Source organism: Apium graveolens, chromosome 7 (assembly GCF_009905375.1).
Source record: "Apium graveolens cultivar Ventura chromosome 7, ASM990537v1, whole genome shotgun sequence".
In the NCBI taxonomy this organism is placed as follows: domain Eukaryota; kingdom Viridiplantae; phylum Streptophyta; class Magnoliopsida; order Apiales; family Apiaceae; genus Apium; species Apium graveolens.
In genome coordinates, this window is record NC_133653.1 from 66,122,998 (window position 1) to 66,195,086 (window position 72,089).

The following is a 72,089-nucleotide window of genomic DNA, read 5'->3' on the forward strand; positions in this document are numbered from 1 at the left end:
TTCAAACTCAGAACTGAATATTAAATATTATTACAAACTTTTACAAACTTAAACTATCTCAAAAGCTATCCGCTAGCTTAACTTGATCAACCTCGACCCCTAGCTCTCGCACTGGATTGGGGATCCTCGCTACCAACTGGTTCCTTCTTAACTGGAAAAGAACATAAATAATATTGCACAAATGAGCTAACTAGCTCAGCAAGTCACAATGACAAGACTGAGAATAATGATCATTAAGTAAAAAGGGTTAAGGTGTTAAGTGAACAATGATTAATAATTTAGAACTGGATATTATATTTTCATTTTAAAAACCAAGGTTAGGCTACTGATCAGTCACGCACTAACCCCGAGCAAGGCACACAACTCTGCTCTAATTACTGGATCCAAGGCACACATTGGCCTAACTTGACCACCAATCTGGTCTGACCACGAATCTGGTCCATAATTTTATAAAATAATCCAATTCTAACATAATAATAGAATAATCAATGTAAAGCAATAAACAAAATCATAAACAACATTGGATGTTCAATAATGAGATGGTTTCAATCTTCACAAAGGAACAATATGGCAATTTCAAAGAATGGCTGTTAGGTAATGAAAGAATTGGATAACAAAATAATCAATGTTTCAAGGTTACAAGGATTTGGTTTTTCAAAGCATAGGGTACAATGGTTTGAATATGTAAGTAATTTGATTCAGTGGTTGGTATTTAGCTTGTATGTATTTATGGAGTAGTATCGTATATCTGTGGTTTGTACTCGGGTATTCAACAATCAATGGTTCAGAAAGAATAAGGTTTACGACTCAAAGATAAACAACTGGAATCAAGGTTTAGGTTTTAGTGCTTCAAAGCACTTGCAATATAGAATGGAACTATCAATCATCTACAATATATTTCGAGAAAGTTCAGAACACTTGCCTGGTACTAGCTTGCTATACTGCACTAACTTCCAATCACAACCGTCTTACTCCTCGACTATCTGCTTTCCTTTCCTAAGCCTTGCCTCTTCTGCTCACATATCATAAGCATTTATCAATACTCAACTCATACGATTCTAGTCGGTATACACTTCAATCTACCCTTCGTTTTACCCAAATCCGACTAACGGATTGAAAGTTACGCTATAAATAAGTAAACACCGAACATATAGACCGACAGTGAAACAACAAGTCACATATAACACATAACACGTCAAACAATCAATAATATATTATTTATAAAGGAGTCTCGGGTCATAAACAAGCTTTCGGGTATTTAATGTGATTTTTAAAACATTTTTCAGAATTAAAACGGGTCGTTAGATCAATTTTAAAGCAATAAACAAGGTTCAGTTGGCCAAATCTGGCTTCAAGAAAATTTTATAATAATAATCGAACCTTGAAAACAATTTAAAATAATATTTTAAAGCTCGAAACTATTTTTCGGAATTTTGAAATCATTTTTAAATAATTAAATAATTAATTAAAATCAATTAATAATTAATTAAATCAATTAATCAATTAATTTTCAAATTAATTGACCAATTAATCAATTAATTAATAACTAAAATTCATAACTAATTAATTCAGATTTGTTTTTGAATTAAAAATAATTTTTGGAATTAAAATAATAATTTTTGGAATTTTCAGAATTTAAAAACGAATTTTTATAATTAAAATAAATAGAAAATATGATTTTTAAATAATTTATAAACATGAAGGTTATTTTTGCAAATTTTGGAAACTTCAGGGACCAAACTGCATCGTCCCCAAAAGTTCAGGTATTAAACTGTAATTTGACAGGGGTTCGCCGGAAAACACCCCTGTCTCGCCGGAGAAGACGATCCAGGGATGCTCAGGCCACCACCACCACCTCCAGATCATATCTACACAACACCAGGAACATAACCATGCCATCAAAACACACATCCTATCCCTGAGTTGGTCGGAAATTGGTCGAGAAGTTCGCCGGTTTCCGGCGAGCTCAACGTAAACTTAAAAACACAACTCCCTTCGATTCAGGGATCCTCTGTTACCGAGCTATACACCAATCGATTGCAAATTTCATAAGGAACACAACCCACTATATTTCAACACCTAATAACCCCTAGAACAAAAAGCCCTAAATTTCAATTAAGAACATTCATGCGGGTTATAAACCCTAATTTTAAAATTTGAAGATTAAACTCAATTTTGAACATGTTATTGAACTCCAAATCAGTCCTATGACATATGAAAATCATCTGGAAAACAAGCTCTACAACATGCAATCATCAAATCATTCAAACAATCATCCGAACAAAAATTCATAATTTTAATCAAAATAATTCGAAAATAAATAAAAATATAGAAAATAAACCTTTGATTCTGCAGTGATATGAAGCACAGATTCTGATAGTATATTTGAAGAGCTTTGATTTGAGTACTCGAGCTTCACCAACGGATTCCGGTAACACCTTGAAATTGAGGTTTGATTCTCGGTAGGTTTTATGAATATATGAATTTTCTCTGTAAAATTATATAATTACTGTTTGCAAATGATTTTCGGTACAAAATAAAATACGGTAAAGGCTATTTATAATTACAGAAAATTAGTATCCCGTTGGATCATTCCGGATATTAAATAGTACGTTTATTTATAAAAACATATCCAAACGGTACCGGTTTTCGGGATAATTATCCAAATCAGTACAATTTGTACTGCGGTCTTGGTCTCAGCGCCTGGTTATACGTATAACGAGGTGATAATTGTAATAGTTTAATAAAAAGATCTCGTTTATCGAAAATACAAGTTTTATTGATTTACCGAAACGAATAATGTATCAAAAATATTGCGCCGGGACCCGCGCAGGACAAATCATACGCCGGATCAAAAAAGTCAAAATATGGAAAATGCTTGGAATATTGCAATTAGGTTAGGAAGGAGTTCTCGGAAGATTTTCGGGTTAAAACGGGTGACGTCGGTTGGTTCCCGATTGTATAAAATAGTTTATAAATACTCGGAAAAAAGAATTTATAAAATCCATATATTTCCTAAAAAATCATAAATCAACATAAAAATAAATAAGAACATATGACAATTATCTATATTTTATTTTGGACATATAAAAATTAAAATACTCAATTGATATTATTTTTAAACATCCAAATACATATACCACTTAACAATTAATTCACAGAATAAATACTGAACATGCATAATATTTATTTATTAGCAAAAATAATTACACGGTTTATCCCTGATATTACAATAACTTTTAATTGATATGGAATATATTTCTGTCTCCTAAAATATATCAATCAGATATCTTATACAAGTCTTCCAGTCTTCTAATTCTTTCCATGCATATCTTCTTTTGTTTTAGTCTCGATCTTCTACTTTAAATCAACTTCCTTCTTTAACTGTAAGTCCTCCCGTACTTAAGTTCTGACATGACCTTAAGTCCTGATATTATGTTCCGACTTCCGGTAAGTACTGATTCCAGTAAGTCCTGATATTTCTTGTTTGTTAAGATCTAAAAACTAAACATAAAACATATTAGACATGACATCTCAAATATATCTAACAAAAACAACTGAAGAACATTTAGAAATTTCTGTCCTTTTATAAAATAGGTTTCTTTTGAGAGTCTCCTGAGTGGGATTGTGTTTGAGTTTGTGTTTGTGTTGTTGTGCATGGATGAACTGCAGTTTGGTTTTGAGATGTTTTAGTTGCAGTTTTAGCACTAATACCTGTGGATTGATTATCTGAATTTCCTGTTGTTGTCTGAATAGATTGTGTTGGACCTGTAATGCATTGAACATATGTATCTTTTTGGAGTTTGATTAGGCAAATGCATTGTAAGATATTTAGTTGCAAGCATTACTGCAGAAAAGACAATAATCAATTCAGATATAAACACATAGCAATCATTACACAAACAAAAGAATGCTAGAGAAGAATTAGAATTTTCATTGATATTGGAAAATTAGTACATTAAGACATAGATTTCAACAAGTAAATCCTAATCCTAACAACTCTAGTTTCTGCTTCTTCCTCTCGGCCTCTATCCTCTTTTCCCTGCGCTGGTAAGCTCTGGACATGGAGTCTGCAAGAGAAATGATTCTCTTCTACAACTCCAGAGCAGCAAGACGTTGCTGGTCAGCCACCATGGCACATCTCTCCTGCCCCAGAGAGACTTCTCCCTTAAAGAAAAGGAAGTTTATCTGATCGTCCCATGAGAGTTCGTCAAAGACGTCAAGTGGAACATTAAAGGGGCTGCATACAATTCCTTTGATGCGGACTTGAAGTCCAAAAAGGTCATAATAGACCTTATTATCAGTCAAGTGATGGGCTGGAAGATAAACACCGTTGTTGAGTGTGTGAAAAACAGGGGCAGCCATTGGAGAGAGATGAACAATAAGTGAGTTTTGAGGTTAGGATATTTGATGAGAAAGAAAGTAGTGATGAATAATGAAGGGCGAAGGGTTTGAATTTATAGAAGGAGAAAAGAAATAAACCAGGAGACTCTTGAGTTGCCCGATTAATAAGTGTAATAATCACACAAACATTCTTTACGAGTATCTAGACAGTTAGAAGTGACTAGTTACTATTCCCCATGCAAGTACTCGAGAATCTTAGTTCACTTTCTAGGTTAACTATTCCCCATGCAAATAAACAAGTACTTTCTATACAAAAATTAACCCTCCCTATCAGTAAAATATTTCACTAGTTAACTCATTAAAACAAATACTGATAAGGAGTTATTTTGAATAAATTCAAAACACATAATTAGCATATAGTCAAATAAATTTAACTATTATCAGCATTCTCAAAACATCACATATAATGTACTAGTCTACTTATATTAGACTAACATATTCCATAAAAAAAATGCACATAAGCACGTAAATGTGTCAATATGTCTGAGTAATTCTAGACAAAGTATGTCAAAAGTATTTTGCTGAACATAATTTATGAATTAAATTATTTCAGTTGTTCATACTTTTTGCTTCTTTTGATCTGTTATTTATGAACTTCATATTTAAGATATGAATTAATAAATATTCAGTTTGCTTAGAATTTTGAGAAATTCCAAGTTAAAAAAATGTATCGAGAAGTCTGGGTATTTATAGTAAAAGTAAGTGACTTGTTGAGAACTCAAAAATAGATATTTGGAGTTTGTCTATCGAGAAGTCATTTTAAGAAATGAAGTACATATCGAGAAGTCATTTTAAATTATTCATTTAAAGAACTAAAAATTGACTTATCGAGATATCAAATAAATACCCAGTTTGTTCAAGAGGTGGATTGACTTAATTCCAACTTTTATTTGAACAAGTTCAAAATAAAATTAGAATAAATTTTCCAAAAGTATTTTACAAAAATAATTTATTAAATTATTTCAGTTCTGAGTTATTGATAAGTCAAAAATTACACTTGTAGAGAACTCTGTGAATTAATACTACTAGAGAACTCTACAAAGACTTATCGATAAGTCATATTAAGCCTATCGAGAAGTCACTCGAGAAGTCAGTAATTGACTTATCGACGACTCACTCAAGAAATCCTAAAATGATTTGTCGAGAAGTCAATTTGACTTATCGAGAACTCAGTTCTCTATATACTTTCGATTTATGTAATTCTGCCTTGTGATAATTTTACATATTAAGAATGTAAATTAACAACTGAGCAGTTTACTTAGAATTTGAAAAATTCCAAGTTGAATTTGAAATATAAATATGCAGAGATTTCTGAAATATTTATAATTCATATTTCAGTTAACTTCCAATTAAATCAAATTAATATTGATTTACTGGAGATTAATCTGCTGCAAAACATTAGCTGAGTTCTTGCCTTAGGATGAAGAATTAAGCATTCCAATTTCACCTACAAGTCTAGTAAAAGTTGCTTTATCCAAAGGTTTAGTAAAAATGTCAGCCAATTGTTTTTCTGTTGGTACAAATATGAGCTCAATGGTACCATTTATAGGATGCTCTCTAATAAAATGGTACCTTATATCAATGTGCTTTGTCCTAAAATGATTAACTGGATTAGCTACTATAGATATAGCACTAGTATTGTCACACATAATAGGAATTTTGTGTAACACTAGGCCATAATCCATTAGCTGATTTCTAATCTAAAGCACTTGAGCACAACAACTCCCTACAACTATGTATTCAGCTTCAGCTGTAGAGGTTGATACAAATTGTTATGTCTTGCTATACCAGGACACAAGTCTTTGTCCTAAAAATTGACAGCTTCCACTAGTACTCTTTCTGTCAACCCTGCATCTAGCAAAATCTGCATTTCTGTAACCAATAGCTTCAAAACCAGTTCCCTTAGGATACCATAATCACAAATTTGGAGTCCCCTTCAAGTATCTGAAAATCCTCTTCACAGCCATCAAATGTGATTCTTTTGGATTGGCTTGAAATCTTGCACATAGACATGTTGCAAACATGATGTCTGGTCTACTTGCTGTTAAGTAAAGCAATCCAATCAGCCCTCTGTAGCTTGAGATGTCTACACTTTTGCCCTTTTTATCTTCATCCAACTTTGTTGCAGTAGACATAGGTGTAGATGCAGGTGAACAATCAACCATATCAAACTTCTTCAATAGATCCTTGACATACTTGGTTTGGCTGATGAAGATACCATCACTTCTTTGACTGACTTGAAGTCCAAGGAAGTAACTCAGTTCCCCCATCATACTCATTTCATATTCACTTTGCATAAGCTTGGAGAATCTTTGGCAAAGCTTCTCACTAGTAGAGCCAAAGATGATATCATCCACATAAATATGAACTAGGATCATATCTTCACCATGTTTCTTGTAGAAGAGAGTCTTGCCTATGGTTCCTCTAGTAAAACCATACTTCGGTAGGAAATCTGATAGTGTGTCATACCAAGCTCTAGGTGCCTGTTTTAGTCCATATAGAGCCTTGAGTAACTTGTACACAAAATTTGGAAATTTTGGATCCTCAAAGCGAGGAGGTTGTTACACATAAACCTCTTCTTCTAGCTCACCATTCAGAAAGGAACTTTTGACATCCATTTGATACACTTTGAAGTTAGAATGTGTAGCAAATGCTAGGAAAATTCTTATAGCTTGAAGTGTTGCAACTACAGCAAAAGTTTCATCATAATCAATTCCTTCTTCTTGTGAGTAGCCTTTTGTAACCAACCTTGCTTTGTTTCTGGTAACTATACCATTTTCATCCATTTTATTCCTGAACACCCATTTTGTTCCAATAATACTTCTATTCTTTGGTGCAGGAACTAATTTCCAGACTTTGGTTCTTTCAAACCGATTCAGTTCTTCCTGCATGGCAGATATCCAGTCAGGATCTAGAAGAGCTTCATCAATTTTCTTAGGTTCTACTTGAGATAGAAAACATGCATGTAGGCACTCATTAGCAGTTGCACTTCTAGTCCTCACACCAGTAGTAGGATCACCAATAATTGCATCTCTAGTGTGACTTCTATCCCACTTCCTTGTATGAGTTTGTTGACTTGTGCCTTCATTATTTTCTTCATTATTGGTATGATTGCTGGATCCTTCTTCTCTTTCTCCCCCTGAGTTTGTGCTCTCAAATTCAGGTGTTTGAGATGAGTTTCCATTTTTATGATTTTCCTGTTGAGTAGTCTCTTCATATAATGTCTGTTGTGCATCAACTTCATCTTCTCCATCAGATTCACTATCAATGTTGAGGTTTTCAAATGCCAGGGCTTCAGCTTCATTATCATCAAGGCATTTCAAGCCTGGACATTTATCATCATCAAAAGTCACATTTGTTCTTTCCATAATCTTCTTTTGATCAATCACATAAAATTTATAGACTGTTCTTTCCAGTGAATATCCCAGAAAAATTGCTTCAAAAACCTTTGAGTCAAATTTTCCTATATATTCAGAGTTGTCTTTCAAAATGTAACACTTGCTTCCAAACACATGAAGATGTTTTACAGTAGGCTTTCTCTTAGACATGATTGAGTAGGGTGACTTGCCATGTGCCTTATTAATGAGATATTTGTTCTGAGTATAACATGCAGTGTTAACAACCTCTTCCCAGAAACTTGTTGGCAACTTGGCCTCTTGCAACATTGTCCTGGAAGCTTCAACCAATGTTCTATTCTTTCTCTCAACTACTCCATTTTGTTGAGGTGTCCTGGTAGCTGAGAATTCTTGAACAATGCCTTTACCTTTGCAGAATTCACTTAATGTAGCATTTCTGAATTCTGTTCCATTGTCACTTCTCAATCTTTTCACACAATTGTAATCTTCTTCCTATTTTTCAATCTTCTTGATGTGCTCAATTATGATGTGTGGAGTTTCATCTTTAGAGTACATGAACTATACCCTAGTGTATCTTGAGAAATCATCCACCATCACAAGTGCATATTTGTTCCTTGAAATTGATAAGACATTCACTGGCACAAATAAGTCCATATGATTAAGTTGCAAGGGTACATTTATAGAATTCACAGTTTTTGACTTGTGACGAGATCTTTTCATTTTTCCTTTCTGACAAGCTTCACAAACTTCAACTTGAGCAAGTTCCAGTTTGGGCATGTCTCTTACTAACTCCTTTTTGACTAAGGTGTTAATTGACTTAAAATACAAGTGAGATAGCTTCTTATGCAATAACTTGCTTTGTTCTTCTGATGCCTTGGTGTAGAAGCATCAAATGCCATCCTTATTTGTTGAGTCCAAGTCTGCAACAAAAAAGCTTCCTTTCATTTCTCCTTTCAGAGCAACTTCACCAGTTCTCTTGCTGATAAAAGTGCATTCTTCTTTGTTGAATAAAACTTTAAAGCCTCTGTCTGCAAATTGGCTAACACTGAGAAGATTCACTTCAAGACCAGCTACTAGTGCTACATCATCAATGACAACATTTTCAGAAACAATCTTGCCATATCCCATTGTGAATCCTTTGATGTTGTCTCCAAAGGTCACCAATGGGCCAGCTTTCTCCTCAAACTGTGATAGCAGGGCCTTATCACCTGTCATATGTATGGAACATCCACTGTCAATGATCCATATGACTTTCTTCAATTTTCCCTGCACACAATGAGATTCAGGTATGTTTAGAGAGCCAAGCAGTGTTGGGTACTTTCTTCTTGTTAACTAATTTAACAGAAGTAGAGTGAGTTGTTTCAGATAAAATAGAGTTCAATGATTGTACATTTTCCCTTTCTGATGTAAACTCGATTTTTGTTTCTTTAAGGTCTATTCTCAGTTTGTGGCAACTCTTCATTACTTTCAAGTTGCAAGGGATGCAGTAAAATTTATCACAGAATGATTAGGGATCATTTAAATCTACTTCATTGTATTTGCAAGCTCCTTCAGTTGGCTTACTAACAACCTTTTACAAAGGTGAGTTAGATAATTTGCAGAGCCACATTTTTCACACTTCTTTCCAGGAGCATCTGCAACATAAGCCAGATCATTGCTTTTGTTTATCCCTATTTTCCCATTTCTATTTTTCTTCTTCTTTCTTGCATCTTCAATTTTTATTCCTTTGACATGAGTCTTGGTGCTTTGATTGTCCATGAGATTTTTTTCAGCCATAGAAGATTGAGTTGAGTTTGCATTTCTTTTAATTATCCTCATCTGCAATTTCTTGCTTGATAATCAATTCTTCTTCACTGAAGTCTACTTCACAAGCTTTGAACACAGGTGATCCAACCTTTTTCAGCATTGCTGGAACATTTTCATTCGCTGTTGTTTTTTCTTTGTCCCTTATGTTCTTCTTTTTTCTGTTCAAGGCATTATAATCAAGACCGATAGCAATGTTTGCACATGGTACCGACCAACCAATTAAGATACATTATTGAAGGACTTCAACTTTACTTCATTTTTCTCCAGTTTTTCCCTTTGCACAGCCTCAATCTCATTTGCACACTTGAGCTTGTTCTTTAGATATGCATTTTCTTATTTTAAAGCTTCAAGCTCCACTAACAACAATTCAGTTTCTTGCTTCTCATTTTCAAGCTTCTCATTTATCTTTGTTAATCTACTAACTTCTTCATTAGCAGCAACCATGCTTGTGTGAATGTGAAACATTTATGTGCTCATCTTTTCAACAGTTTCCTTGTATTGATTCATATTTAAATCAATAGTGGTAAGAGTTGGTGTTTGTGATTTAGATGAGGATGATTCTCCTTGCTCCAGGGCCATGAGTGCATAATTACCAAATTCTTCATCTTCATCATTCTCAGAGTCATCCCAACTTTTACCCTCTGCAATATAAGCTTTACTTTGCTGTTTTCTTAGAATAGCTTCATTTTTTGCTTCATTCAAGATAAGCCTTGTCTTTCTTTGCTTTCTTGGGTTTCCTGCATTCTGTAGCAAAGTGGCCTTGTTCATCACAATTGAAGCATCTTATATTAGATCTATCAACAATTCCAGTTTTGTAGCCATTCTTGCTATCAGAATTGTACTTCCCTTTTTCCTTCCAGCTGCTGTCTTTGTTGAAGGACTGTCCTTTATTCTTGAAGTATCTTGGCTTCTTTACTCTAATATTAGATAATTTCCTAGCTAAATAGGCCATTGACTGATCTAGCTCATCCAGTTCTTCAAGAGTATTGAACTCATCCTTTTCCAATTCCAGAATGACTTGCTCATATGAATCATTTGTTCTTTGCTCACTTGTTGAGGCAACTGGAGTTTAAGATCTTGGTTCATCATTAGATGTTTGGCTTTCATTTACAATTAAATCACTTGAGCCATCCGTGACATGTCCTTGACCAGATCTCAATGATTGCCTTTAAATCATCTCTAGTTCATATGTTTTGAGAATTCCATATAGAACTTCCAGGGTTATTCTGCTCAAGTCTCTCCCTTCCCTGATTGCTGAGATTTTCTGTTCCAAATGATCAGAGAGAGTAAGCTGGAACTTCAAGTTCACTTCTTCAGCTTCATAATATTTGTCATGAAGCTGCAAATCATTTATCAGCTTGTCAAACCTTTCAAACATATAAGTAATACTTTCCTTTGGATTTGCCATAAAACCCTCATACTATGAGATCAGTATTCTTCTTTGGTTTGACCTAACTTCTTCAGTTCCTTCACAGAGTATCTCAATCTTTTCCCATATTTGCTTGGAAGTGTCACAGTTGACAATGTTGTTGTACATCACATTGTCAAGTGACTCAATCAATATTAATTGCAAGCTACTATCCAGGGAGACTTTCTCCTTTTCAGGGTCAGAATACTCAGAAGGATCTTTTGGAGCAAAATGAGCTAGGATAACCATATCTCCATCTGTGGATTCCTCAACTCTAACCATAAAAATGAAGGGTCCATTCTTGAGGATCTGAATGTAGAGTGGATTGGCCATTTTGATGAACAACATCATTTTCTTTTTTCAAAGAGTGTAGTTGGCTTTGTCAAACGTAGGAATTTTGATGCTACTAATTTTTTGTGTATTCATTCTTCCAAGATCTTGAATCTGTTTACTTTCAGATTTTGCTCTGATACCACTTGTTAGGAAATGAATAACACACAGAAGGGGGGGTGAATGTGTTTTACTGTTTTTAGCTTGTCTTGTATGTTTATGGTTGAACAAAGTAAATTAATTCTTGTAGTGAAATGTGTTCATGCAGAATTTAAACTTGCAGAAAAATAAAGAACACAAATCTTCAAAACTCACTTAATTTTATATTAAAATAAAGACTGTTTTGCTACAAAATTTCTAGGCTCTTTTTTGATTTAGCTTCTCCTTGAGAGTGCTACAAGAAATTTGATCTAAATTGTTACAACTGACTAAGGACTAGTGTTAACTTTATAACTCAGTTAACTGTTGGTTTACACAGTGTGTAATAAGACATTCTATTAGCTTTTCTAAACTGTCACTTGTCATTTCTATTTATAGAAAAGCAGATCTTCCATTTCTGGCTTAGCATATCTTTAGCATCCCATGTTCACTTTATTCTTCCTTTGTCAGTTAATATTTACCATTGATCTTGCACATTCTTCAAGCTACTTTTTGTTGACTTGTCAATCCAGCTGTTGGATTGTTTGTTGATTATTTATCTTGGATATTTAACTGATCTGCAACCTTGTACTTTAAGATTGTACATCGAGATCTCCATTTTAGGTCTATAGAACACTTGACATCTCGATAAGTACATTAGCTTATCGAGATCTCTAGTACTCTATATTTAGTTTGGCTTGTAGAGGTCTTTAGTTCTCTATAAGAGATTTTTAGCTTGTCGAGATCTCTAGTCTTCACTTTGACTTATCAATAACTCTTATTCCTCTAGTGGCTTCTTGACTTGTCGATTTCTCAGAGTTCTCTAGTCAAAATTAACTTGTCAAAATCTCAGAGTCCTCTAGTGAATTTTAACTTGTCGATGTTAGGGCGAAATCACGCACTAATATTCACGCAAGTATACGCGTTCGCAAGTAATATAGAATACTTTCTAGTTCATTCCCACAGAGACTCGGACTAAGTTAATGTCTAATTAAACTCACTCACCAATGTATGATTACTTCTCAATGTTAAGATACTAACACTTAAAATTATTGATTAAATATTAACTATAATTAACTACTTAATTAATCACTTAACTAACACTTCAATTTATCAATAATAAAACACTCATGAGATCACAACTTCATTATTACTTCCTTCTATAGCCATTGTTATTACCTTTAGCATGTGACAGTGATGATATTAATCGAATAACACGAAACTGATAAAAGCCAACTTTCATTGTACTAATACCATTCTACCAAGCATCCACAATTAAGATAGAAGTTGAATAGTCATCAATTATGTTGAGTTCCTATATGTCTACAGAAATTGACAACACAACGATTTAAGCACAAGTTATTCCTTTTGATTACATAGGGCAAATAAAACTGTTAGAGTTACCCACTAATCATGTATAACATACATGAACCTATGCTAGCATGGCAAGTTCTAAATCTCAAGATCCACCGTCGATTCACAAGAGATTAACACCCTATCTTATATGTTCGCGACGCACATAAGACAAATACGCACAACCAATACTAGATATCATACAATCATCACACACTAAAGTATTTAACAATTAACTAAAGAATTCCATAATAAATCCGTGCAACCCCATAATCACGATTAGCCCATAATAGCACTTATCGTCATCATGGGTTCATATGAAATCATGATAAACAAACACAAGAAAATAATAACTAAACTAATTATATTAAAACAGAGTACGTCACAAGAGTAAATAAGTTCAAAGCAAGAAAACTAGCATCCAACGTTACAAAGAAACAAGAATCACAAGAAGATATGCTTCCTCTTCGTTGCGGTGTGCTAAATCGGTCTTCTTCCTTATCTCCTTCGCTCCTTACGTAAAAACACAATCTTCTTCAATCCACACTTGTGAAAACGTCTCAAATCTACTTATATAATAGTCCCATAAAACTCAGATTACATAGAAGTGGAAACCAAACAGAAGTAGAAGTCCTGAAATAAATTATCTTTTTCCCCGACCCTGCGCGGCCGCTCAGCATAGCTGAGCGGCCGCTCAGACCTCTACTGGAAAAATTCTGATTTTGCTCCGTTTCTTCGCCGTAATCTGCCCGTTTCTTTCCTTTCGCAATGGTGAACACATACCAAGGCTTATTCTTGATGATTCCTCCCCCGAAATGCAACTAATACCCTCAAATGCATAAACACTAGAAAAACGCATCAAATACATAAAATACTTGATTTCAAGACACCAATTTAAGCCATTTTAAGACGTTCTAAGTGGTATAAAATGCCACTTATCACACCCCCAAACTTAAATAGATGCTTGTCCTCAAGCGTCACAGACTAAAAAACAAATAAAAACATGCATGAATGCAATCTATATGAAAATGCAGCGATCCCCCTTACTACGATTAACCAACCAAATTGCAACATCTCAACGAATGCAGTTAGACAACTAAGATCAATAAACTCATGCAAACGGACATACAGCCAGAAACGTGGTGTGTGCAAATGCTTAACAGATATGCTTCGGAACTGGACCAATTATTATGAGTAGACTATCCTCAAGGCAATCCAATGATTATACAAAGAATAAAAATTCTAGGCACAAAGTGATATACAACACTACAAGAACTCTGGAGCTTATTACGGAATCGTGCTTTTTATTCACAACTCAAATGCTTATTTGACCGTGCAATAAGTGAGGTCCACAAAAGACTTATACAATGGTATCCATGTAACGAGCGTTAGGTTAGCGGATCCCAGACTATAAAAGCCTTAGGTCACTAGGCACAAAGTCCCCTAAGAACTTAATAACTCGAATACCAAAGAGCCCACTTTAGATCAATTATGCATAAACTAATTTTTTTTTTTTACTTCTGAGCAAGTGCGTTTCGCTCCATCTTGCTCAAACCTAGACTACTTGCACCATATGCGAGCTGGCTACTAGCCATTTGACGCCTAGCCACAACTAGTAACAACTTCCATATTTTTTTTTCTCCAAAATTTTTTTTCTTTTTCATGCCTTTATCACTAAGAACCTATAATCGAATTCTAAGCATAATAAGTAGATTGACCTTGAAAACAACCAAATCATAACAACAATCTAGCCCTTACGCATTCTCTAAGACTTAGTGGAATTACAAGTGTTTCTAGCATGCATATCAACCTACACGACTTAATATCACTTTAATGCTATCACTACACTCGCATCAATATCACAATTCAGTCGATAAATCATTGCAAAAGGGATCATGGTAAATGCATGAGCTACATGACATTCATAACAAAAAACTATATGGCATAAATTATGCAACTATATGAACTAAACTATCATGAATATGCAACTATATGACACACACACAATATTCCTTAACTACCACCCCCAAACTTAAAATCTTCACTGTCCTCAGTGAAAGCAGTAGAAAGGAACACAGGGTATACCTACTCGGAGTCATCATCATCATCACCCTCAGTGGGTGGAGTATCAGGCGGCGGGTATGCAGAGTCCTCACCAAAAACTGGCCACTGGATATCAGCTCCAAGGCCCCGAAAAGCAGTCCCTAACGCAAGGGTGAGCTCCTGAGCAAACATGCTCTACGTCTCATACATGGCATCCATCCGCCGTGAAAGCCTCCTATACTGGGCATCAACCATCCCAGCACCCTCCTGAGCTCTCGAAGAACCAGCCTCATCACGCCCTAGCCTAGCCATAGTAGCACCTCGTGCTGGACGCCCTCCTGGAAGACGATAACCCAGCCCATGCTCCTCAGGCTCACCACCGGTCCACTCCTGCATCCCATTCAGAGTGCCAGAATCAATCGGAGTTGCCGGCAACTACAACTGCTCATGAGCCGGCCAGTTCACTCCCACTGCTTGGCATAGCTTCGTAACCGTGGATGCATAAGGGATGTTCATATGCTTCGCTCCCCTCAAAAACTTCAGAATTCCTTGGTAGATAAACTCACCAAGGTCCACATAGTACTCCTCATTCAGAATTCCCCACAACAACTGTGCTCTCTCAGCTGTGACCTCGTGTGCATGCGAAGAAGGCAAAATATTAGCACAAATAAATGCATTCCATGCACGGGCATACCTGTTCATGGAGATCGCCGGAAAGTGACGATACTCATTAGTGCCGGTTCTGAAGGTCCAAACTGTGCCCGGTCGACAGAGAGTCGCATAAATCAAATCCAAGTCAAAATCCTCAGCAGTCTTTTCATTCCAGTTCTCCTCCTCGGGCTTCCTCTCTCGCTGTCCAATCACACGGCGAATCGCCGCAGGATGATAATCAACCGTCAGCCCTCGGACCACAGAAAACCCATTCTTTTCGGCCTTCGTGTTCGCGTAGAACTTGCGAACAACTCTCATCGGTACCGCTTCGGGTGACTCACAAAAAGCTATCCACCCCTTCTCTGCAATCATGGGCAGCAACTCACCATCCCTCCCCGATGGTAAAAACCCTCTCTCCTTGAGAATCGGCTTCCCCAAAAGCCTAGTGTACTCCTCCTCCGTTGCTCTGTCAGTTAACTGAGGCCTTGCAGCAGTACCCCTCGATGAATCAGCAGTAAGAACTGTGCTGCTGCTGTCAATAGTGCGTGCTCTCTTGGGTGCCATTGATACGTGAATAAAAGTGTGTAAGAACTGATTTTTGATGTTTGTGAGAGAGTTTAAGTGTAGGAAGTTTTGTGGGAGATATGTAGGATAGGTGTATGTATATATAGGGTGTGGATTAGATTAGGGTTTGGGAATTAAGGGTTAAAATGATGGAGTAGTGGGAACAAATCGTGGGTTTTATGGGCTAAAACTGTTTTTGTGTTTTTTTTGTTTTTTTTTCTGAACTGTAAAAAAAATTCTGGTACTCGACCCCTGAGTGGTCGCTCAGCAAAGCTGAGCGGGCGCTCAGCTTACTGAGCGGTCGCTCAGCAATGCTGAGCGGGCGCTCAGGGGGTCACTGGAAAAAAAAAATTTCAGCCCCTGTTTTCTGATTTTTTTGTGTTTTTGGATAGGTTATTAAGTTCTAAGGGTTCCTGTAATAACAATTCATGGGTTGCCTCCCACGCAGCGCTTCTTTTTCGTCATTAGCTTGACGTTTCGTACCCTTCTCAAGTAGTCAACAAAATGGCACTAACCACTTCTCAGTTTGCCATGTCCCCATAGTAGTGCTTCAACCGCTGACCGTTAACCTTGAATGCTTGGTCCGGATCATTCTCAAAAATTTCCACTGCTCCATGTGGAAACACAGTTTTGACAATAAAAGGTCCAGACCACCTTGATTTCAACTTCCCAGGAAAAAGTCGGAGCCGAGAGTTGAATAAGAGAACTTGTTGCCCTGGCACAAATAACTTATGATGTAGCTTCCTATCGTGCCACCTCTTCACCTTTTCCTTATACATTTTGTTATTCTCGTACGCTTGAAGTCGAAATTCATCAAGTTCATTAAGCTGAAGCATTCTTTTCTTACCAGCTGCATCTAAATCCAGGTTCAACTTCTTCAATGCCCAGTAGGCCTTATGCTCAAGCTCCGCAGGTAGATGACATCCCTTACCGTACACTAACTGAAACGGTGACATCCCAAGTGGAGTTTTGTATGCTGTTCTGTAAGCCCAAACAGCTTCATCGAGCTTTAAAGACCAATCCTTCCTTGATGGACAAACAACCTTCTCTAGAATGCATTTTATCTCTCTGTTAGACACTTCCGCTTGACCATTTGTTTGCGGATGATAGGCAGTAGCTACTCGATGATTCACATTATAATGCTACATCATAGAAGTGAACTTACGGTTGCAGAAATGCGATCCTTCATCACTTATGATTACCCGAGGTGTTCCAAACCTTGTGAAAATATGCTTATGAAGAAAATTTAGCACTGCCTTTGCATTATTTGTCGGTAAAGCTTTAACTTCGACCCATTTTGAGACATAATCGACTGCCAGCAAGATGTATAGATTATTGCAAGACGAGATAAAAGGCCCCATGAAATCGATTCCCCACACATCAAAGACCTCGACTTCAAGCATCACATTTAATGGCATCTCATCCTTCCTTGACAAATTTCCCACTATTTGGAAACGATCACACCTTAAAACAAACTGATGAGCATCCTTGAACAAAGTAGGCCAAAAAAACCTGCTTGCAGAATACGAGCTGCCGTCTTCTCACCACCATAGTGTCCACCATAAACCGTGGAATGGCAGTCTCGTAATATCCCCTCCGTCTCACAGAACGGGATACATCTCCTGATGATCTGGTCAGCTCCCTGTCTAAACAAATATGGTTCATCCCACATATACCACTTCACCTCGTGCAGAAACTTCTTCTTTTGAGCGGATGTCAAATTAGGAGGCATTATATTGCTGACGAGATAGTTTACAATATCTGCAAACCATGGTTCTTCCTCCTGAATTGCAAACAACTGCTCATCCGGAAAAGATTCATTGATTAACGTCCTATCTTGTGAAGTAGAATCGGGATTCTCCAACCTAGAGAGATGGTCAGCTACTTGATTCTCAGTACCTTTTCTATCTTTGATCTCTAACTCAAATTCCTGAAGTAAAAGCACCCAACGAATGAGTCTCGGCTTCGAATCCTTCTTGGAAACCAGATAGCGAATAGCCGCATGATCAGTGAATACTGTTACTTTCGTACCAAGTAGATAAGATCAAAATTTCTCAAAACCAAAGACTATAGCCAAAAGCTCCTTCTCAGTAGTGGTGTAGTTCAATTGGGCACCATTTAAAGTCTTACTCGCATAGTAGACCACATGGAAGAGGTTTTTCTTGCGCTGTCCCAGAACTGCACCTACCGCATAATCACTCGCATCACACATCATCTCAAACGGTTCTGTCCAATCTGGTGCTGTAATAACTGGTGCAGTGATCAAACTGTTCTTGAGAGTCTCGAATGCTGCCAAACATTCATCATCAAATTTGAAAAGCACATCTTTCTCAAGCAAATTGCACAACGGCTTAGATATCTTTGAAAAGTCCTTGATGAATCGCCGGTAAAAACCCGCATGACCAAGAAAACTACGGATTCCTTTCATAGAATTAGGTAGGGGAAGATTTTCAATAACTCCCACCTTGGCCTTGTCCACCTCCAGACCCTTGTTAGAGACCTTATGCCCAAGAATAATGCCTTCACGCACCATAAAATGACATTTCTCCCAATTGAGCACCAAATTAGTTTCCACGCATCTTTTGAGTACGTCGCGCAGATTATTCAAACATTCATCATATGAATGTCCAAAGACGGAGAAGTCGTCCATGAACACTTCGACATTATTTCCAAACATGTCAGAGAATATAGCCATCATACATCTCTGAAAAGTGGCCGGGGCGCCACATAACCCAAATGAAACTCTGCGAAAAGCAAACGTGCCAAATGGACAAGTGAAGGTAGTCTTTTCCTGATCCTCTGGTGCAATACAAATCTGATTATACCCGGAATAACCATCCAGAAGACAAAAATACTCATGACCCGCCAATCTGTCAAGCATCTGATCAATAAATGGAAGAGGGAAGTGATCCTTCCTTGTGGCTTTGTTCAATTTTCTATAATCCATGCATACTCTCCATCCTATAACTGTTCGAGTAGGGATGAGCTCATTCTTTTCATTTGCGACCACAGTGATACCTCCTTTCTTAGGTACACATTGTACGGGGCTCACCCACGAGCTGTCAGAAATAGGATAAATGATGCCTGCATCCAGCCATTTCAGAATTTCTTTCTTCACCACCTCCTTCATGATGGGATTCAGTCTTCGCTGTTGTTCCACAGTTGGCTTACTACCTTCCTCTAGCAGAATTTTATGCATACAATATGAAGGACTTATCCCCTTGATGTCTGTTATGGTCCATCCTATAGCCGATTTGAATTCTCTCAAGATCCTTAAGAGCTTGTCTTCCTCACTACCTGAAAGGTCAGATGAAATAATAACAGGTAACGTAGATGAATCACCTAAAAAAAGCATACCTCAAGTGTTCAGGTAATGGCTTGAGCTCCAAGGTAGGTGCTTCCTCTATTGATGGTTTGAGCTTCCCTTCAGCATTCTTAAGGTCAGAAGTACCAAGAGATTCAAATGGTATGTCCAGCTTTCGCTTCCAGGGAGAAGCGTTCAGATATTGTAATTGCTCGTTGTCATCTTCATCATCGCTGTCAAAATCCCCCACTAAGGCCTTTTCCAATGCATCAGACATTAGCATGCGATCGAGTTCCGAAGTAACCGCAGAATCAATCACATCCAATTTTAAGCACTCCTCATCTTCTGTAGGGAATTTCATTGCCTTGAATACGTTGAAGGTCATATCCTGATCTTGGACCCGCATAGTAAGTTCACCTTTTTGCACATCTATCAAGGTACGGCCAGTAGCCAAGAAAGGCCTTCCCAAGATTATGGGAATCTTCTTATCTTCCTCAAAATCCAGAATAACAAAATCTGCAGGAAAGAAGAGCTTATCCACCTTGATGAGCACATCCTCAACTATGCCCCTTGGGTAAGTAATGGAACGATCAGCCAATTGTAGCGACATGTATGTGGGTTTTGGATCAGGCAGATCCAGCTTTTTAAAGATCGACAACGGCATCAGATTAATGCTTGCTCCTAAATCACAAAGGCACTTGTCAAAAGTCAGATTGCCAATGGTGCAAGGAATGGTGAAGCTTCCTGGATCTTTCAGTTTTGGTGGTAACTTTTGCTGCAGAACAGCGCTGCATTCTTCAGTGAGAGCAACGGTTTCAAGGTCATCCAGTTTCACCTTCCTTGAAAGAATAGTCTTCATAAACTTCGCATAACTAGGCATTTGTTCCAGAGCCTCAGCGAAGGGTATATTGATGTGAAGTTTCTTGAACACCTCCAGAAACTTCCCGAACTGTCTATCCAGCTTTTGTTGCTGCAATCTCTTAGGAAAAGGTGGTGGAGGATAGAGTTGTTTCTCCCCTGTATTAGCCTCAGGCAGAGTGTGTTCAACAGTAGTCTTCCTTGGTTCCGCCGCTTTCTCCTTTTGCTTAGATTCTTCATCTCTAATTTCAGCTTCTCCTTCTTTTGCCTTTTCAGCATCAGCCACTTTTCCAGACCTTAAGGTAATAGCCTTGACTTGCTCTTTAGCTTCCTTCCTGCCTGGTACTTCCGTGTCACTGGGAAGAGTGCCAGGTTGATGATTGAGCACTGCATTGGCTAATTGACCGATTTGATTTTCCAAGGTCTTGATAGAAACCGCCTGACTCTTGCACAACAGCTTAAGTTCCTCAAAATCAGCACTAGTAGGTGCAGCTGTACTTCCCTGTTGAGGATATGATTGCCTTGTAGCATACTGCTGTGGTTGCTGGAATCCAGGTGGGTTAAACTGTTTACTCACTCCTTGCTGATATGGTGGCTGAATAGCATTCTGATTATTCCCCCAACTGAAATTTGGATGATTTCTGTTGTTAGGATGATAGGTCGCTGGCACAGGCTGCTGTTGTCGCTGATAATTATTCACATACTGAACAGATTCATTGACAAGAGAACACTGATCCGTAGCATGAGAACCTGTACAAAGCTCACAAACTATAGCTATTTGATTAACTCCATATGTAGCCAGAGAATCAACCTTCATTGATAGCGCTTGGAGCTGGGCTGCAATAGCGGTGGCAGCATCAACTTCCAGAATACCTGCTACCTTGCCTGACGTCATCCTCTGAGTTGGGTTTTGATGCCATTTGCGGCCATCGTCTCTATAAGATTATACGCCTCAGTATAACTTTTAGCCCATAAGGCGCCTCCAGCTGCTGCATCGAGCATGGGCCGAGATTGGGCCCCCAAACCATTATAGAAACCAGTGATCACCATCCAATCCGGCATTCCATGATGTGGACATTTTCTCAACATTTCCTTGTAGCGTTCCCAAGCCTCGCACATAGATTCTGTAGGTTGCTGCGCAAACTGAGTAAGAGCACTCCTCATAGCAGCAGTCTTTGCCATCGGATAAAACTTCACCAGAAACTTTTGTGCAAGATCTTGCCACGTAGTGATGGACCCAGCTGGTTCAGAATGTAACCAGTCTTTAGCCTTGTCCCTCAGTGAGAATGGGAAAAGCCTCAACTTGATAGCCTCATCAGTCACGCCATTATACTTAAAAGTGCTGCAGATCTCGACAAAATTCCTTATGTGCATGTTGGGGTCTTCAGTTGCCGCTCCTCCAAAAGAAACAGAATTCTGCACCATCTGAATAGTGCCTGGCTTGATTTCAAAGGTGTTAGCTTGAATAGCCGGATGAAGGATGCTTGACTGAATGTCATCAATTTTAGGCCGAGAAAAATCCATAAGAGCTGGATCAGCTTGAACAATACGATCTCCCATGTTTACTGGTTCTTTCTGCTCAGTTCCTGAATCCGAATCCTCAAAATCTAACTTCTCCGGAATATCAAGAACTTCGTCTGTCTCCTCAGCTGTATCTAAAGTCCTCTTGCGAGCACGAGAACGAGTTTGCATAAATGCTTGCTAAAGTACCTGAAACACAACCGGAAAAAATAAGTAACTACTATGTCCTAATCACTGAGTCCTAATGACAAATGATGGTAAGTACATAAACTAAACAAATACGCCGAGTCCCCGGCAGCGACGCCAAAAACTTGTTAGGGCGAAATCACGCACTAATATTCACGCAAGTATACGCGTTCGCAAGTAATATAGAATACTTTCTAGTTCATTCCCACAGAGACTCAGACTAAGTTATTGTCTAATTAAACTCACTCACCAATGTATGATTACTTCTCAATGTTAAGATACTAACACTTAAAATTGTTGATTAAATATTAACTATAATTAACTACTTAATTAATCACTTAACTAACACTTCAATTTATCAATAATAAAACACTCATGAGATCACAACTTCATTATTACTTCCTTCTATAGCCATTATTACCTTTAGCATGTGACAATGATGATATTAATCGAATAACACGAAACTGATAAAAGCCAACTTTCATTGTACTAATACCATTCTACCAAGCATCCACAATTAAGATAGAAGTTGAATAGTCATCAATTATGTTGAGTTCCTATATGTCTACAGAAATTGACAACACAACGATTTAAGCACAAGTTATTCCTTTTGATTACATAGGGCAAATAAAACTGTTAGAGTTACCCACTAATCATGCACAACATACATGAACCTATGCTAGCATGGCAAGTTCTAAATCTCAAGATCCACCGTCGCTTCACAAGAGATTAACACCCTATCTTATATGTTCGCGACGCACATAAGACAAATACGCACAACCAATACTAGATATCATACAATCATCACACACTAAAGTATTAAACAATTAACTAAAGAATTCCATAATAAATCCGTTGCAACCCCATGATCACGATTAGCCCATAATAGCACTTATCGTCATCATGGGTTCATATGAAATCATGATACACAAACACAAGAAAATAATAACTAAACTAATTATATTAAAACAGAGTACGTCACAAGAGTAAATAAGTTCAAAGCAAGAAAACTAGCATCCAACGTTACAACGAAACAAGAATCACAAGAAGATATGCTTCCTCTTCGTTGCGGTGTGCTAAATCGGTCTTCTTCCTTATCTCCTTCGCTCCTTGCGTAAAAACACAATCTTCTTCAATCCACACTTATGAAAACGTCTCAAATCTACTTATATAATAGTCCCATAAAACTCAGATTACATAGAAGTGGAAACCAAACAGAAGTAGAAGTCCTGAAATAAATTATCTTTTTCCCCGACCCTGCGCGGCCGCTCAGCATAGCTGAGCAGGCGCTCAGACCTCTACTGGAAAAATTCTGATTTTGCTCCGTTTCTTCGCCGTAATCTGCCCGTTTCTTTCCTCTCGCAATGGTGAACACATGCCAAGGCTTATTCTTGATGATTCCTCCCCCGAAATGCAACTAATACCCTGAAATGCATAAACACTAGAAAAATGCATCAAATACACAAAATACTTGATTTCAAGACACCAATTTAAGCCATTTTAAGACGTTTTAAGTGGTATAAAATGCCACTTATCAGTCGATATCTTTGAGTTCTCTAGTGAATTTTGACTTATCGATATCTCTGAGTTCTCTAGTGGAACTTGACTTATCGATAACTCAGAGTTCTCTAATGAATGTAGACTTGTCGATAACTCTGAGTTCTCTAGTGAAGAAATGACTTGTCGATATCTCCAATTTTCATGTCTTCAATTTGGCTTGTCGATATCTTTCTGAGTTCTCTAGTAGCTTTCCTGACTTCTCGATAAACCATTCTGGAGTTCTCGAATGACTTCGCTATAACATTAAATCTGTGACTTGTAGAGATCTTGACTTAGCATATTTTTCTCCAAACAGATTTATTCAACTCCAAGCTTCTTTAAAATTCTTCGGAGGCAAGATCTTCTTGATCTTCTTCCAGATTAAATCCTTAGGCTTGATACTATTTTAGGAAAGAGACTCCAGTCTGCTCCTTTGCATTTTTATAGACTTTAAGTGTTACAAGTACAAAATACAGATTAAGATAACAATACAACTTCCTTAGGGTTGGCCCCAAGCTTAGCTGATTACCAAAAATAACAGTTCATTAATCTCCTCCTTAGATTAGATGTCTATTTGTCTTGCTTCATACTTTGATCAGGGACACTAATGATATTGTTATCTTCAGTGATCTTTGACATCATCACTTATATATTACACAATCTGCCTCATCCGTCGGGAGAAAATCAGCTTCATCCGTCGAGATACAAAGTGCATCATCTGTCGGAACAATAAGAGAAGCTGAAAGTCAGGATAGATCATCTACATAAAATACCCCTTTCTCAAATCAAAGATTCACAAACTCAGGGGGTTTCTCATAATCAAAACTCAGTCACACATCAAGACAACAATGAGGCCTCTTCATCTAGAGCTAATCTACCTCAACAAAGAAAATGGACTAGAGATCACCCTTTTAAGCTCATCCATCATTGGTGATGCATCATTGAGCCTAGTATGACACCTTATCAAAGTTTCTTTTGGAAAATCACTTCACAAGAGGTACTGTTGATAAAACTTTATTCTTTAGAAATGTTAATGTCTCTAGTATACTTGTTCAAATTTATGTAGATGATATAATATTTGGCTCTACAGATGAAAAACTTTGCAAAAAGTTTGCCAAATTGATGCAAAATAAGTATGAAATGAGCATGATGGGAGAACTAACTTACTTTCTTGGTTTACAAGTTAAGCAAGTTAGTGATGGAATATTCATTAGTCAAAACAAATATATTTATGATCTCTTAAAGAAGTTTGATCTAATGGATTGCACATCTGCAAAAACTCCCATGGCCACTGCAACTAAACTTGAATTAAACACTACTGAAAAGTCTGTGGATATTTCAAGCTATAGGGCATGGTTGGTTCACTTCTGTACTTAATAGCTAGTAGGCCAGATATAATGTTTCCTACCTGTCTTTGTGCTAGATTTCATGCTGATCCTAGAGAATCTCATTTAGTAGCTATTAAGAGAATTTTCAGATATCTCAAGGGAACACCAAAACTTGACATTTGGTACCCTAGAGATTCTGGTTTTGATCTAACTGGTTATTCAGATGCGGATTATGCAGGTTGTAAAATTGATAGAAAAAGTACAACAGAAACCTGTCAATTTCTAGGGAACAAGCTTGTGTCCTGGTTCAGTAAAAAGCAAAATTCAGTTTCTACTTCTACAGCTGAAGCTGAATATATTGATGCTGGCAGTTGCTGTGCACATATTTTGTGGATGAAAAACTAATTGTTGGACTATGGTCTACAAGTGGACAAAATTCCTATTTTCTGTGATAACACAAGTACAATTGCCATCACTGAAAATCCAGTACAACATTCAAGAACAAAGCACATAGACATCAAGTACCACTTCATTAGAGAACATGTGATGAATGGTACTGTGGAACTTCATTTTGTTCCAAGTGAAAAGCAGCTTGCAGATATCTTTATTAAGCCACTTGATGAATCCACCTTTTCTAGGTTGGTAAGTTAGTTAGGTATGCTTAATTATTCTTAAATCATTTCAGATATTTTTGCAAGTCATAATGCATCCAGAAACTTAATTGATTTTTCTGTTTTAGATAAAATTTTGGCTGTCAAAATTTACATCCCGACGGATGCTTTTTATCCATCGAGTTTGATCATCCGTCGGAATAGAATATCTTAATAAAAATCAATTATCTTTCTGGATTATTTTAAACACGACGAATAATTGTTTTATTCTCATCCGCCGAATTATCTCAATCTTAGCCGTTGGAACTCTGGACATTATCCATCAGATATACTTACAATCTGTAAGTATAACACGACGACTAATTGAAAGAATTTTGACAGTTTATTTATTTTAAACGGCTATTTTGGGCAATTTTGATTGGTTACTTTTGATAGTTTATTTCTGAGATAGTATATAAGCAAAATTCATTCTTATTCTATTCTTTTATCATTCTCAAATCAATTACTCTAACTCTCTCTTCTTCAAAGCAAATATTCTCTCTGCAAATTCCCTTACTTTAACAATGTCACCAGTAGTCAAAATCATGTCTTAGTCTGGATTCATCTATGAAAAGAATAACTCCGTAGCTCTTGTGAACAAGGAGATTCCACAATCTGAAGATTTTCACAAAATGATGGACTTTGTGAAGGAATATGCAAACTCATTTATGCTATCCTGGAATCACCCACAATCTACTGTGAAGTTATGGAGGAGATATGGACATCAGCTGTGTACCAGTCTACTGACAAGACCATAACTTTCACTCTTAAATGTAAGCAACTCTGCATTAACGGTGATACAATTCAAGCATGCTTTAAAATTCCTGAAAATACTACTACTGTTCCACACACAGATGCTAATTTAGTTACCATACTTAATTCTATTGGATATGCTCTCCCTACCTCTAAGTTAAGTGAGATTAGGAGGCTAGGTCTTAGAAAAGAGTGGAGTTATTTGTGTGATGTAGTTACCAAAGTATTTTCTGGTAAAGTGAGTAATTATGATTATGTTAATACTGAACATGCTTTATATGCTAGTTACTGATAAATACTTTAATTTCAGTGACATGATCATGTTTGAGTTAGGTTATAAGTTAGTGGAAGTTAATAAAAGAGGTAAAAAGTGTCTATTATGCTAGATTCTTTATGATGCTTGTTAACCATCTTATTGAGAATATTGCTATTGAGAACCCAACCAACAAACTGAATTATTGGGTTCAAGAAAGGAGAATCATTGCAGATCTCAACAGAGCAAGTCACCACAAAGAGGTGCCCCTCTTCTACTTTCCAATCATGGAGGGCCCTCAGGTAGGTGAGGTAAGCACCACTGTCTCCACTATTCCAACCTCACAAATTTCTTTGCCTTTAAGTGTAGCTTTGGCATCTGTGTCAATGACCCAACAGATGCCTACCCAAGCTACCAAAACAAAACCTTCAAAATCCAAAGCAAAGAAAGCCTCCTCTGGTTTCTCTCAAAAGAAACCAGTTGCAAAATCTACCAAATCTAAAGAGGGGAGTCTATAGGGTAGTGAGTTGGGTGAGGGACAGGGTGAAAATCAAAGAAACCCTAAAGATAAGGTTGGTGAGGAAAGTGTACCCAAGCCTAACCACACCACAGTTTCCCAACAAATTGTGGTAGTTAATAAGGAAATTAGCACAATTCTAGCTTCATCCTCCCAAAACGATGTTGTTATTGAAACAAGCTCCCAACCAGGAGCACAGGCCAAGAGGGTAAGGGACACAAGTTCACCTCAAACCTATGCCAGAAAGAAGAAATCTAAAATCCTTGGGGAGGCATAGGGAACACACACAGTGCAAACTGGAGCAAAAGACTCAGTCACTGCACCATCTCAAATTCAGCTTGATGTGGCTCCAATAAATGTGGAGTCGCAACCAAAATTTGTAGTGATAGAAGCACCTCAAACACCAAACTCTCCCACAATTTCTCTGGATGTGGATATGATAAACACATCAATTCCTGATTCCCCTTCTTTAACTCTGTTGGGGAAGCCAAAATCTAGTGCAAGTGAGCATCATCTTTTAGATGATTTGTTGGCTCACTTGCCAATTCTTTCAGGATCTATTGAGACATCGGTGCCCAAATTTTCATCAATCTGCACAGAGTCTACAATAGTTTCCACTCCAAACTCATTCATTTCTTCTATTCCGGTGGATATTGTTCATCTGTCGGCTAGTAATTGTATCCCAACGGATGTGCCTAACAGCAGTCATCCGTCGGCTAGCCTAACTACTATCCCGATGGATGTTCCTCATCTGTCAGTACTCTTTACACAGACTGAAATTTTAACACATTTGTAGATGAGTTAGTAGTTGTGCAATCACTCTTAGTACTGAGGGAAGGGAGTGAAATTACTGAGAGGATGGGTTGCTCCCAGGAAAAAGGAGAGGAAAAGAGTGACCAAATGTAGGCTATTTATTCCAGCCTAGTAAAAGAAAGTGAGAGGAGTTCCACCTTAGAAGGTGAAGGTGAGGGTGTGAGGGTGGTGAGGCAAGGGAAGCCTTGATGCAAGAAAAGAGAGATCATGAGAGAAATACAGGTACAGGAGTTATAAGGATGGACACAATTGCTATTGAGTCAATGAATGTCAGTGATGTAGAAAGGGAGAGGCTATTTCAGCAAGAATATCAAGATGTCATAGATTATATCTCCCTGGATGCTGAGACATTTACTCATCCAGTTCCAGCTTATCAAACTCTAGCTGAACAGGGCAATGAGGAGGCTGAAAAGATGTTTAACTTGATGCATACAACTACTTCATTACAAAGGGCAAAGGATGCAATCACTGCTATGCCATCCACAACTGGCAGTGAGTTTGAACTGGCTGAAGACTCTTTTGGGGATGATTGTGGGGATGATGAGGATAACAGCATGAGCATAGGGGGAGATGCATATATTCCTTCCTGGATGCTAACTAAAGAGTGTTCATATTCACATCTCCAATCCATATTATTAAAGCTTATTCATGACACCCAAATAGCCATTCAAGCATCCACAAGTGCCAGCACTAAAAGGTTATTTACAGCACATCTTGAAGCTCTACAAGTGCACAAGATTCAAGCTCTCCAACACAGTCAAAGTGTGGATGAAATGAAGCAAGAAATTTCTGATGTCAAACAGGATTTTGTAGCAAGGTTGGATGCTATACTTCCTGGAACCACCATGACTGAGATAGCTCAGAAATTAAGGAAAGAATCTGATTTAAATAGAAAGGTTGAGGCCATGGACTCTAGGTTGTCTAATGTGGAGAAGTCAGTGGCCAACATACTTGCAAATAAAGAAGCTCAGACTGCTCTGCTCCAACAGTTGGTGGTTGCACAACTCCCTTCTTCTCAACAACTTAATGCTAACAAAAAGGGGGAGAAAGGTTCATCAAGTGGGGGGGAGAAACAGCTCAACATTCAAGTCAGCAAAGTAATTGTGCCCGTAATTGCTTTTTCTAAGCCACCAGCTATGGACAATATTGATCTCATCAATCTAGCAGCAGCAAAACTGGAATCAAATGACAACCTGACAAAGATTGATGTAACAGCAGTTGAGAAGGAGCTAGATGATAAATGGAAGAAGATTAATGTAGATATTCAAAAGAAATTTTGTCAGATACTGAAACCAGACAAGACTTTTCATCACCACTCACAAGTCAAATAAATCTCTGTGAATGAAATGAGTCTAGGTAGCTTGGAAAAAGGCCAAACCTCATGCATCAAATCTCCAAGAGCCAATCTAATTCTGAAGCCAAAAAGGAACTATTCAAAGTTCTCAGACAAAAACCCTGTGGATCTTATGTTTGAGACACCTAGTCCAGATGAAAAGAAGATGTTGGCAAGTTCAATTGCAATTACAAAGATCCATCTGATTCAGTTTAAAAGAAGAGAATTGCTAAAATTTATAGGAATGGAAAAGAGATCTGTGTGGTGGCTAGACACCCTCTGTTTGTGGAAGCTAAGAAGGAAGAAAAAGAAAGGATCAAGCAAGAAAAGAAGCAGTCTGCTTTAGATGCTAAGAAACTCAAACAAAAGAAGGAGCAAGCTGCTATCTTGGCCAAACTTCAAGTTGTCAAATCTACAACTGAGATTTCTGAAAAACCACATGTGATTACTGAAGCTCAAGATCAACAAATGCAAAATGAACCTACACAGAAAAGAAAGTTCAAATACAAGCTTCACTCCAAAAGAAAATTGGACTTTAGTGATGAGGAAATGGAGGACTACATTCCCAAAAAGACTACAACATCAACTCAAACATCCATGCCATCAGGTGCATGAAGAATTCAAGGTGGATCCAACAAAGAACTTTCATGGTGAGCCTATTATTCCCAAGGATGAGGCAATAGACTGGGAAAGTCTGCCAATTCCTGAATTCAACTTACTTATCTTCAACAAGCCAAAGAAGACAAAGATTAGAGCAACCAAGAAAGTGAAGCCTGTGACTCTTCGATCCAAGACCCTAACCAAATCTCAACCCACAGTCAACAAGGAGAATCTCTTATACATCTGTGACATTAAGGAGTTTTCTGAAATAAACCTCTACTTGGATGAATTGGAAGAAGTAAGAGGGATTGATGCTCACATACATCTTCCTGAAAGGCTGGTGTTCAAGTACAAGGGAGGGAAATAAATCACATGGCCACTTCACAGGATTCTTCAAGAAAGCCAGTCTGTTCTAATAAAAGTCTTCTCATCCTTCAAGAAAAACTTTGGGTTTAATGTAACTGCAAGGAAACTGGTTCTAAAGAAGATAGAAGATCTAAGGAGTAATAAAGCCAATAATGCACTTCCAAGAACTCTAACAATTCCCTTCACAGGAAATAGAGTGCATTTGATGCCTTATTGGCTGATGGAATTCATGGATGATAAGGGAGTTAGAAGATTCTTCAGACTGGATGACCAATTGAGTATCTCTAGCAATGAGACTCAATTGGAAATGCAAGAAATGCTGGATCTATCTGAAGCTGATGAACTTGAATTCCACAGACAACTTCAGAATCAAATAGAAGAAAATAACAGGAAGCTTGGGAAGAAATCCAGACAATCAAGAAAATAGAATTATATGCTCAGACTAGAGGAGCACCTTGATAATGATTGTGAGAACTCTTTGTACATTTTGCTTTGTTCAATTTTCAATAAATAATGTAGCACTTATCAGTTTTATCTATTACTTTTTAATCTGTATTTTTAGGGTGTTTTGTTATCATCAAGTTTCTCTTAATTTATGGTTACAATTCCAGTAGACATAAATTGGGGGAGATTGTTAGGAATATGTTGTGAACTTGATGATAAGTTAAACAAAACACCTTAGTAGATTTAACTTAGTGAAATTTGTAGCTCTCGACGGATGATCTAATATAGTCCCGACGGATGACAACTTGACATCCATCAAGAGTGTATCTTATGTAACAAATAAGTATTGTAGCACATTTCTGCAAATAACATGTTTTAGTGTAATAGATTGTATAGGGTTATCTAAGTCATGTTGACTACTAGATTGATATGCATAATAGGTTGACCAATTATAAATATGAGATGTCTTGTAATTCTATATAAATGAAATAGAGTCAAGTGGCAGATAGATTTCCGACAGATGATCTAAAAGACTCCCGACGGATGATCAACAAAGCTCCCTATGGATAATCATCAAGACTCCTGACGGATGACAAACATAATCCCGACGGATGATCAAATTCAAAATAGTTGTTGATAGTGATAACACAGTCACATGCGTTGGGTGTTTGCAAAAAGGAATGTGGTAGCCTGTTAAGGAGGATTTTGAGAACAAAGAAGCATTACCATTTCCATGCAAATGTGAAGATATTCAAATATGCTGGAATAGAATAGTGAAGTAGCATGGAGTGACTAGATATATTTTGTTTTATTATCTTGTCTTACTGACATGTAAACTTGGTGATATATAAAACAAGTGTAGCACGAATAATTAACTAAGCAAATATATTTTCCAGAGAAACATATCAAGCTGTATTATGTAAGAATTTCTCTGTAGTTTGTTTGTTCAACTTGTAAAGCAGCTGTGAGCTATTCAAAGCTTCACAGAGTTCTCAAACTGATATATATATATATATCTTTGATGGATACATTCATATCCACCAGAAATTTTTAAAACCTGTATTTTATTACTTTGTATTTTGATTTCAATTATCTTTTTATTCTGCACTACTGCAAATCAAACACTGTTATATGTATTAATTTAGAACTGTTTAAAATCTCGAAAAGAAGCAAAAATTACATTCAACCCCCCCCTTCTGTAATTCTTGTTGTATTGTTAGGGAATAACAAATACTCATGAGGAAGATATGCTAACATCTGAACAAATCCTTTACTCTTGAATTCTAGTCTTCCATAATCTTCAAATCCTGAAACTTCTGTATCTAATGGGTCATCACCATCCAATGAACCACCTTCTAAACCCCACTCTGATGTGTCTAGTGAAAAAGTCTTTAAATAAAAGCTCTGTTTCCTCAAAGACTTATCTCAAACAAACAATATGCTCAGTTAGATAAGATTTCAGAAGTCTTTAAGAAAGTCAAGATTAACATTCCTATTTTAGATGCAATTCAACAAGTTCCCACTTATGTTAAATGTCTAAAAGATATGTGTACTCATAAAAGAACCACTCAAGTTCCTAAATTTTTTTTCCTAACCTCTCATGTTAGTTCTATCTTGTCGAATCAAATCTCTATGAAGTATAAGGATCTTGCCTGTCCTATCATTTCTTGTGTCATAGGTAATACCTTCATTGATAAAGGTTTACTCGATTTTGGAGCTAATGTGAATGTTCTTCCATTATCTTTCAATGAAGCCTTGTGTTTATGTGAACTTAAAAAGACTAGTAAGACTCTTCAATTAGCTGACCATTCTGTTAAAACTCCTAAGGGTATAATTGAAGATATGTTGATTAAGATTGGTGATTTTGTCTTTCCCGTTGATTTCGTTGTTCTGAGAAATTAAACCAGTCTAAAATCAAATCCACATCATTTTAGGAAAGCCTTTTCTTGTCAGCTCTAATGCTTTGATTAACTGTAGAAATGGTTCGATGAAACTCACATTTGGAAACATGTCGATAGATCTGAATATCTTTAATGTAAAGAATTAACCTAATGAGCTTTCTGAACAACCCGTATGAGTTAATTTGATAGATGAGGTTGTGTCTTGGTCGGATTTTGAGGATAGTGCAATTGAGTCTTTTCTTGAGAAAGATGTTTTGCGTGAGTGTGAGAGTAATACAAAATTTCATGAGTTAGATAGGAATTTCACTTGTGATGAGATGTTTGAGGAACTGAATGCCATTTGTTTTGAGCATGAAACCCAACCCGAGGATAGTTATTTTGATCCTAAGATCGTTGTTATGACTTCTGTTGGTGAGCCATCCACACTGATCCTATTCGTTCGATTTGGACTCTTAATCAGCCTTTGGTAGTTGATAATGAAACTCATGTTGTTATTTCTAGTAACAAAGTTCATAACCACAAATTTCAAGTTATTAATCTGCTTAAATAACATAAAGAAACGTCTAATTGGTCTATGGTTGATGTTAGTACTATGAGTTTTATTTTGATGCATGATCTAATCTCTCTAGTGGATAATGTTCTTCTTATGGGTGAGTTTACATGTGTGTTGATTGTGTTACGAAGATAGTTTTCCCACGCTCTGGAATTGGCTAGCAAATATTTTTGTGTGTGTCTCCAATAATAAAGTGTAGATATGGGAGAGTAATTATGTGTGTGTTTGTGTTATAGGTAAGTGTGATTCTCCGTCATACCCTTATCAGGTATTCTTGTCCTTTTACTTTGTCATTATTTTCTCATTTGCATACATAGAAGACAATGCATAATTTAGGTATGGGAGAGGGGTTTGTTATGGTTTTTGAGTACCTTACATTTTTCATTTAAATGGACAGAATCAACATGTGACTGGTCAGTTAATATCTGATATTTTTGGTCCGTTGTTACTAAATTATCGATATTATGAGCATTTTCTTTGTATATTTTTTTTCACTAATATTTATTTTTTTAACATTTATTAATTTTTTGCCTCAACAGTGTAAACCATCGGATCAGATGGATGTTGAGTGATACACAAACAAGGAGGTGAGATGTACGAGGAACAAAAGATGATATACGTGATTAAATTTTGAGTTTTTTTTTAAAATACCCTAGGTCAATTTTTGTTTGCAAAAATATTTTTTTGTTAGGAAAAATACTATTTTTTATTTTTTTTTTGGAAAAATACGGTTTTTTCAACTCAATTCAACTGATGCAATATTCGACAAGTTGTTGCGACTTCATGCAACCTCAAATACAATAAAAAAAACTCGATTAAACTAATTGGATGTGCTTGATTTTGGTTGTATCATATTTTTACAAATAATTTTAGAAGATATTAAAATCGTAAAAAAAACTTACAAAAGTTAGTATTTTTTTTGATAATTTCTCTGAAATTTTTAGTAACCTTTTAACTAATAACAATCTTAAATAATTTGTATTTTTAAATTTTATATTAAATATTACCCACCTATTACATTTTATCACATCGGGAAACTGTAAAAAATCAGATATAAGTTAAAATAAGACAAAAGCACTAACAATTTCTTTTAGAAAGATTAATATTAGGCTTTTAAGAAAAAACTGATTTTGAGGTCTGAAAACACAATGTCTAACGAACCAACGAAGTGGTCGGAGTTAATAGAGGATGATACCAGAGACACTAACCGGCTGAGAGTGAGTTTTAAGGTCTACCAAGTCTTCTGTATAAATTAACACAAAAGGACAAACAAAATTTCCAAACTCCATACAAAAGCAAAGTTTCTACTCTTCCGATATATACAAACGAACCCAAGTTTTCGAACATAGCTCAAACAGTCTTCTTGCTTGCTCATGTGGTTTGAAAGTGGTCGACCGGCTCCATTTCTCTGCTGATTTCATCTGTTAGATAGAACCTCACTCTTCTTCCCCGATTTTTGGCTAAAATTACAAACCAATACTATACTATTTTAGCAACATATAATTCATCAAGATTTATGCAATCATATAAGGCATCAAATAGGGCTTGCTCTTGATACCTGCAGTTTGTAAACCTCCCTTACTCGTTGTCTGAATGACAAATAAAGAGCGAACATTAAATCTATATCCAATAAGTATGTGTTTGATATAGTAAAGAAAAAAAGGAAAGAAATAAACAACAGGAAAGAATAAGATTGGAAAAGAATCCAAAAATTCTCACAACTGTGAGTTCCACAGATTTAAAATTGAAATGAAGAGACTGAATGGCTTTCAATCTCATAACAGTGATTAATATTACATAAAAGGAGATAAAAGGCCCTTAGAGAGATGCACAAATTATTGCAGATACTTTGAAGGCTTCATACAAAGATCAGACAAACAAGATTCTACAGTTATGAAAGGTTCATCTTGTTTTATGTGTTCATCGACACACCATATATATGACATTTTGCAATGTTATGCCAAGTAGTCCAGAAAACTCCATATGCTACATCAAGATTCATCATAATGACTTTCAAGTATCAGATTATGTCCAGAAACTTGTGGATCATATTAGACAGTTCAAGATGTTTATTCCTAAAGAAGTGTGAACATGCATCATAAATGAGAATAATGCATTTTAACCTGATTTTGCAAGCTTGTGACAGCAGTCCAACTTTGCGGCGGCGGATGTATTTCTCTTGTGTTATCACTGATAAAAGCTAATGTCCGAACTTCTTGTTTAACCACAGATGATGGTAATTCTCTCATGGCCCACAATACAAATCCAGAGGGTACTGATGATCCTGGAAATATAGTTGCCACATTGTTTTAAATTTAATGATCAAAATTACCTCAGAAGTACAAACAGGGGAAAAGAGTAAGGAATAAAATTAGCATGTAGAGTACACATTTATTCTAAATATAATTGCTTCTGTCACCTATCAACATACTTCCTTGTAAATAAACAATTGAGTGCCTCATTTGACTAGATACGGACATTGTTCTTTAATTAGCTTTGCAAGGGTTTCTTTGATAAATAATGGAAGACAGCGATCAGTCAGAATCTGCAGATCTATTTAAAAAATGAACTGTTTGAAAAGCTCATGGAAAGGTAAGAACTAAGAGCACATCCACAATAAAAACTTGAGCCTCTCCCATAGTTGTGGAAAATGCTAAACTTATAATTGATTAATCATGAGTGTAGACTTGCAGTTGATGTTAAACTATAGACTTGAACTTGATGTTAAACCAAGATGCAAATACAACTTCTTGAATTTAGCAGTTCTGCTACTAGTTACTCGTTAATGTAAAACTGGGGTTTATTGTTTATTTATTTTATCGACAGACTAAAACACTTTGAATGGAAATAACTAATATATTCCACGTAGATTTTACTAATAGGTCTAGTACTACAATTGCATAGTACTAGCCATACAAAAAGTTAATACACAGATCTAATATATTTTTGTGTTTTACCAACGAAAATGTTTAATAATACTATAATAGTGGATATATGATATATTGGTGCTCCTAAGACAGTCAACTGTAACCCCTAACTTAATTAAAAGTGTCAATATCGGTACTGGAGTAGAAACTCAAGACCCCAACCTCCCCAAGATGTTACCACCCATATACATTTAACACCAATTTTCATTTTCACACTTACTGCACTGGTATGTACCTTATGTTTTCCATCTTAGTCTTCATTGTGTATTCTGCCATTGACTCATGGTATCTCTTTGCAGCTTATCCCCGCTAGAATTTCGTGGGAAAGGCCTTGTTAACTCAACTGACTCCTGATATGGATCTCATTCTGGATCTTGCCTTATGTTGTAGTTATGTAGGTCCTCAAAAGTTAAGATTAAAGACTGTATCATTATTGTCACTGTCTTTAGAAACTAAAGACTGTATTTATAATGTCTCTAGAATGTATATTAGTTGCAGAATGCTACTTTAAACTGTAACCCTTACAACCATCACTAATCCAAAGAATTCAGGTCTTCAACCCCTACTAAAAACTTCATAGGCATTAAGACAGGAGACAGGTGAAGGAGACTACTTAATAAGAGTCAAAATTTCACTTTAGATTGCATTTACCAATTAACATTTTTAAACATGTACCAAATATCAAAATGAATACTTTTAGTCATTGACTGTGACTATGTTCCACAAATTCTAAGAATTAAAACTTTCAGCATAAAAAAGAGAATCAATTACCTACAAAATAATAGAGAACCAGAAGCGAAGAGGTATAAACACCATTAGCCCTTTGTTGGTGCCAGTGATAAAGCATCTACAATATTAAAGTGGAATAATTTCATAAGATAATCATAAATGAATTTAAAAAAAAAAAGAAACTGAAACTTTAGGATGTACTTACAGGTATATCTGTAAATAGAGCAACAAAAGCACTTGACATGAAACATAGCACAGATACAACGGCCAGCCCTGCAACCTAGATGTAACAGTTCGTTTATAAAATTGCGATGGTCCCATATACAGAAACGTGTAGACTAAAATATAGTTCAGCATCAACAATATAACATATCAACAGCTTATTCAAGATCTGGTAAAAGAGAGCAACCCTAACTTCATTACAGTGATGCATGGCACTGTTTTTTACAGTTTATCAATTGTCATGTGAAAGAGAGGGACCTAACTTCATACAGTGACATATTGCTCAGTTAACAGTTGCCTATGTTCCATAGTATTCGACAATATTTGGGTATCATGGTATCTTGACTGCTTTTAGATTGTTCTAAACGATAAGTACTGGATAATGTAATTAAATAGTTGTGATGTACTATAGTTAGACACTCTGTTTTAGTTTGTTTTGACATGTGATGTGACTTTAAAAAAAACAAATAGAATTTTATTAGTATAAGAATAAGTCAGTCAGACCATAAACTGACATACTTACCAAACTGTCAGGATCTCAGGTTCTTGGTTATGTATATGCGTATGTTTTTGTTTTTTGTGTTTTCTATGACTATAACTGCAGAAATGTAAAGGAGACAGTACAGAAACAGAAATTAGAAGTAGGAAATAGAGATGAGAGAGAGAGAGAGAGAGAGAGAGAGAGAGAGAGAGAGAGAGAGAGAGAGAGAGAGAGAGAGAGAGAGAGAGAGATCAGAGAGAGGGATAGCAGTAGCTTAAGGAACAAGAAAGACCGTTATAGAGAGAGAAAGTAGAAAGACAGGGAGAAGTAGAGAAAAGAGCGTTTCCAGTTTATGATATTCAAAATAATATGAAATGCAGCGTTACAAGTTGTATTTATACTACTACACAACCTGTAGCTAGTAAAAGATGAAAACACCCAAAGTACCTCTACTATAGCCCTTATTCTAGCTGACTAATACTACTGGATGTTACTATCCTGACACAAATTTAATGGGATAGGATTACAATCCAGATTTTAAACCAAACTACACTTTTGAAGCGAAGCTTCACTTTATTATCCTGTGCTAATAAAAAAAATTGTTATGCTTCTTTATATGTTTCTCATTTTTAAAACAGAATGAAACTAAAACAAATCATGTGAGAGACACTTGAAGTATTTTAGCATACCTTAAACATTTCAGAAGATGCTGTTTCTGATCGTAATTTCCTCATTTTAAAGGACAATACACCACCTGACTCAGAAAAAAATTATTAATAAGAAAAAGTGGAAGTCTCTTGATTGTTCTAAATGTCAACTGAAGCTTCTTACGAATAAATGTAAAATAAAGTAACTCGTTCCAGAAACAACAGTAGATGGTGAGACTCATGCATGGTGAGACTCATGCATGATGGACTCGACTATTGAGAACCCAGACCATGTAATTTTTTTTGCTTCAGTTGCCTTCAGAATATCAAAAAACACTGTAACCAAAATTTTCCACGATTGGATTCATGTCTTCCATATTCACAATTCCTCTATGCCTTTCTTATCAATTTGACATATTATTGTTCTTTTGACTTCAAAGCATATTATAACTTATAAAATAATTATTAGAATACATTAGCTTTATAAATGCTTTTGGAGTACTGAATGCAGGATTTTAGAGTATAAAATAGTATTAATACGTAATAACCAATGATGATCTCATGAGGGAAGAGAAATTAGTTAAAGCAGGCAAGTTATAAAAAAAGTCACGGTAATATCATCAGTGTTTATTTGGCATGAGAATTTTTTTACTGTGAACTGAGAATTTTTTTTTTTTAAAAAAAAAAAAAAAAAACTGGAGGGGAGAGAGAATTGGCCTTGTGAAAAACCAGAGGACATATACCTATGAATAGTAAAACATAAAATTAAGAAGCCCAATCTTAATGCTTCTCCTGAAGAGCAGGAGAGGCCTCATAGGCTTGGCATCCATTCTTCATTCAGATTCAGCACAACTGAAAAATAACTACGCTTCCATAATAACTTTGTCAATGGTCTTCCTATTCTTGCAATGCCTTAGGAACTTGACCAAAAAAAATGTCAAACACTAAAATAGAATAGAGTCAATAAAAATCTAAGGATTCTGCCTTCATATTCCACTATGATAACATTAAGATTAAAATTTTACATTTCTGGAGAAATTTCAGATTTGGAAACATCCCCAAACTTGGAAGATGATAAGTCATTGGTTGGAAGGTGATTGGGATTAATATGATATATTAATACTATCAGGTATCGTAGGTATTTCTTTAATCACTCACTACCCCGATTTTTTTTTCTTTTGGTAGAGCGTTATAAAAAGTTGTTTTTCTGAGCATTTACATGCTTTGTACACATAATTACTGAGTCTAAAAAAGAGGATAGGTCTTCCATTTATCAAGAAGATTTAGGCAAGTGATGGAAAAATAAAAAAGATGTGAGGATTGCATCTGAGATCTTGAAACTCTTTACTTCATCAGTGGATTGATATAATTCTATTTCAATTATTCCATTTGAAGAATGGAAGGAATCAAATGCCATTATTCTGAAATCAATTCTATTACAAAAAAAATATATGCAAAAGTAACTACTTAATAAATAGTGCTAACCATAACATGCTAATGCCCCTCCTAGAAAAAGCATCGCTAAGGCGAAAACATCAACATACACCTGCAGGAAATTTATAGTTCAGTCCATGTCGATTAGAATATAATCGGACAACGAATAAAAAGACAAGATAAAATTAATAATTTATAAACCAATCATTGCCCACTATGAACATGTTTACTTGTATAAGTAGTTTTATAAATAATCATGGCCTATTGAACAATTATAGTAAACTTTATCAACTAAAGCTAAGAGCATAGATATTTGGATACATGCTAATTCAATCTTTAGGGTTAATGAGAAAATTAAATAAAAAATATATACTGAAACTACATTGTATTTATAGTCGATTTTCTAGAAACACAGTTAAATTCAATTATGCCTTCACATTTCATGATTTACCTGTTGGTTCATTATTGGATATTTAAGTTTTTAGACACAAAGCAAGTCCTTTTTCAAAGAAAAGAGAAAACTAGAAATTATTTATTTAAAATTTATTCTTTAAATTCAAAAGAAGTAGCTTCTTAAATGTTACATATCATTCTTACTTGCCACTTGCCATTATATTAGGATGTCTCTCTCTCAGTACCCACTTTATTAGCCCGTGAGAGTTGTGACCTACTAACAGTATGAGAGTTCGGAGTTGGAATCAGGTCACCAATTTATAGTGTGTATGCTTAATCATGAATTAATCATAATTCTAGAAAGCCTCTTAACATCTTTTTCACACAGGAACACGTGTCTTAAATTTATTTGGCTCCACTTTACTAAAGTGCTTCGGAAGTCACCTACGGTCACAACCTTCTGTGCTAGGCTAAGATAATACAACTAGTTCCCACCAGGATAACTAATTGATCTTTTGTTGGACAAATCTATTAAAATATCAGGTTTTGACATTGGATAAACATTATTTGGTTTGGGAATGTTTTAAATACAACAAAATGTGGGTCCCTGTTATGAACCTAGTTCATATAAGTAAAATACAGAACAAATAGAGATATTATAGTAGTAATTTGAAAGAATTCTGGCGCTGCACCAGAATTATAATAGATGGTGCTTCACCATCAGGGCAGAGTTTCTCTGCTTAAGAAAAACACTTATAAAACTCGATACCCAAACTATACCTATGTGCCAGCTTAAATACTATATCACTCTTCAATTAAATCCCCCAAATCATGCAGAGAATCCCTTCCTTAAATGTATATAATCTGTCATTTATTCTCTCAATTAAGTATACTGATTCTTCTCCACCAATCATGATGTATAGCTGACCAACTAATTATGCATCCTCCCTATTTCCTTACTTTTCACGCCTTTGATACATTTTTTGGTTCTTCGACTTTCCTTGGTCTTCTATGGTATGTCGCTATAATTGGGGGTCTAACAATACCTCCCTCCTCAAGACCAACCTTGTCCTCCTCAAGGCGAAATGAAGGAAACTGCTCCGTAATTGTACCCACGTCTTCCCATGTAGCATCATCCTTAGACTGTCCTTTCCACTGAATTAGTACTTGTGGAGTAGATTGTTCATCATGGACTAAGTCACGGTATGCTAGATCAAACAGTGGCTCAGCTGTTGCAGGCAGCTCTACTTCCAGGCCTGCAGGTAGATGACCAGCCTGATGTTGATGTCCTATAGCCCTTTTCAGTAACGAGACGTGAAAGACCTGATGAACATGAGAACCTTCCGGAAGTTGTAAGCGATATGCCACCGTGCCAGTTTTCGCAATAATTTCAAATGGGCCATAAAAACGAGCAGATAACTTAGGATGGACACGTCTAGCAATTGTTTGTTGGCGATAAGGGCGATGCTTCAAATACACCCAGTCTCGTACCTCAAAAGAATAGTCTCTACGTTTCAAATCAACTTGCTTTTTCATCCGATGTTGGGCCCTTTCCAAAATATTTAAGTTGACGAAGAATCTCGCCTCGTTCCTCCAATTCTTGTGTTACCGTTTCTACAACCGTTTCACCAGCCAAAAATTTCATGATCGTTGGCGGAGAACAATTATAAACAACCTGAAATGGAGTCAACTTAGTGGCTGATTGGAAAGAGGTGTTGTACCAATATTCTGCCCAGTGTACCCAACGACTCCAGTGTTTAGGTTGATCTGAAGCAAAACAGCGCAGATAAGTCTCGACACAATGATTCAATACCTCGGTCTGTCCATCTGTTTCTGGATGGTAGGACGAACTCATTCTCAACATTGTACCCTGTAATTTAAAGAATTCAGTCCAAAATTTACTCTGAAAAGTAGGATCACGATCACGTCACTCACAATCGATCGAGGCATGCCATGTAAGCGAGCAATTTCTTTGTCATACAATTCAGCAACCTTTTTAGCTGTATATGGGTGCTTCAAGAGCAAAAAATGACCATATTTTGAGAAACAATCGATTAACACGAACAATGTGTCATAGCCTTGCGATCTGGGGCAACCCTGAAACAAAATCTAACGATACATCTTCCCAAACCGCCGTAGGTAATGCCAGGGGCTGAAGTAGACCTGCTGGAGAAGTGGTCTGGTATATGTGTTGCTGACAAATCGTACATTCTGCCACATATTTCATAATATCAGCCTTCATACCCGTCCAAAAAAGGTTGCTGGAGATACGTTTGTAAGTACGGAGAAAACCTGAATGTCCACCTATAGGAGTTGAATGAAATTCTTCGAGAAATTTAGTCACCAACTCAGAAGTAGATGGGATTACCAAACGTACTTTATAGAGTAGCTGACCATGAGAAAGGGTGTAACCTGAGAGTGTAGGTTGATTACTTTCCAATGCCGTCACAATCTTAGCCAAGTACGGATCAGATCTGACTGTTGTTGCTAAGATCAATGTATCGTTCCACTGTGGTCGAGATATGGCTGATAATTCTACCACATCAGCCATCTTTAATGCTATTTCACCATCATCATCCTGACGCGATAAAGCATCAGCCGCGGTATTGTCATTTCCAGGTTTATACAGAATCTGAAAAGTGTAGCCTAACAAGCGAGATAGCCATTTCTGCTGATCTGGAGTCGATATGCGTTGAGTTAACAAATGTTTAAGGCTCTTATGATCAGTGCGAATAATAAACTCCCTCCCCAACAAATACGGTCGCCAATGGTGGACAGCTGAGACTAATGCTAATAGTTCTTTCTCGTATGTTGACTTGCTAAGTGCCCTGTCAGAAATTGCCTTGCTGAAATAGGCTATGGGCTGATTATCTTGCATTAAACAAGCCCCTACCTCTTCCGGAAGCATCAAACTCCAATAGAAATGGTTTAGAAAAGTTGAGCATGGCTAGGCAGGGCCTGTGACTAAGGCATGCTTCAGTAATTCAAATGTATCTTGAGTTTTCTAGTTCCAAAGAAAAGAGTCTTTCTTGAGTACATTAGTAAGGGGCCGAGCAATTTTAACATTATCTCGAATAAATCTGCGGTAGTAGTCCGTAAGACCGAGAAACCCCTAACAACCTTCACCGAATGAGGTATTGGCCACTGCTCCACATCTTTTAACTTTTTTGGGTCCATAGCAACTCCTGTGTTAGATATTATATGGCCTAAGTATTCAACTTGCTGCTGGCCAAAAATGCATTTCTTCCGATTAGCAAAAAATTGTTAAGAGCGGAGAGTATCCGACACTATCCGCATATGTTCCATGTGAGACTACCAATCTGTACTATAAATCAATATATCATCGAAAACACCAACACAAATTTTCGTAAATAAGGCCTGAATAAATCATTTATTATTGATTGAAATGTAGCTGGACCATTTGTAAGTCCGAACGGGAGCACTAAAAATTCATAATGGCCGTCATGAGTTCTAAATGCCGTTTTTGGAATGTTAGAGTGAATACGAATTTGATGATACCCTGCTTTCAGATCAATCTTTGAAAAATAACGAGCACCATATAATTCATCTAAATAATTCATTTATAACTGGAATCGGATACTTATCTGGAATAGTTGCCTCGTTTAAAGCACGATAGTCCACACAGAATTGCCAACTACCGTCCTTCTTTTTGACCAAAATAACTGGACTTGCAAAAGGGCTGCTACTAGGTTGAATTATTCCAGCACTCAACATCTCCTGCACCAAACGTTCAATCTCATTTTTCTGGCTGTGAGCATATCGATAAGGCCGCACATTCACATCACTAACACCTGGTTTTAATGTAATTGTGTGTGATCGATCCCTCCAAGGAGGTAAACCGGTTGGTTCTTGAAAAACTCTAACATACTTGTCTAACGAAAAGTTTAATCATTTTTTTGGCTGTGAGCCAGATCGATAAGGCCGCACGTTCACATCACTAACACCTGGTTTTAATGTAATTGTGTGTGATCGATCCCTCCGAGGAGGTAAACCAGTTGGTTCTTGAAAAACTCCAGCATACTTGTCTAACAAAAAGTTTAATAATTCAGATGTAGTTAAAAAATTCTACCTCTGAGGTGTTGAGAATAGATTTCAAAGAAACTACAGATGTAGTTAAAGCTGGATTTCCTTGTAATCTTCGTAGATAGCCATCTGCCTCAAATGTCAGTGTCATCTTCTGCCAATTTTACCTTCACCTCTCCCAATGTTTCAAGCCAAGCGATGCCCAAAATTAGGTCCACCCCTCCTAATATGAATGGATAACAATTTGCTGTAACATTCAAGTCCCCTAAACTCACATTAACAGCTCTGCATAAGCCCGTACAAGGCACTGGATATCCATCACCTAATTTGACTCCAAATTCTTTTGTTGCAATTATAGGTAAACCCATTCTTTTGACCAAGTCCGCTGAAATAAAATTGTGGCTTGCACCACTATCAACAAGGATCACAATGGGATGTTTTTGTAATATTCCTTGAATTTTCATGGTGCGCGGTCGTGTAATTCCTGCTGTTGAATATAGATGCAACTCCATTTTTTGGCACTCCACATTTGAGAACGGCTCTATATCCTCTCCTTCCTCCTGAGTTGCCAATAAATCTTCTTCTTGATTTTCGGCTGCGATCATAACTCTTAGATGAGCATTTGGGCAAACATGGCTTGGTGAGAATTGGCCTTCACAACTAAAACATTGAATTCTGGCTCGCCGGGCTCTCATCTTAACTGGTGAAATGTTCAAATTACCCTTGCTGCTTCGTTGGGGCTGCTGGGTTGTAAAACCTGTAATTCTTGGAACTTGTGTTGCCGCTTTCAATTGTTGACTGGCTCTATGTTCTGGTGCTGGAGTCATGTTTGTCATCATGTATCCGGATCTGCGTGGAATTGGGTTGGGAATGGCTGAAGATCGTTGAATCAAACTTGCTCCCAGATGTGGATGTTCACCCCATAGCTCTTCCTTAATATCTTTTGCCAACTCCATAGTTCGAACTAATTCCTGCGGATCATGTACGCGTAACCTCCGTTTAATGTTCTCCTTCAGCCCGTTAATAAAATTTCCCACATACGCCTGTTCTGGTAGTCCTGGAATCATGCCTGCCACGTATTCGAATGCTTGAATATATTCTTCAACAGTCGATTCTTGTTGAAGCTCCGCTAATTTCTAATGGGGATTTCTAGATTTTGATCCTCCAAATCTTCTCATTAACTCAGTTGCTAGTTCATCCCATTTAATTGCAGGCGACTTGCCTCGCAACCACTTTAACCAATTTACTGCTATCCCTTCCATGGAAATGAATGCAAGCTTGACCTTATGCTCCGGTTTTGTGTTCTGAAACTCAAAATATTGTTCAGCTCGATACACCCAACCTACCGGATCCTTTCCGTTAAAGTTAGGAAGCTCCACCTTTTTCACAGCAAGGCGGAAATCATCAATATTCGTCAGGAGATTGTGTATTTTTGACAATAGATGACCTCTCTGCTTCCTTGTTATGTTCCTTTGTTTGTGATGTGACTTCACTTGATGGGTCATTGGATTCTAAGAATTTTTCTTCAAGCTTGCTAACATCTGGTGAATCGAAGTTATCTCTGATAGTTTCCCCTCTAATACATGGAACTAGTTGTTGCGCTCCATCTGCTCCTTTTGCAACAAATCATGCAGTAACTTCACCTCTTTCTCCACATTATTCATTCTATTTTCCATTCTGGTATTGTCCATATACTAGGACACCCCTGAATCTGATACCAATTCTTATGAACCTAGTTCATATAAGTAAAATACGGAACAAATAGAGATAGTATAGTAGTAATTTGAAAGAATTCTGGTGCTACACTAGAATTATTATAGATGGTGCTTCACCATCAAGGCAGAGCTTCTCTGCTTTAGAAAAACACTTATAAAACTCGATACCTAAACTATACCTATGTGCCAGCTTAAATACTATATCACTCTTCAATTAAATCCCCCAAATCATGCAGAGAGTCCCTTCCTTAAATGTATATAATCTGTCATTTATTCTCTCAATTAAGTCTACTGATTCTTCTCCACCAATCATGATGTATAGGCGACCAACTGATTATGCATCCTCCCTATTTCCTTTCTTTTCACGCCTTTGATACGTTTTTAGTTCTTTGACTTTCCTTGGTCTTCTATGGTATGTCGCTATAATTGGGGGTCTAACAGTCCCCACAATTTTCAATTTGGCTTAAAGAATGTCAAACTCAAGCTTAATTCCTAAACGATAATGTAATACCTCCCCAATCATATTTAATAATTATACAGTGAATATTTAAATTTCACTAGAAGCGAATTAATGTAACATGAACGCACAAGCTTACAAGAGTAAAGTGAAAGACTAATAAATCCATACCCGAGCCACAAATACTGAATCAATGGTATTCTTTCCCATTCTTATCCATATTAGCACAGCTGATGCTATCATTAAAACAAAAATTGTAATTGTAACCTGGAAAAATAGAGGCACGAATTACGATTTTTAAAGTCATTTTTCCCACGACCACAATACAGGCATTTTAGAAGGGTCTTCGAGCAAATTTTAAAATCTAACGGGAAAGGGAAAAAAATGATTGCAAATGATTGAAGTTTGAACATGTTTCCTTACCATAATTACAAATTTTTGGCGGCTCCCGACATGAATACCTCGGAAAGATATGCATTTTCTGCATCTTTGACCAAGGCAATTAGATAAATCAATCTTTGACAGAAAACCTTCTAAAAAACTGCATCCTTCTTCTTCTTGGTCCTCATTATCATCATTACTTTGATGGCAGAGATCAACCCTACAAAACCATCCTCAGAAAACTTATCTATTGTATCTTGGAAAAAGAAACTACTTAAAATGTAAATATGTGGAAAAAGAAACTAATTAAAAGGTAAATATGCAATACGATCCATCAATTGATATTATAAATATACGGATATATAATTAGATGGTGACATTAACTAAGATACACTTAACTCCCACATAATGAAAGCAGAAAAAATAACCCATGACTGTCTTTGTTCTTGTTATAAGGTTACTGATATATTGTGCGAATATGACTCCTCGTGGCTTCTAATAACAGAGAAGGGAACTTTACCAAAACGATAGAAGCAGTAGAAATGTTGCAAGAAACAGAATTCTGGGAAAAGCTGCAAAACAACATCATCCTCATGTAACTTCCCATCTATCGAATCCTTATAAGATAATATTGCAATTGCTTAACAGAAAAAAAAAATACCCATTACAATAAAGCCGCAAGATTCCGACCAGCATAGCCAACTCTTACAAGAAGCAACAAGAGTTAACACAAAATAGAGAAAGTACCCTGCAATCAACCTATCTGAATCAGTACCTTCTGATGCAACAAAGATGAAGGGGAAAAAAAGCCCACATAAACAACAAGAAAAAGTGCACCTAACAACATTTTATTGCACATATATGTCGGCATTCTAAGAGAAGTATAAAGCTAGAATCTCTTTTCTGCTAATGTGAAAATATGGCTGGGTTCCCAAGTTCAGTTCTTCAACTTTTATACAAAATTTTAGAGCATATATACATTTATTGTATTTTGAGTTGTGGGGAAGGGTTTTATAAACATATATGTTAATTATTGGATGACCTTATGCACGAAGTAATCTTCCAATTGCTAATATCACATTTTACTGGCATGGAGTAAACTGGATGAAGATGGTGGAAGGACAAATTAATAATAGAGGAGAGCGGGGAAGTGGTAAAATTTTGTGCTCTGTATTAATATTGTTAATTTCCAAAATGAGAGCGAGTAAATATCATTCGAAAGGACAGAATGAATTGGTTCATTCCCCATTCGCACTCCCATTTCTTCTCCATATTTTCTGTCTATTCTTCCATGATCATTCTCCATCCTATAATCTCTTCTTATCCCTTCAATTCATTTTCTTTGAATGCCCTCAATTCAAGTGGAAAATTAAATGCAATATCAAATTCTTTACTTTCACATACTTTGCTACTTTGCACATAATCTCGGAGTGTATTATTCATATTCTAAACTTAAGAAATGTCCTACATATTCATGGGTATTCTTATCTTCAAGTGTAAAGTTAAAAACATTTATTACTAAGGCATATCATATTTCCTTGCAACAGATATGAAAAAAACTAATTAAGTGCCTGCTGCCAGAGAAAAAGTATCATAAGGAAATTTATTAGCTTACCAACATTGGAAAACCCAATCAGTAGATGAAATACCTGCAATTGCAAGTTCTGTTTTAGCAAATGCAAATAAATTGACTAAACTTGAAACGAAAAAAAGAAACAATTACCAGAATTTACTGGGAACAAATAATTTTTAACGAAATCACAAAATAGCAGAGTTTGTCTAGCAACTAAATAGAAAAGATGACCATGTGGAAGCTTTGAATATACACATTGTGAGGATAAGAAAACATGGCATTCAACATGTTTAAATGCACCCTATCATCTAAAATACATCATATCTTAATTACTTTCACATACTACACTCTCATTTAAAAACAATAAATAGTTATAGATTTCTATTAGGTTTGATTAATTTTCTTAATTTTTTTAAAATAAAGATAAAATTAAAAAAACCAAATGAAAAATACAACATTTCACATGACGAAACTTTTAAACTTTAAGGGTAAGTAATAACTTTTCCAGTCCAGTCTATATTAGGTTAGCTTACCATAAAATTGACTCGATTGATTAAATTTATTTCAATTTGTTGGTTACTTTAAAAAAACTAATTAGTGAAACAAATTTACCAATTACTGAGTTTAGTTGTGCACTTACAAGGCAAATACCAGGTGTGTTTCAGCTTACAATACTACCTTAACGAGATAAAGAAAATTCATATACATACATTAAGACAAAGGAAGAGAAAGGAAAACAAATGTATAAAGAAAATCCAAACACATAAGATTATTACTAAATTGGTTAGAAGCAGTAGGTAGATCTTATAAATTATTAAACAGAAGCATGGGGCACGATCTATTTGTCAGTAAACAAAGAACATAGTAAAATTTACTCTCAAATGTAAGTGATAGTGAATTAGTAAGACTTTACAATGATGGTGAAATAGTCTCAGAAGGAGCATTGATGTTTCAGCAGATAGGAAGAAGAACGATATTTATAGAAATCAAAGACCTTCAGTCCATATGACATAATTTTTATATGCACGTGTAAACACGCATACACAAATACAAGAGTCAGTGTAGAGAGCCGGAGGACAATTAATTGATACACCAGTGCTGGATCATTCAAAAAATGTACTGAATGCTCCAAAAAGTTTCTATGTTGTCAAGCAGTATTATTTTTTTTCTTCTTGTTCAATAATTCATGCCCCCACCCCCACCACTAGTATGCAGTAAGGGGAAAAATAATCACATTCAAAATTAAAGAGGAGACAAATGAAAAGGCATCTCTTACTTTCTGGCGAGTCCAACCGATCTGTTTATTCCTCAAATGAATCCTCATCAGCTGATATGGAAATGGCATAAAATGAAATGGTGTTAGTATATATATTTCAAAAAACACAATAACCATAAAGAAAACAGAAAGAAAGAACACATCAAGTCCACCTGATAAGGACTTCCATCCCAGAAAAGTTCAAATACACGTTAGGTAAAAGCATTTCAATGAAACGATAATATCTGTTACTACAATTAGGTAATAAGCATTTTCTAATCTTAAAGAGGAAAGTACAGTTGCCTTCTTCTCCAACATGCACCAAAAAGACGCTTCAGATATATACTATAAGTATGGCATATAGGTGCCTTACAGCCTCTTATGAACAGACCAATTGTCCAGTAGCAGAAAATCCCTAACCAGCAACTGTACATACTGAAAATAAAAATTTAAAGATCTAAAAGCTACATTTTAGTGACACAATATATTTCCTTCGGGAAAGTATAACATATAAGCTTGTAAGCCAATTAATTTTCGAAATATGATCCATATTTCCCCAAAAGACTAATCTAAATGTGAAATAATTGCTATATAAACCAAATAACCAGAAATTTATTTCCATTTAATGGAGATTTTAGGAAATACTAGATTGATAGTAATCAGTTCAATAATTTATGTCTTGTTACTTGTGAACAAATTTAAAAATCAGACGGAAATCGTTGTGCATTTTTATGGAGCATGAATCAATAAGGGGAAACAACCAGACCTGAACAAATGCCAGGAAAGCAATAACAGCATCGATACAAGCAACAGTAACCAGGATATCCACATAGACCTTTGGAAAACAAATTCCATCTAAAAGCCTGGACAACATATTTTCAATCTTTCTTCCTACGCCCCTCCTTATATCTCCTCTAGAAAACGGACTTTGGCTTAGTAAAATTTTCTCTATGCCAGGCCAGAATGGCTAGAAATTATTTTTTTAAAGCATCATTAAGGTGAGGTAAACACTAGAAATTGCACGCCAAGACAAAATATCTGACCCCACTCAATTTTGGCGTTTGCCGATGAAGCACCATCGTGACCGGCACTTCAACATAGGATTCTCGAGTAAATCTCATCAAAAGGTGATGGAAAAAGTTAAAATCATAACTGGCAAACACTTTGGATGCCATTTAGCAGAGAGCTACCAAAAGAGGTGCGTAAACACGTGCCTCATAACATCACAAATTCTTAATGTGTCAATAAACGACAATGAACAACCATCATCTTACACTTTCTATGCAGTTGCATAACTTATGACTTTGTCGGGCAGTTCAATAGACCATACGAATAAAAAAAATACTAAACCTCAATCCTCCTAGATAATTATTATGTGTACAGCTACTCCATCTAAATACTAATCATAATAAATAAGTTCCCTTTACATAATGGATGAGAAATAGGTCAAGACACTAACTATTTTTTCCTTTTTCCTATGATGCTTCTTTTCTGTAAATATTCACATAAAAGGTATCCGATTCTCTTCAATTATTTCAAGAAACATGTATTTAAGCGGAAATTACAAAACCACACTTGTGAGCTTAGGACATGGGCTAATCAGTAGCTATCTTGTACGACTTGAAAGTAAAAGTAATTTCTTTAACTTATAGGTTACTCCTAACTTTGTGAATACTTAGATTGATTTTGTAAAACTTAAAAGTTAAGAAAATTTAAGAGAAGTGACAACAAACTAGTTCAAGTCAGAATTGTTAGAGGCATGTCGAGGGGCACATCTAGTGTTCTAAAAGACGGAAATCGACATTAGTCGGTAGAAGTACCTTTCAGTGATTAATCAGATAATCGGAGATTAAACGAATTGATTAATCGGAAGCAATTTAATTCAATAAATAATAATATATAGTTCTATTTATACTTCATAAAGCTGTTATAAAATTTACAAATATTTTTTATCACATATCAGTAGTCCAATATTGGTATTTAAGTGGCAAGATTTACAAAAAAAACACATATCAGTAGTTCATACTTGACATTTAAGTGGTTTATGCCTAATAATCACTACTTACTACTTAAAAGTTATAAATTAGTACCTACTCCTGCTACATGAAAAGTTTCTGCTCTGCTAATATATACTTCAGTAGCCCTTTTGAGTCAACAATACGTCAACATATGATTATTAACTATTTTTTAGAATTTTAATTTTTTTTCTATTTTGAGCCTTAGACCGATTCAATTGATTTTTGACCCAATTCGACTGCTTAATCTTGTCTAGCCCAATTTTTGACTGATTTTTTTTAAAAAAAACAGCTAGTTGACCCGATTTGATTTATCGAGACGGAGCCCATCCGTATACCGATTGATCGGCCAATTTTTAAAATACTTCTAAGCTACAATGGCTTTAATGAGGTACGCACTACTATTATGAGAGCAACTCTAACCAAACACTATAACATTATAATAGTGTAAGTTTTAGTTAAAACCAACTTTGGGTAAAAGTTACACCAAATAAATAGCGTGACACCAAATTTGGTGTCATTAGTGTCTTTCATGATTTCTATTATGCCAACGAAACAAATTCATTTTCCATGTGTCTAGTTTTTGTTTATATCCCTATTATATCCCAAGAAATCACTTACTTTTTAAAAAATTGAGAATAATATGGCTTGTTTAGATAAAATATTCCCATTAGTATAAGATATAGTGTAAATGGGTTAGAGTTAATTTTGTGAATATTGCTAATTTTTACGCTAAAATAAAGTAGATGTTACACTATTATAGTGTAACTAGCTCTATAGCTCGTGCAATGCACGGGCATGCTCTATATTGCGTTAATTCAATTTTATTTTATAATTGTAATTGCTAATGCTATATTTATGTTATTTTCCGATGGATAAATGATATATTTATTTGTGTATGTGAGCATACTCGTGGTATGATTACAATGTTGTTGCGATTATTTGTTTTAATTACAATTATTGACAGTATATGCATGTCGTTGCCCGGTGGATTGAGTACGTATTTGTTTGAATATATATGAGTTATTTTTTGGATGTGGTGATATTTGGGTTGAACGTATTCTTGAAAATTTGACTGAAACAATATATGTCAGAAGTGGTATTTCTTGTTGTCCACTGCTAATGGCGATCCATGTGGGTTGTTTTAAAATATTTGTGGTATTTCTTGTTGTCCACTGCTAAAGGTGATCCATGGGGTTACTGTAAAAGCGTTTTTGCTTATTTGAGAATACTGCAAAATATAGTAGTTTGTACATTTATAATTTTATTTTTGATTGTTATTTGAATATTTATTCTTGACCTCAATAATTTTTCACATCTCTCATTCAATATTAACAAATACATAGTTCTAAACATGTTAGGCTTCTTCTGGTTTCATTTGATACAAAAACATTACTAAGATTATCTGCTTTAGTCGTTGTCATTCTTTCAGGTTATGACGTGTAAGGTCGCAACTAAACATCAATAGAAACCAACACGATCATATGTTTAATGAAGGTATGTGTGTCTGTATTCATTTTCTATCATACATTTCAAATAAAATAACACATGAGAAATAGAATGGTATATAACTCACTTTGGACGATTAAAGAGAATAATAACAAGATATCTTGGAGGTCGATTACTTATACATTACACAATCTTTAGCCAGTGTGATGCACGGACATTCTCTAAATATGTATAAAATTTTGATTTGTTCATAATAATTCAATTTGTTTGTATGTTAAAAATGTGATTAAAAATATTTTATGTATTTGATGTGTTAAAAATGTGATTGATTAGTGATACAACATTTAGTGTCAATAAAAGTTTGAATTGTACTTATATACACACACACACATATATATATATATGAAAGTTCCTTAATCTTTGTCTAAATTCGAATTTATTTGTACCATAAAAATATAATAGTTAAAGTGACAATAGTATATATAATTTATCTAATTAGATGCATAAATAGTTCAATGCACATATGTATGCTCGATACGTAGTTATTTCAGTTGACATCTAACTCATATCTTATTAATTATCAAATCTATAATATGAATACGTGAATTATAAATGTTAATATTTAGAATTTTAAATTTCACTGAAATATCAAAAAGTACTTAATTTGAATTAGTTTTATGTTTGATATGTTTCTCACGTATAAGTATTGGATGATATATTATTATGAATAATATTATTGACAAAATATATGTATATATGGACTTATTACTCAAATATAAATCTAAATCAAAATAAGTAGTTTTTGATATATATTTCAGTGATATTTAAAAATATAAATTTTAATGGTGCATTAATTGAAAGAATAAATGTGAAATAAATATCATTAAATTATGAACGGACATGAAAATATGTATAATTTGTTGAGTTTTTTAGATTATTTTATGTGTTTATATTATAATTGCGATTACATTATTTTTTGTGTCAAAAATGTAATTGATGAGTAAAAATTAGTAGCCCAATCGAGTATTCAATTGGAGTATTCGCTTTTAAAATGCTAGACTGATACATGTGTGTGTGTATGTATGTGTATATCTATGTATATATGTATATATGAATATGTATATGTGTAAACTAATCATGTAAAATTAATAAATTTTAACAAATGATTATTTAGTTAATTAAACTTTACATTTACGTTTTTTTTTACTCAAAACTTTACATTTATGTTAATGTATATATAAAGTACATAATGGTGAAGCATATTAATGATGCGTCAATTAATATATATTAATTATGAGCAACAAATATTATATAAGTATTAATAGTCAACTAAGAAATATAAATTGTGAGAATAAATGTAAAATAAATATTATATAGATATTAAGTAGGGGCATAATAGTCATATAAATTAATTTACTCAACAAACTCGCTTGTTGTTGTATTATATATATATATAGTAGTTAATAGATTAATTAGCTATTAAGTATGTTTTAATAAAAATTAGTTATTAATGCGTACAGAATTAAATATCTTATAATAATGGAGGTATTAATATGAAATAAATAGGACGGGGTTAAAATGTCTTTTTACATCTTAGGGGGTATAACAGTCATTTTACTTGATTAAATTGTCTCATTGAAACCCCCACTTGCTCTATTATATATATAATAAATAGGTTGTGTAGTGGGTTGGAGACGATCTTGAAAAAATATATATTTTTGTATTAAGAGCTATTTAGATCAACAATATACAAATTTCAATTTTTCTTAATTTTAAGAAATTTTTCCATTCACATTCATAAAAAAGTAACATTTTAATTTTTAATTAATCTTAAGTTCGCTCAGCTACATGAGTTGATAAATCTTGAGCTATAAAATTTGCAAAATAATGTAATCTAGACTTAGCTACATGAGCCAATAAATCTTGAGCTATAAAAATTTGCAAAATAATATAATCTTAAACTTAATTATTTTTAATAGAAAATCACAACAAAGACAAAATTATTATCATGGGCAGAACATTAATCATCTCTATTATACTACAAGAGTGGTAGCGTAAACTTCCATTTTATATGACAGATAAAAACTCATGCTCATGTTCATTATATCAAAATAAATTAATTAGCTTGACGGTGTTGTTTGATCTTACTACAATCTCCCATTACAGGCAAGTACATACTAATTTTTATAGGTTGAAGTGTTAAATTTATGATACAATAGCCCTTGTAACTCAATATATAGCATTTTTTTCCTAAGCAATATGTTGCATAAAACATCAAAATGTAATTTATCATATACATGTCAAATTGTTTTTGTGTTTGTATGTAATACTTCTTAAAACTTTTGAAAGTCCCTTCGATGAGGTGTGTACAAGCCTTAGCCTTAGCGCCTCACGCCAAGGCTCCATGAGCTCTGGAGTCTCGATGCGCTCTAATACTATTTGGAGTATACTTCAAATTTATAAAATATTAAACTTGTAATTTGTCATCAAAAGATATCATTAATTTTATCCTTTTTTAGTTTCGAAGTGGAACATTTTAGGTATTAGATGCTTCGGTTTGTTACATTTTAGGTATGCAGTCGCCAAGTGCTTCTTCTAAAACATGTTTCTTTTAGTGTAAAATGTATCATGAACCATGTAACATGCACATTGACATCTAATTAAACTTATATTACTCGGACTCTTCATTTTACCATCGTGTACCTGTGTCAGACAAAAAGATGTACATCTTTTTAATATGTTGTCGAGTCCAATAATTGGATATGTATCCATGTCAGACCCTTCTAGCCGAGTCTGAGTAACATATATTTAAACTTGCCATAATTTTACACATATTATTTTCCAACAAGGGTCATAGTTCATAGAGCAATTAGTTCAACAAACCCCATAGTCATAGTTCATAGAGCAATTAGTTCAACAAACCCCATATTCATCCAAAATGATTTTCTTTTTAAGACTGAGGAGGTGACATCAACAGAGAGGGAGAATGATGATATATATAATGAATGCAGATTCTGAACATGCGGATATGGCATCAACTGAGAGGATTGCTATGCAGACACCTAAACTGTTTAAGACCGAGGGTGACGACGCTCTAACTTCGTCTGACGGTGACTAAGGCACCCTCCAGAAGGCCTCGGTATGTGCCGGTTACACAATTTAAGAACCCTAATAAGCTAATATGTATATACTTACCTAGTGGAGTTATATTAGAGATGATTTTGTGCTTCACGGTTATGTTTGACAATGATACATAATGAGTTGCCTAATTCTAAATTATTTACTACACCTTCTAATCCATAATTCCATTCTACCAATCAATCCAACATTAGTACCACAGACAAGTGTCTAACACCCCCTTTGACTTGATCACATTCTATGGAATCAATCGCTTTAATACAATTCTAATCAAACAAAATCCCGCACTTTCCTTAAAAAGTAGCTTCTAAAGTAATACTTGCCTAACAAAAAATTTCACCAAGCACCTTGTCAAGAAAAAGTACCCAAGAATTACAAACTACTAATCTTTATGCATTATACAAAATTAAGCTAAACATACATAAAAATGCAAAACCCATATACACAATCATAACTCTGAACCAATGGATATTCATATTTACAACCAAAAAAAATATGAACACGTTAAAAATCAGAAATAAATCAAATGAGCATTCAAATTTACAAACAAAGAAAGGAAATAAAGAGAGAAAAGAAAGAGAACAGTACCTGGGAAAAGCAAGAAGAGCAATGGCAGAATCAACAAAAGAAAGAACAACATTGACAGCAAGTAAGACTTTGGATAACAACTTCTTGCATCTCTCAATTCAAACATCATCTTATAATTGATTTGGGTTCAGAGTCTTCTTTTTAATAGTCATATGTCTGCGTTAAATGATAGTAGTAGGCCTAGTAGACACTACTTTGAATCATCGCATGATTCGACTCCACCATCTTTTTATTTGATAATCATATGTCTATGGTTTAAGGTTGTCAGATATATAGATATATAATTACATATACACACTAGCTGAGGTTTGGTCTAGAAATAGGATAGGAAAGTGTACGGTATTCGAAAATGATAGTGGTAACTGGTACGACATTCCGGTGGTAATTTGATTTACGAGAAAGGGATTGATGCGGGAAAGGGATTGATGCGCCTAAGGATAACCTCGGGAGACTTGCTCGAGCTTGAAAGAAAACGAGCCTAGTATTAGGATATTTTTTTTAAATAAGGGGGTAACGTTTGTATTTATAAATTTGTTATTAAAATTTACATGAAAAATGGATTTCAGATAATTTGTTTGACAATATACTCTGACCCAGTTTTCTTTACGAGAAATGTTATGATCCCCAATTTATAGTAACCGCGTCACATGTTTGTTAATATGCGTTCAAATTAAAATTCAAATCTCGCAAAATGGCTTAACGAAACTATTTACCATGCTCCTCTAAAAACTTAGCTTCAGGAGTTTGCATGTAATGGTAAAATAATAACACAACAAAATTGTTATAAATCCATACAAAATTAGTGTATTGTGAAATAAAAAATTTTGAGCCACGTAAATCTTTATATTATGTTATTGTCTTTTTTTCTTATTTTTATTTATTTGCTTTGATTTTGGATTTTATTGTTGTATACTCAACAACCTGTATCCAGAGCCTAGGTTTTCAGGCGGATGAGAGCATGACAGAAGACCGGAAAGATCAATAAATTTGATGGCAAATATTATGGAATTTTGGAAGATGCAAATTGAAGATTATTCGTATCGAAAAAAACTACATGAACCGCTGGAAGAGAATAAACCATCTTCAACGAAGAATGAAGATTGGAAGCTATTGGACAGGCAGGCTATAAGGGTTGTCAGATTGACTTTGGCGAAGAATGTTGCTTACAATATCGTCAAGGAAACTACAACTTATGATTTGATCAAGGCTTTGTCAAATATGTATGAGAAGTCGTCTGCTTCAAATAAGGTTTATTTGATTCGCTTGTTAGTTGTCACGAGATTGAATGAAGGTGATTGTGTTGCTGATCATGTGAACAAATTTAATTCTATCCTAGCAAGTTTGGCGTCTGTGGATATTAAATTCAATGATGAAGTACAAACATTGTTGTTGGCATCCTCCTTACCCGCCAGTTGGTCATGATTTGTCACTGCTATTAGTAATTCATCTGGGAGCGATAAGATGACTTTTGACGGAGTTCGAGATTCGATTTTTAGAGAAGATATTCGTAGGAGAAACTCAGGGGAGTCGTCAGCTTTCTTGTTGAGTGCTAAGAATATAGGCAGAAAGTTCGAAAGGGGGCTGAATAAAGGGCATAGCAAATCAAAATCATTGAAGAGAGCACAGTCCAAAGATCGCAAGGATATTGTTTGTTGAAATTGTCAAAAGAAGGGTCACTTCAGGAATCAATGTAGGGCTCCCGCAGCTCCATAAGGAAAGAGTAAAGGGTTAATTCAACTAACGTAGTTGAAAAAGTGGTGGATGACAATGCTTCGATTTGTTGTGTTGAATATTCAGTTGAATCATGGGTTATGGATTCAGGTGCATTATTTCATGCTACCCCTTTAAAGATTTGATGTTAAATTTCAAAGTTAGAAATTTTTGTAAAGTTCGTCTTGCTGATGATGAGACTTTGAATATTGCGGGAATGAGATATAATAATCTCAGGACCACTTTGGTACTAGCTGGACGCTGAAAGATGTAAGGTACATTCCTGAATTAAAGAAGATATTGTTAGCCGTGAGTCAATTAGATAAGGAAGGGTATCGAGTTACTTTCGGAGACGGATAGTGGAAGGTTATAAAGTGGAATCTAGTTATTACTCGTGAAGAGAAAAATTGGACTTTGTACATTTTTGAGCAATCTAGCTATAATGCAAATACAGTTGCTGATGAGATTGAACCTTCAAATTTGTGGCACCAAAGGCTTGGTCATATGAGTGAAAAATGTATGAAGCTGTTAACTTCGTAGGGGAAAATTGCAGAGTTGAAGAATGTGAAAATTGGGTTTTGTGAGCCATGTGTTCTTAAAAAGCAGAAACATGTTACTTTTGCAAAATTATGGAGGACCCCCTAATGCTAGGAAGTTAGAGCTAATTCATTCAGATGTATATGGTCCAATAACAGATGCGTCGTTGGGCGGATCTCGCTATTATGTTAGTTTTATTGATAAATCTACTACAAAGGTATGAGTTTATTTTTTGAATAATAAATCGGATATGTTTGTTACTTAAAGAAGTTAGACTGAAGTTGAAAATCAGACCGATTTGTCTGTGAAGAGTTTGATGTCAGATACTAGTGGTGAATACAATAATGATGAATTTAAAAGTTATTGCGCAAAATTTGGGATTAGAATGATTAAAATAATTCCAAAGACACCACAGTAGAATGGTGTTGCAGAGCGCATGAATAAAACCTTAAATGAGAGTGTTGTGTAAGATATGTATGTATTATAACAAGACTAAGTCATATTAACAACCCTAAGAATTAGTTGTATGATAATCTAAATTTGTATTTTGTATTGTATTACTTGAATCTGTAAAAAATGTGAAAGATTGGACTGGAGTATTTTTCTATAAACATTCTCAAGCCTAAGAATAAACTCTGGAAGAAGATCAAGAAGATCATGCCTCAGAGAAATTGTGAAGAAGCTTGGAGTTGAATAAATCTGTTTTAGGAAAAATGTTCTAAGTCAAGTTATCTACAAGTCACAGATCAAGTCATATAGAGAAGTCATTCGAGAACTCCAGAATGACTTGTCGAGAAGTCCAAAATAGCTTATAGAGAAGTCTCAGAGATATCGACAAGCCAAATGAAGACATGATAATTGGAGATATCGACAAGTCAAATTATCATTAGAGATCTCAAAGATATCTAGAAGTCAAAATGTATATAGAGATCTCTGAGATATTGACAAGTCATTTCTGCATTAGAGAACTCAGAAATACCGACAAGTCAAAATGAAGATATGAAGATTGGAGATATCGACAAGTCAATTTTCTCATTAGAGATCTCAGAGATATTGACAAGTTAAAATGCTTATAGAGATCTCAGAGATATCGACACGTCATTTCTACATGCAGAAATTTGGAGACCTCGACAAGCCAAGTTAACTTATAGAGAACTCAGAGACCTCTACAAGTCAAAGACACTTATAGAGAACTCAGAGATCTCGATAAGCCATTACACTTTTCGAGATGTCAGTTCTCTATGGAGATCTCTATATGAACCTCAAGTACAGAATGCAAAAAAGTTAAAGATCCAAGATTATCAATCAACAAACGATCTAATCAATTAGATTGACAAGTCTACAAAAGCAGCTTGAAGAGTGCAAGATCAAAGGCCAAGTTTAACTGAAAAAGGAAAGTCACAGACCTACACGATTTGCAAAGATTAACTAAGCCAGAAATGGAAAGCTTTAGAGATAACTTAAAGTAGGGTTTAGTACATCTTATTGCATCCTGTGTGAACCTGTATTTACTAATCTATAAAGTAAACACTGGACCTTTGTTTTTAAATGTATCAAACAGATCTAGTTTTTCTTGTACTTTCTCAAGTAAGAAGCTGAGTTCTTTACTTACAAAGAACCTAGAATTTGTAGCAAAACACTAGCTTGATTTTAATACAAAATTAAGTGAGTTTTGAAATATTGTGTGCACTGTTTTATTTCAGCTAACATAATATTACTGTATTTCTAATCTGCTTTGTTAACCAAGTAACAAACATTCAAAAAGCCTTAAAAATATCTAAAACACATTCACCCCCCATATGTTGTATTCATTACCTAAAAAGTTATATCAGAGCAAAATCTGAAAGCAAACAGATTAAAGATCTTGGAAGAATGAATACGCAGAAGATTAGCAGTATCAAGATACCAACCTTTAATAAAAATAACTACAATTATGGAAGAAAAAAATGATGTAGTTTCTAAGGATGGCCAATCCCTTGTACATACAGATTCTGAAGTATGGACCTTTCATTCCTATGGAAAGGATTGAAGAATCTACAGATGGAGATATGGTTATCACAGTTCATTATGGTCCTAAAGATCCTTCAAAATACAGACATTAAGAAAGAAAAAGTTTCTCTTGACAGTGGTCTGCAATTAATTGTGATAGAGTCACTTGACAATGTCATATACAATTACATTGTCAACTGTGACACGGCTAAACAGATCTGAGAGAAAAAATAAATTATGTGTTAAGGTACAGAGGAAGTTAGATCCAACCAAAGGAGGACAGTATGAGGGTTTCATGGCTAAACCAAAGAAAAGTATAACTGATGTTTTTGAAAGATTCAATAAGCTGATTAATGACATGCAGCTTCATGACAAATACTATGAAGCTGAGGAGGTTAACTTGAAGTTTTTGCTCACCCTTCCTGACCATCTAGAACAGAAGATCTCAGCTATAAGAGAAGGGAGAGACTTGAGAAGAATGACATTGGAGGTTTTGTATGGTATTATAAAAACCTATGAACTGGAAATGATCCAAAGAAAATCTTTAAGAGCTGGTCAGGGGCACATTGTTGATGGATCAAGTGCACTAGTTATTAGTGACAGTCGGTCATCTGATGATGAACTAGAAATCGAGACTCCAGTTATTTCAAGTAATGGGCAAAAGAAAAAGGAACCACAAAAGCAAGTTATTCTTGAACTTGAAGAGGATGAATTATATATCTTGGATGAACTGGATGAGTTAGATCATTTCATGGCTCACTTAGCAAGGAAAATCTCTAATATTAGAGTAAAGAAGCCAAAGTTCTTCAAAAATAAGGGACAAACATCTAACAAGGACAACAACTGGAAGGCAAAGGCTCAGTACAACTCTGGCAGAAAAATGGCTACAAAACAGGATCTGTTGCAAAGATCAGGTGCTTCAATTGTGATGAATTGGGCCATTTTTCTACTGAATGCAGGAAGCCTAAGAAGGTGAAAAGGGACAATGCCTATCTTGAATTGGAGGCAAAGTATGAGGTTCTTCTAAGAAAGCAACAAGGTAAAGCTTATATTACAGAAGGAAAGAGTTGGGATAATTCAGATAATGATGATGATGATGAAGAAGTAGGAAACTATGCACTCATGGCCTTGGAGCAAGGAGAGTCATCCTCATAAAAAATACAGGTACCAACTCTTACCGCTATTGATTTAAATGAAAGTCAATATAAGGAGACTATTGTAAAAAAAACATAGAAATGTTACACATCCATACTAGCATGGTAGCAGCTACTGAGGAGGTCAGTAGGTTATCAAAAGCTAATGAGAAGCTTGAGAGTAAGACACAAGAGTTTGAGCTACTTCCTGTGGAGCTTGAGACAATCAATCAAGAGAATGAATATCTAAAGAACAAGTTGAAGTGTGCTAGTAAAATAGAAGCTATATTAAGAGAAAAGATAGAGAAGAATGAGGTGAAACTGAAGTCATTCAGGAATACATCTCAGCTAGTTGGTCAGTACCATGAGAAGAACAAGACATGTGCAAACATATTTATTGGCTTGGATTATGATGCATTGAACAACAACAGGAAAGTTGAAGGTGACAAGGGAAAAGAAGTTGTAATGAATATGTCCCAGCTATGATGAGAAAGGTTGGTTCACTACTGTTCAAAGCATGGGAAGTAAATTTCAGTGAAGATGAGTTGATTATAAAGTAAAAACTTGCTGATGAGGACAATGAAAAGAAATGCAAAGAAAAAACTCTACCTTCTAGAACTGAGAAGAAGCCCATGGTGGATCAAACCCCCAAGAAGCCAATCAAGGAGGATAAGACTGAGAATGCAGGAAAGAAGAATAAAAACAGAAATGGGAAGATTGGGATAAACAAGAGAAATAACTTTGAATTTGTTGCAGATACTCCCAGGAAACAGTGTCAGAAATGTGGCTCTACAAATCATCTAACTCACCTTTGTAAAAAGGCTGTTAGTGAGCCAAGATTGGGAGCATGCAAATCTAATGAAGCAAAGACTGAAGATCCATACTCTGACTGTGATAAGTTTAATTGCATTCCTTGCAACATGAAAGTGATGACAAGTTGCCACAAGCTAAGAGTAGAGCTCAAGGAAGTCAACATTGGGTTTGCAGCTAAAAGGGAATATGCAAATCAATCAATGAACATCATTCTTTCTGAATCAACTCATTCTAATTCTGTAAATTCTGTTAACAAGAAAAAAGTACCCAACACTACTTGGGTAGCTAAATCTTAGGCAAAAAGCACGCGCTAATAATTCACGCAAGTATACGCGTTCGCAAGTAATATAAAATAATTTCTAGTTCGTTCCCACAGAGACTCAAACTAATTATGTTTAATTAACACTTACTCACCAATGTATGATTACTTCTCAATGTCAAGACAATAACACTTAAGGTTGATTAACTAATTAATAACTACGAAAATTAAACACTTAAATTGACACTTGAATTAACAATATTAAACTCACATGAGATCATAACTTCATTACTACTTCCTTCAATAGTCATTGTGTAACACCCCCAAATCCGAGGTCGGGGATCCGGGTTGTCACGAGTTCCATTTCCCTTAATAATACTTAATCTTAATAATCAACCAACTACTGTGTACTGTGACCCCACAATATACACACACACCACAAGTTATAGTCTCAGAGATGAATACCAAACAATAACACAAGTCATTTTATTCCATAATTATAAGTCATTACACCTCAAAAGGGTTTCTGAATAAATTTACATATTCTTTGTCATTATTACAATTCATAAATATACATAAGTCTGGTACATCAAAAGTTGAAAGCCTAGCCTATTGGTAGACCCTACCTCAGCTACAACGGCATCAACGCCTACAGGAAACTGCGGAACGTTTCCTATCCGCTCGCGAATTGGGAGCTTGATCTTGTTCATCTTATCTATCTGTTGTTGTGTGATGAAAGAAGAAAGCAAGGGTGAGCAACAAGCTCACCGAAATAATATGTATAATGATTAACAATATATGAGCATTCTCATAGTACTCATAAAAGTCTTGGTCAAGTAAAAAAAATGAACCAAGTTTGATATCTTATCGTGACCAAGTCGCAAAATATTCAGTATATATGTCTATGTACTTTTCAAAATCTTGGAAGTCCTTTTCCATGCATAATATACACAGAGTTCCAGTTTATAACTGTATAAAAATATCATTGCAAGGTGATCTCATATATCTAACCTTGTCTCAACGTTTTTGTGAAAATCTTTGTCATGCATAAGATAATCATTAACCAGATATAAGTTGAAAAGATGAAGTTACAAGATACTCCAATATACTTATATCTTTTCTGGATACTACTTGAACTACCACCGTTCAAGGTATCATCAGTTTTAAAAGTTTATCACATAGATAAGACTACAAGAAAAGACTTGAATAGATTCAATCTTTGAAATATCATTATAAATAATGAAGTTACGAGATACTTTATTAAGTCCCGATATATATACACCTATATATATATATATCTCATACTTTCCTTGGAAACCACTGTTATGAAAAATATAAACAGAGTTATAATATCCAATGAATTTGGAAAGAAGAAAACCTTGGCATAAACCTGATATCTTGCTGATCTGGCAAAGATACCAATAAGTAACCTTTTCTACTAGTAGATGGACGAATTCTCCACTGGTCATCACCCTGGCCGCATTAGGACCTATGCTGGACTGCCACTCAGCCACTTACGCATTGATGGACTCCCACTGAGCCACTTACACTTTCATGGACGCCCACTGAGCCCATGTTGCTTATGCCGACTCAAATTGATGGACTTACTTCCCGAACGTTGGGCAAGTAATCAAAATGTTTTCTCAAAACAGCAACCTTGTTGCGAATATAAAATACACCACAGAGCCGGATCCCTCGGGTTTTGAGCGAGTATTTAAATCCCCTTTGAAAGGAAGATCTTAAATATAAAAATGAGTTTTGGGATCCGCTCTAACTTTCAAAATCATTTTGAAGACTCGAAAACATTTTTAAGAATGTTTGAAGTAATGCTGATTTAATAAAATAAATCAGTCCCGATATGTTGGAGAATATCTGAATATTATTATTTAAATAATATTCCCATAAAGGATAATCTTTATAAAAATAATTGAAGTAGAAGTTTTAAGACTCATACTTGAAATGAATAATAAATAACCAAAGATATACTTATATGAAAGTACGATCTTTATTTGAATAATCGAAAATAAGTTTGATTATCGAAACATTATTCTTTAATAAAATAAAGAATAATATTTAATAAAAGGAGCGGAGTCATAAGCCCTCGAATGAATATTTAAAATAATATTCATTAAATAAAGTAAGCGGAGTCATAAGTCCTCGAATAAATATTCAAAATAATATTCATTAAATAAAGTAAGCGGAGTCATAAGTCCTCGAATGAATATTCAAAATAATATTCATTAAATAAAATAAAGTTATCGAATAAACCTTATTCGATTAATAGTTTTGAAAACTATATCATATATATATATATATTATACTCGGGAACATCGACTCTCGGTTTAGAAAATGTTCACCTTTGGGTCCCCTATACTAAGGGTATACGCAACTACTGTTTATCTCTAACATAGGTATTATGCAACTTATAAGCATTTGAATCAACAATTAGATATCAAGATTACGAAACAGGTATGCATATAAATATCATATCACATGCTCCAATATATCGCAAGACTTTGCTAATAATAATCATGCACTTATCACAAAATAATGCATATACATATATTTACATCACAACAACAATATAACAGGTAGAAAACTTGCCTGAGTGTTCCCGGATAGACTTAAGCTTAGAGTGGGTCCGATAACCTATGAACAACAACATAAGTCGGAATTAACCCACGCTCGCTTAAGAAACTAGACTTTAACCAATTGAACCCTAATGTTCGCTTATGGTCACTTCTACGCTTAACGAATCACATAAGTCGTTCGAGTACCCTTGGCTCCACCATTTTTAATAAATTAACCATTACGAATTTTAAGGCGATTCTTTCGCGAGTACTCTACCAACTTCCTAATCCACTTTACATAATTGTTTCATACTCCAATTAGTCATTTAAGGGCCTTAACCAAGGTTTCAAAGTAAGGCGAGGGGTAATGGTTCATTCGCGAAATGTCGTTATTTAAAACGGTCGTTTCTCCTAAACCGTACATCAGATTCAAGCAAACCACATATCAAAACGAAGCTTACGACATAATCTAACTAAACATGGAAAAGTCACAGATTCAATAGTTAGCTCTCTGTCCCGAACACTAAGAACAAGCAGTTGTATGACATTGGGCATTACGACGACTATGTTTACGCGATTACCAAGTTTTAACCCACTCCAAACAACCACCATTCAACTCACAACCAACAATACAACCAACCCTCATCCAAACCTTACTACATCAGTCCCCAAACCTCAAGATTTTCCAATTTATACAACCCCACACATGAACTACTAGCTATACTTAAGTTTCATTAACTATAAACAAGATTTCAACATCCAAATCACTACAAATCCAATCCAAACTCTAAACACACAAGCATCATGCTTCTCATTTACTATAACCATCAAAACTATCGTAATACTCAAAGTAAAGTTAGGGTTTGGAGGTGTTATACCTTCCTTGGAGTGATTAGAGTAGCTAGGAAGTCTTAGGGAGCCTCCTACAAGCTTGATCTTTCCAAAGAAATCAAGAACACAAAGTTAGGTTTTGAAGTTTCTAAAAGTCAGATTGTAAGAACTGTACAAACGAGGGTCTTACCATGCTTATTTGGACGAGACTTGTGAACAAGAGTTGTAGGCCATCTCAATACCTTTCCAAAGAGCTATAGAACATACTATTTGAGTGAGTATTGAAGGAGATATGATAGTTTGAAGTTGCTGCTCTGGTTTTGGCCGAGAGCTTTTGTTCTTGGAAAGCAAAAGTCAACTTCTAATTTGTGTTTTGTGATTTGTTTTGCCTTGGCTTGGTTGCTACCTTTTGTTTGTTAATTAACCTTTTACCATGGTAAAAATTGTGTGACTCACAATCAACCAACCAACCCTTCCCATTTGGTCATGCTTATGTCATCTACTTATGTCATCTTGTTACACTTGTCTTCCTCTTGTTGGTGTGATGACATCATCACCCACTAACCTCTTTGATTAACCCCTAATTACTTGGCTAATGACCGCTTATCTGTTATACGGTTCGCTTAACTTTCGTTCTCGTTTATCGTTTGAGGGATCATACCCGGGATCTTATTACTTGGGTTCCCTTAACCTTTCTCAATACATTATATTCCTTTTATGATCCTCTCTTATAATCCTTGAATTTAAATCCTTTTTATCCTGTTACCTTATACTCAATTCTTTTTGTATCTGGTGGATTTTCGGGAAAAATCAAAGTGTTCGAATTTGGATTCTGACGATCTTTGCATACACTTATATACCACATAGAGTACTAATAAGATCTCAGAATAACAATAAAAGAACCGCTACAAAGTGTGGCATGAAAAGTTTTCTTATTCAGCATAATCAGCAAAATCACTATTCATAACGGTTACAAAAAGTTCAACATTTTTGGGGTTATTACGGTCTCCCCTCCTTAAAAGGATTCCGTCCCGAAATCAGATAGAAAACAAATGGGGGTACTTTTCTAGTATTGTGCTCTCTAGTTCCCAAGTTGATTCTTCCATATTATGATTCTGCCATAGCACTCTGACTAGCTTGATCACTTTGTTCCGAAGAACCTGCTCTTTCTTATCAATAATCTTTACTGGTTTCTCCACGTAAGTCAGATCTGGTTACATATCCACCTGCTCGTACTCCACTATGTGTCTGGCTTCCCGATGATACTTCCTTAGCATTGACACATGGAACACATTATGAACTTGTTGTAGGTTCGGGGGTAAGGCTAGCTCGTAAGCTAACTTCCCAATCCGTCTTAGTATCTCAAAAGGTCCAATATATCTTGGGCTTAGCTTCCCTTTCTTTCCGAACCTCATTAATCCCTTCCAAGGGGATACTTTTAGCAGTATTAAGTCCCCTACTTAATACTCTTTGTCCTTTCACGCTAGGTCTGCATATTTCTTCTGTCTGTCTTGGGCAGCTACCAGCCGTCCTCTGATGAGATCTATTATATCCTTGGTCCTTTGGACCACTGCTGGTACGAGAACCTTGCGCTCTACAACTTCACCCTAACATAAGGGAGATCGACATTGTCTTCCTTCAAAGATCTCATAAGGCGACATCTCGATACCTGACATACGATCTATTGTCGTGAGAAAACTCAATCCGCGTTAAGTGATCATTCCAAATTTCTTTCAAGTCCATCGTACAGACTCTCATTATATCATTTAACTCTACAACTTTTGCTTCTCTTTACCCACTCTTTTCCAGTTCGTAATCGTTACTATCTTCGGTACCAAATTTTATACTGATTATACTTTTGTTCGTTAGCATTCTATAACCTTTTAATAATTGCATCAACCTTAGTATCACGAACGCGTTAGATTCGGAATACCACCGTACTTGGTACCCCTTCATCTCTAGCTGCCTCCATCTTCGAAAGCTTTGTCCTTCGTATAGAAGTAAAAGAATTTATTGAGTGATCACTATGATCACGAACACTTGTTCTATTACATAGTTAGTACAGAAGGTGGCCAACCTTTAGTACTTGACAAGCAATTAAACAACATGTGGTATCCTACTAGGCTTCTATCATATAGATAGATAGTCATTCGGCAATACCTCCCCTTCTGGAAGGGTTGTTCTTCTCAGCTTATACAAAATGAAAAGGAGAGAAAAGAACGAATTGAAGAGAATTGTATATATGTAAAAATATACTGCCACAAAATATCTGGCTTGGAATCTACCACTGAACTATAAAGGTTTGTCATAGGAGAACAAAACATATATGTATATATATCAACATCAAGTATTATAGCATCGCATTTCACATGCCTAAATATTTATGTTATTCCGTCCATCATTCTATGGACCCATGCTCTTGCTCGAGCTTATAAACAATCACCGTTAAAACTCCCTCAACAGCGAAAATCGATTCTGGGATTTCATTCTAGACCTCCTCGTTACTAGAATTTTATGCTTGCACCGCAACCTTCCTCGTATAGTAATACGACTCTCTATTGATAAGAAGAAATAAATATTCAATAGGTAGATAATCGACTTAATTAGTCTATCAATGATAACTTATACATCACCACGACCCGATTAGTGGTACTTAATCTCAACATCCATTACCATACAACTCTCGCGGTTGTAATCGGCTCATTATTCAAAAAATCATTGATGCATTACTATAGTCCATCACGGACCTACGGTAGTCATTCATTTTCCTTGGAATCTTAATAGCTAACCATACGGAGTCCATACCTGTCGTATCGAATTCTTCTAAGGAGGTAACATGATCACCGCTCCTGATTCATGAAGAACACTCCTGAACTTGACGCACATATGACATGAAGCAGATAAAATTTCAGAAGAGTTTCAATGAAAGCAACGATAGCAGGTTAATACCATTATTAACCATATGTCTTTATTAGGAGACATGAAGCTCAAAGGTTCATTTAGTCCTCTCGTAACATGGTCCTGGCTTATCTCAAGATAGGACCTTCTAAAATAGATAGCCCGCTCACAGTGCTAACATGAATTAAATCTTTACCAAACTACTATTATGGTTGAGTATCATATAATCATCAGAAGAAATGTCAATCTTTCAAACCATAATACAACCTTCACGGCTTTAACCATCATCACTGTATTCCTCTGGCACGTGTGCTTATAATTGTCATCTTACACTTAAAGTGTCGGCCACCTCTTTGACCTTTCCTGATAGTAAAATTTCCTTACAATCAATGTCATTTTTTAACCACCTCCAAATAAATTTTCTACCTCATTTCAATCACTGCTTATGTGAAAATGCTTTTCTTAAGTCCTGGTGAGAAGAAAAAAATCACCATTTTTTTCCGTAAGTCATTGCCTTAGTCTTTAGATGTGAACATTGCCACGACTAACTCTCGATCATACTTTGGATGTCTCTTATCTTGGATCCTTCTTGTTTTCACCAATCTCGACCCTCATTGGGTCGATCTATACTTTCTTATGGTTCAACAGGTGCCCCACCTGGCATTATTATAATTACGTCATATTTCCTTATTCAAAATTTCTATTCTTGAGAACTTTGAATATTACCTTTTCTCCTTGTAAGACCTCTAAGGTTATCCTTGAATTGTTCATCCTGTATTCCCTAGATACAGGGCATATCAAAATACCATTTACTAATATTAGAACCATTGTCTATATACTTTTGAAAAATTTCTCCACTGATCCTTAAAGATTGTTATTACCTTAATCCTTTCCAATTCATACTGTCAAAACTCATACTATCCCTATTAAGGGTGAAATGCCAACCTTTATGCATTCCCCTAGGATTCATTTTAAGTTACCGAGGTTCTATCCTTAATTCCACCTTTAAAAAGGTACATGCATCCTTCCATGGATAAATCAAGTCATATATCCTTGATAGATTATCTTATTTAATCATTCCCATCTCGATAGTCTATACCAAATTTCACAATAATATCCTTATTCAAAATGAGGTCAACCAATATGGCCTCCAAAAGATAACAATGGTTATCCACTTTTCTTGCCTGATTTAGTAATGATAACAGGGATGTTCTAGAAGATATTGGTCGTGTTCAACGTGAACTTCTTCTTAATAAATCCTTATTTTCTTTTGTTGTTTATCTCAACAGTCATCTCAATGTTGGGATATCTTTCATACCTGGCATCTCCCTTTCTGGGTATCATGCCCCTGGTCTTACACTTCACTTTCTTGAAGGTCACTTCCTTCATCCAATTTTCCTAATTTCATACTTTCTTGTCTCCTCAGTCTATCCGCGTCTCTTTGTTTATCCTTCGGACTATCTCAAGGTTTCCTCGAATCCTCCCAACTTAAAGGGGATAAAATATATGTATCTTTCATGCCTTCATCCATCAGCTTTAACTCATGGTGAATCATTCTCATCCTGACGATTACATACTTTTCTATTTCTATTGCTACGAGTCTTTAGGGTTTTCTCATATCTAACTCCCTTTTCATTCCTCCAACTCTATTGCCTTTATATTCCTTTCCACTTCAGTTTCTTTTTATCTACCTCTCTCTTGCAATCATTTCACGAACTCACTAATCATTGACTTCAAACATCACGTCGTTCTGGGATTCTAGTCCTCAGAACAAATCTTGACAACTTTTACAATCTTAGATTCATAATTTATCATACTCGTCCGCCTTTGTTTCGGCTCTAAAGCTTCTACACTATTTCCATAACCTTGGGAAGTACTTTTCTGAAATAATTGACTGAACTTTAATCAGTTTATTATAACCTCTGGCTCCGTGCCTTTTTTGGTCTTTCACCAACGAGTGGCCTCTCTCTTAGGAAGGTAAGTGACAAAAACAGTCTTTTGCGCTTCTTCAATCATTTAGAATCTCAAATGATTCCTATATTTCCTTTAGCCAAGCTCTTGCGTCGACTGGGTCAACCTGTTCCTTGGAACTCTGAGAGCTTAGCGACTTAAAGGTCATGAAAGGATTTCCTACCGCATTGTTTCCTCAAGGTGGTGGTTGGGAATAAGAGTATAAGTTCTGTTTAGACAGGTCCATGAATTTCCGTATAGGAGTACCGTCTCGGGTTTCCTTATCTTGCTCGACTTCTGTTTTCTCAGTATGAAATGTTTCATCCTTCTCCCATAATCAGGGTTATCTTATACGTTAAAATCCTTGTTTTTCATTTCATTATATTATGGTTCCTTCTATCTTGATTGTGACCTCCCTGACTATCACATTGAGGGTTTGCCCTAAATCTTATTCCTCGAACTATGACTTTCATCTAAGATCCCGTCCTTAAGCTCTTGAACGTTTGGAACCAAAATTCTGTAGGAACACCTCATTATTCCATTATCATCTTTCTCGGTATTAATCTCTTCTCTATTTGTTGGCTCCCTGCCTTCATTCATCACTTTTTCTTGGCACAATATGATCTTTTCCAAGAATTCGGGCTGTATTGCAATCTCAAACAGCTTTTCGGTACCGGCTCCGGTTACCTTCACTTCTATTTCCATTTTCTCAAAATCTCTTATCAACTCTCCCAAAGACAGTTTCATCTTGAGTCTCTCTTTTATACTAAAGGCATTAGCCACCATTTTGGCTTTCCCCGGATGATAAAGAATCTCATAATCGTTATCCACGATTAGCTCTATCCACCTCCTCTGGCGCATGTTGAGCTCTTTCTGCGTAAAAATGCACTAGAGCACTTATGGCTTGTGTAAATCTCGCACTTCTCTCCATACAAGTAGTGCCTCCAATCTTTAGGGCAAAACTATTTCCACGAGCCCA

At 35.5% G+C, this 72,089-nt stretch overlaps 1 protein-coding gene and 1 non-coding gene across 2 annotated transcripts; one reads left to right on the forward strand and one right to left on the reverse strand.

The window, feature by feature from the left end:
• Positions 1–21,275: 21,275 nt before the first annotated feature.
• Positions 21,276–21,382, forward strand: LOC141675548 (small nucleolar RNA R71). The gene has a single exon (XR_012556195.1). It is a non-coding gene; the product is annotated as a small nucleolar RNA R71 (small nucleolar RNA).
• A 12,704-nt stretch (positions 21,383–34,086) lies between these two features.
• LOC141672985 (tobamovirus multiplication protein 1-like) lies at positions 34,087–50,171 on the reverse strand. Its single transcript, XM_074479696.1, has 14 exons — positions 49,997–50,171; positions 49,252–49,302; positions 48,018–48,051; positions 47,064–47,150; positions 46,923–46,974; positions 46,445–46,622; positions 46,193–46,288; positions 39,464–39,524; positions 38,021–38,085; positions 36,834–36,908; positions 36,671–36,746; positions 35,096–35,256; positions 34,531–34,561; positions 34,087–34,432 (listed from the first exon to the last, which is right to left on the reverse strand). The coding sequence occupies exons 1-14, from the start codon at positions 50,102–50,104 to the stop codon at positions 34,344–34,346; spliced, it is 1,164 nt and encodes a 387-aa protein (XP_074335797.1). The 5' UTR covers positions 50,105–50,171; the 3' UTR covers positions 34,087–34,343.
• Between the last annotated feature and the right edge of the window lie 21,918 nt (positions 50,172–72,089).

Excerpts from the sequence above, each read along its gene's own strand:
- LOC141672985 (XM_074479696.1), bottom strand. The coding sequence starts at position 50,104 with ATGTTGTCCAGGCTTTTAGATGGAATTTGTTTTCCAAAGGTCTATGTG. Across the intron at positions 36,909-38,020 it reads CATCTTCTGAAATGTTTAAG|GTTGCAGGGCTGGCCGTTGT; the intron begins GTATGCTAAAAT and ends TGTTACATCTAG. Across the intron at positions 35,257-36,670 it reads GGTTCTCTATTATTTTGTAG|GATCATCAGTACCCTCTGGA; the intron begins GTAATTGATTCT and ends CTATATTTCCAG.